Here is a 72,089-nt window from a genome sequence, read left to right as displayed (position 1 = left end):
TAATGACCGCTACACAGGTTTTCTCACATTGTATGCAGGTACGTTTTTTTTTTTTTTTTACTATCCCTCACTGCCAGGATATGCCTGATGGAAAGATAGAGAAAACAAAAGACATCAGGCGGTCTGCTGTGAATAGGGTGAACACACAGATTCCTTACTTTTAATTGCACATTCTCTGTCAGGCCATGAAGAAAGTTTTATACTGACAGAGTCAATTTAACTTTGTCTGCATAAAACTTGTGGTCCACCAGACTCGAAATCGGGCTGGTGGCCCTTGTGTTTGGTGGACAGAGTACTCCGTCACCTTTGAAACAGAGTACGTGTCTGTCAAACTCTAAATCAGCTCCAGAGGCCCACCTAATGCAACCACTATTTATCCTGCTCCCTTTGGGAACAGTCCATCCTGAACTTTGGTCAACTCACACATTCACCCTCTGTTCCACTGCTTTTTTAGTTGGGAAGTTTGAGATTCACACCCCCTAAGTCTCACTGACTGAGCTACTTCCCTGGCAATGAGTGAACACTATTGAAAGTAAATAATTCTCCTAGCGCCTTCTTCATTAGGTGCTACTGTGGTCATGAAACTCTCATCAGGGGAAGCAAGGGTAGTGCCAGGAGCAGTATACAGCAAGCCAGGGATAGAGTCCGCTACCTCCAGCTGATCCTAATTCATCTCAATGAATAATCTCCCTGGAAAATGGCTGGTGACCCTCTAGTTGGAATTATTACAGAGTCAAATTGTTGGTCTCTACCCCAGGGTTTTGATGATGATTATGGTGAGGAAAATGGCGTGTCTTCCTCATTCGACTCATAATGCCTTATAACTTAATTCTCAAAACACCTGTGAGCTTCATATATCACCTGACACAGAACTTGGATCGCCATATGGACCCCCAATAGAAAAAAAAATCTCAATTGCAGTGGTGGTTCAGAGGTCAGTCAAAGTACTAGAATTCACTGCCCTCCATTGAGACTAAAAAAAGTGTTTGTCAGAAATTCTACAGCCTGGGCCACCACATCTGAGCTAGTGGTGTGTACAATATGCGTAATATGCCTTCGCGTAAGTATGCAACATTTTAGGAAAATTATGTGAAATTGGACGTATTTACATGAAATGCTGAAGCATCATATAGTGCTATAATTTAATGTAAAATGCATCCACATATACATGTTTGACATGAGCACGCCTTTTGTAGTGGAGAAATAGGGAGAAAAAGACAAGTGGTGCGAGCAACGCGTGCTCATGTTGTGGTCGTTCACTGTATTCCTGTGATTCTGTGGTAAAATTTTGCAGTGAACAGCATGTAATTATGAAACATGGCGTAATGGCATCATTTCAGGCGTTTCATGTAACAAGTAAAATTCCTGAGATCATGCACATTACCCTGATGTAAATACATTCTTTTCTCAGACTAATCTAACATGAGCCCCTACTTCCATTAAATGATACAATCACAGACATTTGGTAAAAAACAAGTTCTTGCCTGCCTGTTGTCCTGCAGGTAGCCCAACATCACAGACTGGCACCTGGCAATTGGACATTCTCACCAAGCAGCCTAGAACCAGGAGTCTTATTGTACAAGCCTTGACCAATAAGATGGGCCCTTACTCATTTCCAACCAATCTTTCGGATAGAGAATCCAAAAGAATTTATGCCTTTGACAAAGACATGTTTTTCTCTGCAAACGTGGTGCTGCGATCCGTAAATGCAGTCTGCCTGTTGGACCGCTACATGCATGCCCCTTAGGATATGACCAACAAGGTCTTGCTGGCATTCCCAGGACCTTCGGCAGGGCCCAACCACTTATGTTATTCGAGCCAATCTGGATTTGATGGACTGGATTGGCAGAGCTGTTGGTAACAACGTTGACCTCTGCAGACATGCTCGGATGAGGTCCACTGGTTCTATGGCAATCTACAGAGCGTGCGAATGGATATGCCCTTTGAAAAGAAGACAAACTCTGTTTTGGAATAGTGGACAGACATGAGAGCTACAGTGTGTTCCTTGAGTCTGTTAACACCTGGCAAACAATTTCCACACCAATTCAGAAATGTATGGTCTCCTGGGGACTGGCATTATAGTTAGAATATCTGAACAGCTGCATACACTTTCACCAACCTACCAGATACCTGCACTCTGCCTCACTCTCACTCGTGCGCACTCCTCACATTCCCAAAAGCAAAACTGGAGGTCGCTCATTCTCCTACATCACACCCAAGGCATGGAATAACCTCTCTCAACACATCAGAGCCTTCTCCTCACTTTTTGAGTATTGTAAGAAGTTGTAGACCTGTTTCTTTGTATAAACACCTTTGGAACCACACACCTACACACTTGCCCAAGCGCCTGCATAACCTCTCGGGTGAGTAGTGTGCAATACAAATCAACACAACATAACAAGTAGGCAGAGACAGCCTTCCCAGCCGGTGATGCACAAGACAACCAATCCTGTTTGAGCTGCAAATGTAGAACTGACAGACTTCATACAGGCCAGCATGAGCATCAGTCCTTGGAGGCGCATGTCAACCCATTTGGTGGCAGAATCCAGTACTTCCTCCCGGGTTGGCAATATATTATGTCTGACAGATGGATTTTGAAAACTGTTCAGAGAGTTTACGCCATCGTTTTCTCTCCTCCATACCCAACATTCCCCTCACATCAAATCAGCTATCATCTCTCTATCTTGCTGCAGGAGGCATGTCGGTTACTCCCCAAGGGTGCCATTGAGAGGGTACCTGACTGGAGAAAGGCAGGGAATGTTATTGCTGCTCTGTCCTCACCCTAGAAGAAAGACTAGGGCCTGTGGTTCAAGGGACACCAGGGTCAGACCTTGAGGATGCTCAGGATTTGCAGTGGTAGCTGAGCGACCACAATTTGTCCAGTACATGCTTCTTACTTTTGTACACACAACTGATGGCAGTGGCAGACGCATTACTGGTGGGTTGAAGGGGCTCGCCTTCGGGGAGGTCGAGATCAGAGAACTTAGGTCTCCATTTGAGGGCCAGCTGCACATCAGTCTGCTGGAGCTGTGGGTCATTTGTCTGAGCCTGGAAGCCTTTCTGCCATTTATCAAAGGGAGGCTGGTGAAGGTACTCATGGACAACGCCACAGCCATGTGGTACTGCAACAAGCAGGGTGCAGAGGGGTCTTAAATCCTGTGCCAGGAGGCTTTGTGTCTCTTGGAGATGGCTGGAGAATCATCAAATGTTTCTGCATGGAATCAGCCAGTGGAGTCTGTGACTACCAAAGAGGACAAATTGAGAAGACGGTGCCTGGAAGATTATGAGTGGCATCTGAATTCCGAGGTGGCACTTGGTGTCTTCCGCTAGTGGAGGGGACTATCTCTTTGATTGTGCAGTGTCAATATTTGTGTGAGCTGTTCTCCCAATAACACTGGTAAGGAGACGTCTTCCGGCTGCAATAGAACATGGGACTCTTGTATGCCTTCCCACCACTATCTCTCCTGCCTCAAGTTCAAAAGAAGACCAGGAATGATCTGGCCCAAGTCAAACTAGTGGCCCAGGATTTAACCAGGAGAGTGCTGTATTAAAATCTGATAGGCATGAGCATTTGTCCTCTAATCAGGGCGCCACTCAAAAAGATCTCTTGTCCCATAAGTAGGATTGGGCCCTTCACTGAACTGTATGCAATCTACAACTCCATGCATGGAGATTGAGCAGTGGGAACTGATTTAATTTGATTTGCATTTATGCCGGGTAATGAAACAAATTCGTGACGTGGTGCAGTGCCTGAGACAATGACCCCTGACAGGCAAAGCTGTAGGGTGTCTTTTTGTTTGTTTTGCCTTTAGACCAGCAAGATGTTGCACTGGGCATTATAAAAGTTTATTTGTTGGCCCTTTTGGCCTTACTTCGTTTGTTGGACCAACCCTCCTTGTTCAAATCACCCATTTTGATGAGATTTCTTAAACTTTTGACTCATGTTTCCTTCCTAGTTATGTGTGATACCACAGTGGAAAATTAAGTTGTTCTTGGCATTCCTCGTGTGTTCGCATTTCAAGCCTTTGCATAACTGCTTGATGCACTTTCTGACCTTGAATACCATCTCCTCATCGCCAATACTTTAGCTCATGGCGTGAGCTAACTGTAGACACTGTTGATTCACCTGGCCAACACCAGGTTTTTACCAGTCAAATTGGTGTTGAGGACTTGGAGGGCAGCCATCTTACCATAAGTTGTAACTCCTCTCCATGTTAGGCAATCCATCAAAATACCAGCCTTCTTTGCTACTCATTCACCCCTCGAAGGAGGAGGAGAGGCTCCATCGATAGGACTCCAAAGGGCTTTACGTTTTTACATTGATCATACTGAAGACCATCAAGCAGATGGCCAATTTTTTGTAGGCTTTCCTAGAGCAAAGAAGGGGAAGGCTGTGAAGAAGGATCACGTCAAGGTGGATTGTTCTTTGCATAAAGGTCTGCTATAAAACTGGCAAGAGGCAGCCCTTGGAATGTCTGAGAGTCAATTCCACCACAGCTAAGACCACTACCAATTCATTTGTGCAGGGAGCGCCTGTCCTTGACATCTGCCAGATTTTTACATGGGTATCAGTGCATATGTTCAAATCACTACTGCCTTGACAGCCAGTTCTGTCAAAACGGATATTTTGCCTGTTTGGTTTTCCAGGACGTTTTGGCCTGTGCCACTCTACCGACCTCTACTATGGGAAGGCACTGCATTGGTATCTATTCTAAGGTGAGTACCCTATGGTTAGAAGTATCCATAAGAAGAACAGGTTACTTACCTTTGGTGATGCTCTTTCTGGTGCATACTCTAACTAATCTAGCTGAGTATCTCAAAGCATTCATGCATGTGTGTCATCATTCTTTTTGAGATTCATGAGTTCTACCTGTGTAGTGTAAAGGGTTATAAGATAGATTTTTCAACCCTTCCATTTGTCTCATGTACAATTATCACACCTGCCCAAGTGATCAGACAAGGTTATTAGACACTTATGGAATGCATGTAGTGCTAGTGGATTAGAGAGAAATAATTCCTGGTCCACCCATGGAATAGGGTACAGGAGTTTATTTAATCATCTTTCTTGTTCCTGAGTTCTCATGAGGCATTTGCGAAGTATTGCATCACAAACAGCTCAAACTATGGACCCAAAATATGAATTTCAAGATGGAAACATTGAACAAAAATAATATGAGACCTCAAGAGTTCATGTTGTCTCCCGATCTACAGGTGTTTACTTGTACATGTTGATTTGGCTTCCTCGTCAGAAATTTCTCCAGTGCACTGTATGCAGGCATGACTTTAAATTCTCAGTACTCCCTTTTGACCTGAAGGGGACTACCACCAGAATATTCATGAGCATTCTAGAGGGGATCATGTTTCACCTCTATCTTAATGGCTGGTTGATCCATGCACCATCTTATCATTTGACAAGTGTCCTATAAGTCTGGTTGATGATCTGCTGCATCCCATGAGGTCATTAGAGTTCATAGGGGTGGATTTTAGAAATGCACTAGGCAAAGTGTGTCTCTTTTTGAGTAGGGTTATATCTCTCTGGAAATGTGTCTCTCTGTTACAAGAGAGTGTCAGTCACTTATTGGTTGACAGCACATCAGAGACGTTTACAGTTCCATGAGCAGGTATCATACGCACTTACGAATTATAGGAGAAAGAGCACAACATGACCAACTAGTCTATCATAAAGACATCCCCAATCAAATCACAAAAACCCACCGCCAATGAATAGCCACAACTCCAAACAATTCAACAGTGGACAAAGATTCCAAATAAGAACATCACATTTTTGGATACTTTTCTGCTGTTGAATTGTTTAAAGTTGTGGCTATTAATTGATGGTGGGGTTATTGTGATTTGATTGGGGAAGTCTGATAGACTTGTTGGCCATTAGGTGCTCCATCTCCTATAATTCGTAAATTTTATGTTTGTGGGGTGTACTAAATGGTTGACCCTGGGAATGAGCACAGTGTAATAGGAATTACAGAGAGTGTGGCAATAGGTCACCACAGCCGTTTCTGTTGATTTGAAGGTATCATATGCATCTTCTGGAACAAAATCTGCTGTGGGTGTGATCTTCTTGAATCAGAGGATTCCGATCAGAGGTTGACAGTACCTCAGGCTGTCTGTCGACAGCTACTTTGGTGGATGAAAGCCTGTCACCTGTTGCAAGAAATTTACCTAGATCCTTCAATTTCTTGTGTGGCAATAACAGATGTCAGCATCTGATGCTATCTTTGATGGATGCAGGGCATTCCTCCAATTGGAGGGAGCTGAAAGCAATTTGGAGGGCTTTGATAACATTTGCTCCATTTTGTTGGTTCATTCGGTGCTCACGCAAATGGACAGTATAATACCCAAGCCTTGCATAAATCATTGTGTTGGCAACAGAGTCTATATATGAGTTCATGGGGTGGGCAAAAAAAGCCAATCCACTCTCTGCAGTACATGTCAACGGCGTAGAGAATCAGGGGCGTGGCCTAGGCTGCCAAGATGAAGGACGCTCCTTAGCCGAGCTCTGTGTACTGATCTCCGAATCTGGACAATATCCTAAGCCCCAACACTATTTCACCTCCTACTTAAGTGGAGGTGTTGCTAGGTGCGGTGGACCTGGGCGGGCACCCAAGGGCTGGCATTGTGCCCCATGACAGATGACAAGGAGCTGCCCTCCACATGCGATCCTCGAGCAGTAAGCTCGGATCAGGTGCACTCATGAAGGATGGCTTGGGAGGGGGTGCCAGCCCTCTGCTCCTGACTTGCAATTGGGGGCCGCTTGCGGTGTAGGCGAGGGCCCCAGAGAAAGTGGGTGTGGGTGAATGTCGTGCCCAGTGTGACCCTGCATGCCGTGGGGTTTGGGGCTGCACCTGCCACGGCCAGAGTACATGGGCCAGGCCCCCACAGGGGCCATGAGTGGACGGTGCGGTGTGAGCACTGAGCGGTTCCAGGACCAAGTCAACGCCTTGGCGAGCAGAAATACATTGTGCCACCATTGTTGGAGGGGGGGGCGGCCCTCTGCTCCTGACTGGATAATGGGGGCTGCTTGTACTGTAGTGGATGGCCACAGAGGGAGCAGAGTGTGGGCCCCTATCTCGTCTGCGGGAGCTTAGATGGCCAGATGCTGCCCTCCTGCGACCAGAGTACACAGACAGGGCACTGCAAGGGGAAGAGAGCAGGTGGAGAGGCCTGAGCACGGAGCAGTCCCTGGGCCAAACCAACACCCTATTGGGCAGAAAGACATTGGGTCATCATTGCTGGAGGCTCCCAAAATCGAATCCTGAGAGCAAGGAGTAAATAAAATTAAAAACAAAGCAGACAACCACTTTTCGCTGCCCAGGATCACTGCACACGATGAGGATGTCGCAAAATAAACAAGGATCCAACATCAGACTTAAAACATGAATTACATAAAATCATTGACGACGGCTTCACACAAGGTTTCATGGGTAAAAAAGAGATGGAGTACCTAAAAATTAAACATCCGAGGACCCCAATATTTTATGTTTTACCAAAAATACATAAAAATGAAAAAACACCCCCGGGACGACCAATAGTTTCAGGTTGCGAATCACTACTAGAACCCATTTCTAAGTTCGTTGATTTCTTCCTCAAACCCTTCCTACCACAAGTCAAGTCATTTATACAGGACTCTACAGATTTTTATAAATAAATTGATGACACTTGAATTTAATGATGACATCCACTGGATGGTGACAATGGACATTACGTCCTTCTACACACAAATCCCGCAAGAAGAGGGGATTTATGTGTTGCAAGCATTTCTAGAAGAGAGAGAAAGACCCCATCAAATACCAACAGTTTTCATTTTAAAACTAGCAGAATTTGCATTAAAAAAGAACTATTTCAATTTCAATGGAGAGTTCTTCTTTCAAATAGGTGGTGTGGCGATGGGGTGCCCCTTCGCCCCAGAATTGGCAGTTTTATTTATGTCGAAATATAAGGAAACTTTTATCTACCGGGATAATCCATTTTCCCAATGGATTAACAATTGGTATTGATATATAGACAATATTTTTTTCGTCTGGACAGGGACAGAGGAGAACTTGAAGAAATTCCATGATTGGATAAATAATAAAGCTCCAACAATCAAATTCAGCATGGATCATTCTCAGAAAAAAATGCCATTTTTGGATGTCGAGATTTATCCTTCAGAAGGCGTATTAGTGACTACCCTCTACAAAAAAACAACAGACCGCAATAAGGCTCTTCATTTTAAAAGTAATCACCCCCGGAGCCTCAAAGATAATCTCCCATATGGGCAATATTTGAGAATTCGAGGAATTGCCAATATAAGGATGAGTACTTAAGACACGCAGAGAATCTGACAAACAATCTGATACAACGTGGATACCCCAAAAAATTATTGAAAAAATCCCTCAAGAGAGCGTGGTGGACACCGCGTGAAAGCTTACTTGAAAGAAAGACAAAAAAAGAAACTGACAGAATGGTATTTGTCTCTACATTCTGTCCGAATTCTAATGCACTCAAAAAGTTTGGAAAAAAAAACTGGCACCTACTGAGAAACTTGGATGAAGCATTTACAAAAGAGCCGTTGTTTGCATTTAAAAAGAACGGCAGCATCGCCAACCAATTAGTAAGAGCAGCACTGCCACAAGAGAAGAATCCAGACTTAAGAACAATGTTAGGTCTACCGCCCATTCAAGGACACCACAAATGCGGGACGTGCTCATGTTGTGCTACAACAAAAGAAGGAAGTTTATTCGAACATAAAAACATAAAGTGGAAACATGAGACATTTATGAACTGTAAATCCCGGTATGTCGTATACGGAATCATATGTCCTTGTAACCAATTGTACATCGGGAAAACTAACCAAGAGGTGCGATCCAGGATCCAACAGCACAAATCGAGAATAAAGAATAATGTGGCAACAGCACCCCTTGTCAATCACTGGCGGGTAAAGAATCATAAAGAAACAGACCTAATCTGGACAGTGATTTCAAAAGTGGACAACGATGCAAGAGGAGGCGACCTTGAAGCTAAGCTCTCGAGAAGAGAAGCAATGCTGATAGTGAAATTCGACTCTGCCATACGGGGTTTGAATGAATTAACAGAGATGTTCAAACTAGGTTAAACGCTGGTTCTAATCTTCGAATAGAATACTGTAATGTGACAACCCCTTTTGAACTATGTTGCAGTAGGTCGACTAAATTAGCCACCACATCTTCAGTGCCCACCTGCCACCCGTGTCATCTTGCAAATGGACATCTAATAAATAAACTCCCTATACGATGACAAAGATCAGGGCCACTCAGAGATGAAAACGAAAGAGATTTAACTACAATTCCCAAAATCCATCTCTTTTCCAACATAAAGCGACCAAAAAGATACAACACAGGATCACTAATCTTGCATGAGCGATGCGTCATAGAATCAAAGATTACACTCCAGACGTGGAAAGTCCATGTAAAAAGAAAAAACACGGACCTATGGAAAATAGCCACATTATAAATTCTAGAATGTCGAAGCTACCTTATCTTAAGCAAAATAGCAAAGAAAAAGACGCAGCAACTCAATTCACAATCAGTAACACCAATAGAATCGAGTCGGTCTATTTAATGGAGACAACGAGTTCGGAGCTACATCCCCCGTGATCCTTTGCAAACCCGGAAGCCCACGCCACTTTGTTTGGACGCGGACTACGAACGAGGAAGGAAAGCATTACATGCTCGGCGCCCCGACCCTTCAAGGTAAAGACTTCCGTTCATCAGGACTGATTTTTTGGCCACAAACGATCCGTTTACGCCCAGATTGATAATGGCATTTCGTCCTGTTTCTGTAGGCGGGAGCATACGATCCCAGTTCATGAAAGCCTGAAGTCATAAACCAGGTAATAACAGCCTATTTTTCCTAAAAACGCGGCAGCATTGCCAACCGAGAAATCAACACTCATTTGTCTTCTCTCTTTTGCCAGAGAGCCAGGCAGTTGAACAAATCAAATCATAGATCCCCTCCTTTCTCCCGAAAGTAAGTGGCACAATAATGTGATGAGATGGGTGGGTATAGTCGCCCAATGTTGAATGTTGGTCGTGATTCTCCGTATTTCTCTTTGCATCTTTCTGCATTAGAATTGACCACACGTCGGGGACAACCTCATAACTTCTATGCTCTGATATATAAGAGGTAAGATGAGGAGGCTAGTAGTGATGGAGGTTTTAGCAGGCATACACAAAGCAAAGTCATTTTCCTAAAGTAAGGTTTCTTTCCCTCTTTTGCAGACTATGGTCCTGATGAGAACTCCGTAAATAAACGTGAGTTCGAAACGCGTAGACTGTAAAAAGCCAAAAAAAGACTGAATACATCAAAGGATTACAAAACAGATTAGATTTCCTTTTTGAGATAACCAATTTCATATGGCTGTGCTGTGAACATTGTAATTCCAGCTGTTATTTAGTTAATTTATGGTGTCTGTAATGGTACGAGTGAGGTATGATTGATAGTCTGAGTGATTTTTTTCTGATATGATGAAATGTGTTTGTAAATATTAATGTTTTCCAAATGCTTTTGGAGAAAAAGGTCCTGTTGTCTAATTGAGTAGCGGCACTGGCATCTCTTGTTGTTTACTAGTAGCATGTGTGGGGAAGACACTAGGCCTGACACTGGGGAGTAAACTAGGGGGCGAAGCCCTGGGCCCTAACACAACACAACGCCGTACTGTGACCACAGCTCCCAAGAAAAGGAGGGATCAAGTGGGGAGGAGCAGCAGAGAATCAGAGGAGCCACTGTGGTGGCAACACGGGACGGAGGAGTCACGGGGATGGAGGGGGCGGAAGAGTCACTGGGGGGTGCCCTTGAATGAAGACCTCGGGTCAAGGGGCAGCACGAATTCCAGCACCGACTACCCAGGCCCCAAATGGATAATCAACACTGGTGAGCCACCTCAAAGTGCAAAGAGTAGACCTGCATCCCTGGGAGGTATATGGGATGCCGCACATACTGTCCGCACTGACCGCTCCGGTGGTGCCTCACCAGCCACCAACTGAACCTGAACAGAACATTGGGCTACTTGTGCTGTTAGGGGCTGGCTTTGCCAACCACTCACTAGCTGGCCCATAGCTAGAGGCAGCCTTCACCCTTCACACACAAGCAGCTGCGGCCCATTCAGGTAAGAGCAGTGGGTCCTGGTAGGGGGGGTTTCGATAGATGACCACAAGCGGAAATTAAATAAATAATACATTTTTCCTCGTCTGCATCTATCGAAATCCCCCCACCTGGCCCCACTCCCCCACCGGCTCACTGCTCTTACCTGTGCAGGCCGTGGCTGCACACAAGGCGTCAGTAGACAAGCGACAGCCATGGGGTGTCTCTGCACTGGAACACAGCCCTAAGCGATGTGGCCAAATGGACAGTTGGCCCTGCAACTGACGGGCACTGCAATGGCTGCAATTTCTGTGGGCACTACCACAGTGGATGAAAAGATGGACATTGTCTTGTTCAGCAATAGAGAGGTCCAAAGTGTCCCTGGAGAATTAAATTAACACATGTGCAACAGACCGTAACCCTACTACGGTATGATCACCACAAACATTTGGTCAGGGTCCACATGCCTGTGCAAACACTGACAGTGATGCAACCACCAACCCAGGAGGCACAGACCCAATTTCAAGCGATCCAAACTCAGATCCGAGCACTAGACGAGATGGTAGATGATGCTGAGGGGCCATCTCATAGAAACAATATTCACATAGTGGACCTCCCTGAGGGCATGGAAAGTCAAGACATGGTGGCCTATGTTGAGGCAAGGCTGCGCAGTTTCATCCCCGTCTCAGCTCTCTCCTGCTTCTCCACCATCAAGCAGGCCCACTGGGTGCTGGCAACCCTACGGGGCCCATCCCAGGATGCTGGTCACCTGACTCCTGCACTATTGACATAGGGATGCCGTTCTGCCCGAGGCATACAAACAGGACATACGAATAGAGACAATGCCAATGTAATGAAATTCCTGGACTACACGCTGACAGTCCAGCACGAGAGACTGACCTTCTTGGCAGCAAAATGCAAATTATATGATGCCGGCATACAGTACACACTCCTGTTCCCGGTCAGACTACGGATCCAGGTGGAGGGCTAGGTTCACTTTTTCACATACCCCAAAGAGGCATGGAATTGGGCGGAGAGCGGTGGGAGGCCTGGGCTCTCCTTGTCCCAGTCGAGGACTAGCACTAAAAGACCACCCAGCATGACTGGGCGTTTGTGCTTGGAGAGGAGCAAACAGGACACATCGGGAGCTCCTTGTTCGCCTGACCTGGAAGAGGTGATAATGGAGAGAAAGAAAGCACTGTAGGCCGCCACAGCATTCTGAAAACCTGTTCAGCCCATGGATACTGATGAAGGACCCTCCACCTCTACCAGCGATGTAGACTTTATTTCCTCAGCCCAACATCTCCGTGACTCGAACAGGCCACCCAGAGTCACCCTGCAAACTACAGACGATATCCTTTAAGCTTTACAGGGCCCTAAGCACCTCCCTCTTTGAGTTTTACTACATCTGCTCTTTTGCATAAGAGGTTCACTCCTGGTGGTGGGAGGCCACTGCTGCACTACACAGTGATCCCCTGGCCATGTGGATTCCCAAGACTCTATATAGTGTGGAAACCCCAACACAAGAGACAATACACACTGTGATGCGCCAGTGACTTGTAAGCGCCTGCCCCATTGGCTGAGTTCCTGCTGCTCATGCAACCCGGGTGATCTGCAACACAACCACTGTGATACATGACACATGCCCTAACACAACGGGCGGGTGACGCAGGGACCCACAAGCATGTCCGCCATGGGGACTCAGCATGAATACACCATCAGGAATTGCTGCACCCCCCCCCAGCCAAGACCCCTTCACTGGCAAAAGCAGTTCACATGTTTGGGCAGGATAAAACAAACAGGGCGCCTATGCACACTCTAATGGTCAAGATAAACAACGTAGTAGTGGTTAACAACAACAATTTCTATAGAGACAAAGGTTAGTGCCAAATATATGATAACCAATATGTAACACGAGTAGTCCAGCGCGGATGTGATGTCTTTTATTGTTCAGACACGAGAAGGACCAGCCGACACGTGTTTCGTCGTATATGGCACAATCAGCCTACGACTCTTCAGGGCTGTACCAAACGAGTATAAAACGAAAGGTCGCCTTATCGGTGATACTTCCGATCCGATGGGGCCCAGGACCGGTGAAAAGGAGGTCACGTCCGTATGTACAGGCTGTTAAGCAGAATCTGAGTAACAATCTGGATCCAAGTATCCAAAACAAGGCAAATTTTGCAAGGCGATCCGATTTTAATTGGTTAGAAATTATTACTTAATCGTAGGGAAGGAGTTGATAAGCGGACGGGTGCGTCCGACGTAGTATCAGTTACGAGCCGGATAAGCTTATCCGGGCAGGATGTCATTGCATCTCTGCTCTCAATTGTATTTTTACCATTTAAGTTTCAGTGGTTTACAGCTGAAGCTCACACCTGCCTGACCCACCTACACCAACACGGATCCAGCCCAACACCACAACTGGGGGTGAAACACATTCAGTCTCCATGTTAACAGACATTAACATGCAAACATGGAATGCTCGTTGGATGCACTCGCCATCTCACTACTATACGTTATATTCATATATGGCTCAAGCAGGCGATTGTTGCGTTCTCACTAGAATCACATATCACACAGGTTGAGGCTGCGTGACTATGGAGGCAGTGGAGAGGACAGATATACTCCACCAACTACTCCACATATATGTATGGTATGGATCAAAGCCAGGGTACAGTTTGCAGCCAATTCCACAGTAGTCAAGCTCGAGGGCCACTCTGTGTTTGAAGACGGCCGGCTGGAAGGCAGCAGAATCATACTTGGAGAGGCGCATGAGCCCAACTCAGAACAAACAGCATTTCTGCGCTCACTGACCGGTGTGCTCACGTGGTGGAGCAGTCTCCCCTGGCTGTTGGGGGCTGACTCCCATGATCTGCATGTTTGAATCAAACGTATAGTTGCTACAGCCGACATGCTCCTACATGTTGTTCACACCAACTGCCTAGGCAGGACGCACACTGATCCAAACATACAATATTAAACCATGCAATGGGACAATGGCTCACCCTATGTACCTAACTGGTGCCTACAGACATCGGCTATTGAGGACCCTCCATTCTGGGCATCTCTAGACCACTACACAGTGGAGCATTTTGACCTCAATGCAGGCATGGCCATATCTTGCCTGATTAAATGGGATGCCTATAAGGTGGTGATAAAAGGCCACAGCCTAGGCAATGCCTTAAACATGTCCCTCAAGATTGATTAAGAAGTAACAACTGTAGATCGCTCACTGCTCCAATTGGAGTAGCAGGCATGTACCTCTGCAGAGGGCAGAGTGAGCAAGACATGAGCACACCACCTTACTAGAATGACTGCTTTGCCTAAATGACGCAGCCCACACCATGAAAATGCATTCTGATTCTGACAAGATGGGGGCACTACCTGCATGTTTGTTTTGCCAGGAACAATTGCGTAATCCCATTATCTCTGTTCACCTTGGACCCGGGACGAACACTCACACACAGAGAGGCATCCACAACTGATTTATGCAACACTGCATTTCTCAGTGCACCTCAACAACCATTGCCACAGCCGTGGACCTTGAGTCCTTCCTGTCCATGGTGACACTCAATGGAGACATGACACTAGTTGAGGTGCTGGGAGCCATAAAGGCACTAGCCACTGGCAAGACACCCGGCCTGGACGGGCTACTGCTTAAATTTGACAAGACCTACTCAGCACACCTGGCCCCTAGGTTGAAAATATTATATGACAAGGCAACGGGGACTGGCATTCTACCCCCTCACTATATGGGGCACTGCTTATAACATTGTCCAAGCCTGGCAGGGAACCTTAGGATATGGCGTCCTACAGGCCAATGGCATTCCTCCACACTGACTATAAAATACTTGCCAAGATCCTAGCGGACAGGCTAGTCCCTCAGGTCCTGCAATCAGTGCATCCAGACCAAAATGAATTTGTGCTGGCCAGGAACACATCCCTAAACCTTCACCGATTTTTCAAAGTACTTGAATACACCCCCTCTAAGTGGCCTCACGCAGGGTGCCTGGTGTTTGACTTGGAAAAGGCATTCAGTTCTCGAGAATGGCCCTACCTATTTGACCTACTTACCTGTTCTGGGCTGGGGGCCTGATTCAAACTTCTAGTCAGACTCCTATATACCAGCCCTCGGACAGGACGAAAACTGGGCAATTCATATCCACCCGACTAGAGGTGCAAAAGGGCACCCTCCAGGGGTGCCAATTATCCTCTCTACTTTTCTGGCTGGCCATGGAGCCATTAGCACACATCCTTCAAGAGCATTGGAGAATAACTTGAGGTGATGACATCCACGCTGTGTCACTTTCCGCTGATGACATGGTTTTATAGCTCAAGGATATCTACGAGGTACCATATGCTATAGCACAAAAATTGCACAACTTTGGCCAGATTTCAGGTCTCAGGGTTAATTGGGCCAAGTCACGTCTCTTTCCATTCACTTCCTCCACATCTAACCCCAACTTCAAGCCCATGTGGTCCCACTGCCATAGCAGCCCACCATATTCTAATACTTGGACATACGTACTCATCACAAGCCAACTAACCTCCTAGACCGTAACCTTGGATGAGCAGTCACCTCACTGCGCTCACAAATGTCATTCTGGCAGACCCTGCCACTGTCAGTGGCGGGTCACATAGGCCTCACCAAAATGGTGAGGTAACGGGTTTTTAGGAACCCGTTTGGTGCCAGGGGATAACACCCGAAGACCTCTGAGTTCTCCCTTGTTCCGGACCACAGAAACACTGAGTCTTCTAGTCGAGTCAGAGATCAAGTTTTATTGGCAGCTACCAAGTAACAGGTGTCCTAGAAGCACGACAAACACGGGTCATGTGTTCTCAGGAGACTGTTCCTTTTTTACAGAACCAGCCTTCTCCTTATATACAAAAATAATAGCTGCAAGCAAGAATTCTTGAGTTTATGATATGGCTATACACATATTTCTACAATAATACAAAAGAGCGAAGTCATGTAGGCAAGCCCGTATTTTAGATGTCCAATTCGTGATAGATTACCCAGCCAAGCCCGGAACTCCCATCAGATATCGGTGAAGCCCCAATAAAAGAAGGCACCTCCTAGTCATAAAACTGGCCATAAACAGGGAACGCGGACAGGCGTGTGTGTAGAAAACACGATCTGGATGTAGTGAATGGTTTGTGGCATGTTATGCATTGATGCTATCGTATTAGGCCACTGGGCGAGGAGCTGCCCAAACAGGTTCGGCTGGAGGCAATGGAGTCAGTTGGGACAGGTCAGGGGGGAGTCAGGGAAGGTGGACGTGTCCTTTTAGATCAAGCTCGACCTTTAATTGACTTATCATGAGGGCAAGACATAAGATGGATACCGTTTACAAAATGGAGTCTGAGGGGTCGGGACGGAAACTACGATTCAGGGGTGTTAGCATGTCTCGATCATGACGCAAATGCATAGGAATGATGTCCTAATCATTATCGGTTCGTCGACACCAAATTCGTCATGGTACGTTGATGTTTCGGGACATGGGTATCAGACCTCGATACCGGGACAACAGTAGGGTCCAGAATTTCAGAACCACAGACCCTCCTTTTGCCCTCATATAAGGCAATAATTCATGTTAATCTGAGTCTAAGTCTGTATGAAGGAATTCGTGGAGATGCTGCTGTAGCATCATTCTGTTGCTCAGTTCGTCCCTTGACACAGGCTTCCGTACACATGAGGTAGCACAAAGGCCACATAGTGCAGGAGCGCACTGTACACACAGACAGAACATAAACAGAAGTGCTAAGATCATCCCAATGAAGATCAGTGTTTTCCATCCCCATGTAGCGATCAGTTCCCAGAACCACCCTAGTAAGGACCAGTCCCCTTTTTCTACGTGAAGGGAACCAGATATCTCGTGTAGCTTAGAGATGGCCTGGTACACTGTCGGTGCGTTATCAGGGATGAAAATGCAACAACTGGATTGGATCACTCTACACACACCACCACGATCGGCGAGTATGATATCTAGGGCAACTCGGTTCTGAAGGGTCATAAGTCGATCCGACTGAAGTTCGGTCGTCAAATTGCCAAGGGCTCCGGCCGTTGTAATCACGGCGGATTCAACTATCCTCGATAACTGGCGAATATTCCTGCTGTTCACCATAGGCCCCCAAAATGGCAGAAAACCCTTTGCGAAGTCAGCGAATTCCTGACCCGCGGTGTCGTCTTTACTCACGACACCTCTAGCTGTCCTTGTCCGATGGTAATCTGCTCTGGCCGTGTAGGTGGGAGGCAGCAGAAATGAGATAAAACATGTACCTGAGAAGTCAGGGGGCAACCAGGTGTAGGCTTGGTCATGGCAGACGAAATACGTGCCTTTGGCTGCTAATAGTATAGGGGAAGTTCGGGAAGCGAACACATATGTTTCCGTGCATATACTCTTTCCTAATTGTGCTTTGGGATCCCTACCGGTACCTTGTAAACATAAGTGACCTCTGCTGGGTACTATCCAAACTGGGCGGGATTTCTTTGCTGTCTGGCTCTTACTCAGGTAAACCCCATATTTAGTTACGTTCCAACGAGTGTACGGAGTGAGTTCATCTTTGGGAATCGTAAGATAGGTGTCGAACTCTCTACTCATATTTCTTATCCCTGCTACTAGTGCCTTGTTACTGGAATCACTCTCAGTAGAACGGGTGGGGTACGGTTCTAGGGCGAATAGGAACATGGTCTGGAAGGCCCACAGAGAACCATAATAACTGAAAGGCAGGATGAAGTATGGGATACCCTTATCAGTCGTGTGCGGCATGAGTCCGCATACACAACAGTTCGATGTGTTCATTATGGACTGGTGTTGGTGTAGAAGTTGAATGAATGAGTTATTTACAAATTCGAGTCTTCTGGCAGACTCGTGTTCAGGTAGAGGGTGAAAGGAGTGTGTGGAGAGGGTGAGAGGAGGAGTTGGCCGAGTGTCATTTGAGAACAAGGAAACTTGAAAGACGAATAGGGTATAACCAGTCAAGAACATTGCTATGCTACACAACATAAAAATACATATTATCAAAAAACTTCTTTTGGCCAGTATCGGGCATAATTGTTTTTCAAAGTCCGTGAGTCTGGCAGGTCTCTTTACCCTAGGAAACTCCATCCTCTAGTTGCTGCCCGCGGTGGTAGGTTGGTTCTGCCAGGGAGTGCGCTCTGTTCAGTCCGGGGTAACTCCCTTGGACCAACCAGAACCGTTGACCTAAACGTCCCCAGTTGCACTCCCCAGACTTCAACCGCGACCCTAGCAGCAGAACCAGATGGCGGTTCGAAAATCAAAAATGAGCACGTTTCCTGAGAGTGAGAGAGCTGAAAAAATCAAAAAATAGTTCTTGGGGGAAGGGAAATCACATTAGTTTGCTTTTTATTAGTCTCTTTGTCTTGACCTTAGATTATATTGTTGTTTCCCAGGTACGGTGTGGTCTTCAAACAATGTCTCAGGTTCGGTAGTGTCCAACTGCATTGACGGTGGCACAAGTCCTTGTAAAATATGATCACTCTCCTTTTCGGTACCAGTTTCTTTTAAACGTGCATCGCTGAAAGGGATGAAGCGAGGTATGGATTCTGTCTCGGAGTCGGCAATTCCTTCGTTGACCCACCGGTCGTATGGAAGGGGCAGAGGGACCCGTTTACAATGGGTCCCGTGCACCCAGTTCTTTTTGCCTTCCACCCGAACAGCTGATCTCGTGGAAAGAAGTACCAGGTACGGTCCGGTCCACCTCGGCTGTCCGTTGTTTGTGCGCTGGAAATTCCACACCAAGACCCACGTGCCGGTTTCGATGGAGTGACCTGGATCGTCAGAGGCTGGCGGAGAGGAGCTGTGAACCTGTTGGTGTAAAACACGCAATTTAGTTGTTAATTCGCACAAATAGTCAAGCAGTATGGGGTGCTCTATTTCGCTGAGTTTCTTTGGCCTTGGCACGCCCCAGACGTTGGCTGGGCGGCCAAACACTATCTCATGAGGACTAAGTCCTAACCTGGAATGGACTGTCATTCTGGTTGACAAGAGTGCTAGGGGCAAGCCGTCAGGCCATTTAAGACCTGTACAGGCTTGGATCTTGGCTAATTTGAGCTTTAAAGTGCCATTGTAGCACTCTACTAATCCAGCTGATTGGGGGTGATTCGCAGAGTGAAACTTTTGTTGTATGCCTAAACACTCACACACTCTCTTCATCACGCGTCCTACGAATTCACTTCCATTATCACTCCAGACGATTCTAGGCATACCGAATCTCGGGAAGAACTCTTTGACAAGGGCTTTGGCAGTCGACAAGGCAGTATTGTCCTTAAGGGGGTACGCTTCCACCCACCTGGAGAAAGCGCAAACAACAACGAGCACATACTTCAGATTGTTGCATCTCTCCATGTGAATGAAATGGAGCTGCAAAACCTCGAACGGATACGTTGGAGGCGCAAAATGACCAGCTGGAGTTGGGGTTCCCCTACCGGGATTGTACTTCAAACACACCATACAGTTTCTGACCACATTCTCTGCATATTTCGGGATATTACCATTTTGCCATACTGGGGCCAATACTTTACAGATTCCTCTCGAACTAATGTGCGCAACTCCATGAGCCATGTTTACTACTGCAAGTACATATGCGTTAGGTAATAGCCATCGCTGGTGTTCTGACAGTTCGACCCAACAACCATTCGCGTCTAATCTACCTTTACTTTCTCTCCATTCATTCACCTCTTTCTCAGTTGCCTCGGCTTGTATAGATTTCACGCTTTCAATGGTGTCCTCACACATTCCTACATCCGTAATCCATCTTGCGGGACCTACAACATACATCCGACTCATCGTGTTCCTTGCAGTCTCTTTCGCAACCTCGTCTGCAAATGCATTCCCGCGGCCAACATCATCCTGAATCTTTTTGTGTGCACTGCATTTCACAATGGCAACTTGTAGTGGCAAGGTCAGTGACTCGAGGAGCTCATTAACTAGCTGACCATGTTGTATCTTTGCACCATGTGACGTAAGAAACCCACGTTCACGCCACAATCTCCCAAAACTGTGAGCCACACCAAAGGCGTATTGGCTGTCAGTGTACACATTCACTCGCTTTCCTTTCGCTAACACACATGATCTGGTAAGCGCAATTAGCTCTGCAGCTTGTGCAGAATTATGGGAAATGCGCGCAGTCTCTATAATGGTGTGTAATGTCGTTACGGCATATGCTGCAGTCGTATCACCATTCGGCAGCTTGAAACATGAACCATCAACCCATAAAGTATTGTTGCATTCAGGAAGGGGAGTGTCCTGTAAGTCTACTCTCCCTTTTGTCTCTTCTTCTGTCCTAAAACAGCAGTCATGGTTATCAATCTTGTCTGTTTCTGTCGGAATGGGTAATAACGTTGCGGGGTTCAGTGTATCACACCTCTTTATGTGGATGTGACTTGCTAGCAGTGTAAGTTCGTAACTGGATAGTCGAGCGCTAGTAAGATGTTGTGTCTTCGTCCTGTTTAGTAAAATGTCTACTGCATGCGGGACCATAACGATCAGAGTATTATTCATGACTAATCCAGCGGATTGTCGAATGCAGACAGCTGCTGCGGCGGTAGCCCTCAGACAACTTGGTAGGGCTTTAGCCACAGGGTCTAGAGTTGCCGAAAAATACGCGCATGGGCGCTGTCTGTCCCCAAAATGTTGTGTTAAAACTGATAATGCACAACCTTCCTTCTCATGGACATATAATGTAAAAGGCTTACTGTAGTTGGGGTTTCCTAACACAGGAGCCGAACATAATGCATCACGCAACTCGTGGAAACTCGTCTGACAATCTTCAGACCAGGGCATAGGATTTGGCGTGTCTTTACAGAGTAGTGCCAGCAAGGGTTTAGCTAGTAGTGAGAAATTCGGTATCCATTGTCTACAGTACGATGTAATGCCCAAGAAGGCCCGAACATCTCTCTGTGTCCTTGGGGCACTCAGTTCTGCAATTGCCTGTATTCTATAGTCAGTTGGGACAGGTCAGGGGGGAGTCAGGGAAGGTGGACGTGTCCTTTTAGATCAAGCTCGACCTTTAATTGACTTATCATGAGGGCAAGACACAAGATGGATACCGTTTACAAAATGGAGTCTGAGGGGTCGGGACGGAAACTACGATTCAGGGGTGTTAGCATGTCTCGATCATGACGCAAATGCATAGGAATGATGTCCTAATCATTATCGGTTCGTCGACACCAAATTCGTCATGGTACGTTGATGTTTCGGGACACGGGTATCGGACCTCGATACCGGGACAACAGTAGGGTCCAGAATTTCAGAACCACAATGGTAGTGCTGCTGCTACTGCTATACTAATTTGCCAACCTATCCCTATATCTGCCAAAACCTTTCCTCTGCTGCCCTGGAATGCACAACTGGACACTGTATATGGCATGGCACCCGACAACGATTGGTGCTAGCTAAACTCTATCTCCCTACTGACCAAGGCTGCATGGGCGCACCACACGTTGAGCAATGCTATTTGTCTTCCCAGCTCTAATGGATGGCCTGATGGCTAGGGGGCCACCAATTGGAAGATACCACATCTGAGTCCCCCTCTTGCCTCTTTCCTGCATACTGCACTAATCCACTGTAAGAAAGTGGCTCTATATTTACTGGACCAAAGTAACGTACAGTGTGTATAGAGTCCACAGTTTGGCAGAGGCTAAAGTTAGATATAACCTTACTCTCTAAAGTGGCAGCTTGGTCGAGCAGTAAGGCAGTATCAGAGGACAGTGTAAAGCTCAGTCAGCAAATGGTCTCACACACTCAAGAACTGAACTCTAGGCAAATTGTTTTGTATCAAAATATATAGTTGTTTTATTTTAGAACCAACAACGTATCAAAATATACTTTCTCAGAATGAGTTACTTTAGTTAAATACTTTTCAAATAGGCAATAGACTTTTTGATTACAATAGTTACAATTGTTGCAATAGGCAACACAATTTCAAACACAATGCAACATTGAGCTCAATGGGAATTTCTAGATAAATGCAATTAGTTACTTTATGGATTAATTTTCTAACCACAGGGCTGGATCCTAGATTGAGTCCTGGGACATCTCCTGTAAACAGTTAAGAAAAAGCGTTTTGGTTACTGTAGTGATTTTTAAGAAATATCATTGTATTTTAAAAGTTGACACTTAGAAACTTTTCCCCCTAGAATCACAAATGTTATCATGGGAGGAAATTCAATTAGTAGGTAAGCAGTGTTATCGTTACTTTTTCTAACTCAGGGTTGGATCCTGGATCCAGCTCCGGTGCATCTCTTGTAAACAGTTGAAACAATGCGTTTAAGTCATACAGGCGATTTTTAAGGAATATTTGTAGTTTTTGAAAATCGACACTTAGAAACTTCTCTGGTGAAAATCGTACAATGGATTTCTATGGAAGGAAATTCAAGTTACTGGTAAGTACGGTTAAAATTACTTTTCAGGTTCAGTGCTGGGCTAAAAGATGCGGTACAAAAGGGGGTGGTGATGGACGGAGCATCTGAACCAATCAAACACTAACACCCAGTCAACAGATCTGGGTTGAATTCATCACCGTAAAAGATGCAGCACTGGGTTCTCTCCTGGTAACAGGTGAATAAATCGGAATTAATTGTTTGGCTGATTTTAGGTGAATATTTTAAAGTTTCAAAACTCCATACAGAAGAATTTCCAAGTGAAGTCAGTCAATGTTAGCCAATGGAAGAAAAGTGGATTATCGGCTTTTCGGTAAGTACTCGACTGGCAGAGTTAAGGTTCTGGGCATAGACACAGGGGTCTCCCAGGCTCAGGTAGGCACAGTTGGTACACCCTCAGCGGCACAGGTGCAGCCGGGTGCAGAGGTGGTTAGGCCCAATGTTATCCAATGAGAGGCAGGGGGTCTTCGGTTTGTGGCTGCTGACGAGCAGGCCACGCGGCTGTGGGAGCTGGGCTCCAGGTCACTTGCTCAGGGCAAATGGGGAAGTAGGTTAGGACCAAGGTTGCACTGCCAGGGGCACTCGGGCGGCTGGGTGCAGGGTGCTTTTGAGCCGTCGGGCGCTCAATGTTATTCAATGGAGAACTTGGAAGATGAAAAAGGACGGCAGGCTCGGGGACGGATATTCTTCTGGAGCAAACAACACTTTAAGAGGTAAGTTGGGATCTTGGAGGATAGGTAGGCACCCAGGAGTTGGGCACAGGGGGCCGTGGGGCGCCAGGTGTCTTTTGTGGAGAAGTGTGGCTCAATGGTTAGAGCGGCAGACCCTGATGCAGAGCTCTGTCCCGGGACCAGGGTTCAATTCCTGCCTTGGCTGGTCTTGGCAGATCTTGGGCTCACAATTCCTCTGACCTGATTTCTCGCCTCGGTGCCTACTCTAAGCATGGATCCCACGCTGCAACTCTGGGCAATAGCTTGCTTAGTCTCCACAACGGCCCCCTACAGCGCTAGGGATGCCTGGTTGCACCCTGGGGATGCCCAGGAGTGGACATTTCACGGGGAAAAACCAGGAAGGGTTCCCTAGCGGTATGAGTACAGCGCCAGGACACTCAGGAGTATCAGAGCGCTTTACAAGTACGGCTACATTTACATTTACATTTACATTTACATTTTGATGTCGGGAAATCTTACCCTCAGCTGGTCGCGGTTGGAGGGGTCCCTGGTTGTGAGGCTGCAGGAGTCATCTGGTTCGTCGAGGAGGATCCTTGTGCACTGGATTTCAGGTCACAATCGCCGGGGGGGGACGTCCTCAGGGTCTTTGTCCACTCAGGCACAGGCGGGGCTCGGCGGGTGCAGAGTGGGCTGGATTCGCGGTTCCTGGCAGGCACCAGGGGTGTTTCTTTTTGAGCAGAACTACTGCTCGTGGGAGTCCCAGTCTCTAAGAGGTTCAAGGCAGGCAGGTCCTCTGGGATTATATGTAAGCAAAAATTCCCAGGCATGCACAAACGTGACTAGCAGGTACACATGTAGATAAAAATAGCTACAACAACATTAGACAAAACTGCTTTTTCCAATACAATTGGTTTTAATTATTCAAATATTCATAAAAAGTTCATATGATAAAAATGCATTACAATGTTCAGAGTCAATGCAAACTTCATTGTAATTATACATGATCTATTAGTGATAAAATTTCAATAAACATTACAAAAAAATGTTATAAAAAAATGATGGTTTCCTGTCGACGCGTTTCGACACGTAAGTTGTGTCTTCCTCAGGACTGTACCATCGATGTTCTGTAAAAATAATAATTATAAACATATTTTTACTATACAATTTTCTTCCCTTGTAAAGCAGTTTACACTTGTTTATATCATGTTTCTTGTACCGCTAGTCAAACTTTCAAGTCTATTGATATACCGCATTATGCCTCAAAACTTCTATATTGGACCCATGCGACTCTATGTATTATCTCTATATATGTAGGCATCTTCAGGGTAAAGCATAAACCTATTTTAAATGTTAATAACAGTGTCCATATTGGTTATTCAACATCATAACAATAGAGCACAAACATGTCTTATCGTTCTTTCACATTATTGACATTTGGCATATAAACTAAAAAGTGTCTAGTGACCTTGGTAGGTCATTGATAACTTGAAGACAAACTCCAATGGTTCGTTAATAACTTAAAGACACGTTTTGTGACATGTCAGGCTGGCATAGGTATATACTGTGCTGTATATATGTACAAAACTAAATATAGGTATAGCCCAGTCAAGTATAGGTCTGCACAGTAGTAGATTAGTGCTATGCAGAGTAGGCCGTCGTACTATTCAACTCTGCACTCAATTCACTGCCCCGCAAGAAAGATTATCCAGCGAGGCCCTACAAAGAATGGCTACTAATTCATTAGTGATTATATCACACCTGCTCCATGAGAAAATGAATGACAAACACATATTTGTGTTGCATCGCCTTGCTAGGAGTCTAGGGCAGAAGATAGACTTAGCCGTGCAAAAAGCGCTATATCCCTTTAAATAAAATGGACTGCATCCACCAATAGCCAGTCCGTTTATATAAAAGGCCCGTGTATTCACATACTCGAATCTTGACCGACCGAAGCGAGACAACATTTGTGACTCACAGACCGGGGATAACGGTAAGAATAGATAGGCGTTAGGGACACTTATTACTACGGTGTGCACATGGGTTGTGAACTCCCTTCGGGTAACGCCCTTTTCCCCTTGCCTTTCAGTATAGACCAGCGGCACCACGAACAACTTTCACTCTGTACCGCTCCAGTTAATCACCTAAATCTTTGCGTGTGCACCGGTAAGATTTTTCTACACGGCATATATGCGCGGTAATTTAAGAGAGACAGTATAGAGATATCAATGTTTTCTTAAATCAGGACTCCGTTTTTACAGCTGACGGTTTCCTTTTGGAGCAGCCTTCACTTTACCCGCCGCCTAACGGACTATTTGTATTGTGTCAAGTCTGGCCGTCCACCTGCTTATCCATACGCCATACTTAACCCTCGGAGTAGGTGGTGCGTCTTGGGGCCTAGTCGGTAAGAACCGCTTTGTTTTTCTACTTGAGAGAACCAATATAATGTACAGACCATTTATCTGAAATTAGGACTCCACTCTTACAGCTGCCGGGGTCTGCATAGAGCGGTGTTTATTTAATCCGCTACCAAACGGACGAACTGCATCTCGTGAGGTCTAGCCGTCCCCCTGCTGTTCCACACGTTAAACCAAAATCCCTTCAGTAAGTGTGGCTCTATGAAGTTAGGTCGGTAATACCGCTATGTTTCCCAACCTGAATAAAAAAGAATAAAAAGGAAAAGTAAACACACTCACAATATCTAAAAACTGTTTCAATTTTAGGGTCGGCAATACGAGCGTTTTACAGCGTCCCCAGCCTCTTGATGTCATACAGTGGAAAAAGCATATCTTAATATCATCATATGAACAGATGCTATCATTTAGAGGTAACATATATTAATGTTAAAAATGTAATACAAACATAATGACCTGACTAAACTTTATCCATCTATATGATACCACATGTTTTCCAAAATATTCCAGATATTAAGTGCCTTGCCATCTGCAGATTGGGGAACGTCGGTGTGTAACTCGCCCTTAGAAAATCTAATTCAAAACAAACCTACGCCATTTTGTGAAACACACGATAAGGTGAGACAGATTTAGTAAACAATTGCTTAAGATAGGGAAGAGATAGACTATCACAATGTACGTTTAAATTTGAAATATCTGTCCCTCAGATGGGAACTAGTGAGGACCAACATGTGTGAATCAATTGATACATGTAGAAACTGGCATACATGCATAAACTATTTCTCATGTTTTAGTTTTTTCATAACATATAATCACTAATGAATTAGTAGCCATTCTTTGTAGGGCCTCGCTGGATAATCTTTCTTGCGGGGCAGTGAATTGAGTGCAGAGTTGAATAGTACGACGGCCTACTCTGCATAGCACTAATCTACTACTGTGCAGACCTATACTTGACTGGGCTATACCTATATTTAGTTTTGTACATATATACAGCACAGTATATACCTATGCCAGCCTGACATGTCACAAAACGTGTCTTTAAGTTATTAACGAACCATTGGAGTTTGTCTTCAAGTTATCAATGACCTACCAAGGTCACTAGACACTTTTTAGTTTATATGCCAAATGTCAATAATGTGAAAGAACGATAAGACATGTTTGTGCTCTATTGTTATGATGTTGAATAACCAATATGGACACTGTTATTAACATTTAAAATAGGTTTATGCTTTACCCTGAAGATGCCTACATATATAGAGATAATACATAGAGTCGCATGGGTCCAATATAGAAGTTTTGAGGCATAATGCGGTATATCAATAGACTTGAAAGTTTGACTAGCGGTACAAGAAACATGATATAAACAAGTGTAAACTGCTTTACAAGGGAAGAAAATTGTATAGTAAAAATATGTTTATAATTATTATTTTTACAGAACATCGATGGTACAGTCCTGAGGAAGACACAACTTACGTGTCGAAACGCGTCGACAGGAAACCATCATTTTTTTATAACATTTTTTTGTAATGTTTATTGAAATTTTATCACTAATAGATCATGTATAATTACAATGAAGTTTGCATTGACTCTGAACATTGTAATGCATTTTTATCATATGAACTTTTTATGAATATTTGAATAATTAAAACCAATTGTATTGGAAAAAGCAGTTTTGTCTAATGTTGTTGTAGCTATTTTTATCTACATGTGTACCTGCTAGTCACGTTTGTGCATGCCTGGGAATTTTTGCTTACATATATTCTCTACCCTGACCCAGGATTGCTATTTGCACCAGGGGGCTCCTGTTATTTTACATAGAGGTCCTCTGGGATTGTCAAGGTTGCTGTCCGCAGGAGACGCCGGGATTTAGCAGGAGCAGGTTCAAGGATCAACAGGCCGGTAGGGCTGGGGCCAAGTCAGTTGGTGTCGTCCTTTTGTTAGCAGCTGCACGGCAGGTCGTCCGCCTTCTTGTTCTTCTTCTTGTTTCAAAATCGGGATCTGAGGAAGGAAGGTTAAGGGTGCCCCTAAATTATAAATTTAGGGGCGTTACAGGTAGGGCAAGGGCAGGGACCAATAGGTACCTGTCCTGGGGTGAGTATACCCCCTATCCTACTCCTCTCCTGTGGGAGAGGGGCAGGAGCCTATCTCTGATTGGGCAGAGCTCCCCATCCTCAAGATGGCCGGAGCCCGGAGTTGTGCTTCACCTCACCTCTCCCACCTGAGGGGTGGAGTTGGCACAGGCTGGCACGCCCCCTTTCCTCACTGAGGGTTTCCCGCCAGTCTTCCCACCAGAGTAGGGGGTCAGAACGGGTGGGGGCCAGTTGCTGAGTACCGCAAGTGGCCTGGAGAAGCTCACAAAGGTGGCATGCCTTTGGAGCTTCCCCAGCCCACCCTGAGGGAGGAGAACTAGCACCTAGCCCAGGACGTGCATTGTTGCAGTCCCAGGAGAGCGGATGGCTCTCTACCCAGGGGTCCAGCAACATGTCTGCTGTGTGGCAGCCTAGGCAGCCTCTCAGACAAGACGTGGATTGTAGGTTAGGTTTCAGGGGGCATCTCTAAGATGCCCTCTGTAGTGCCTTTTACATTAAATCCCACACTGGCATCAGTGTAGGTTTAATGTGCTGAGAAGTTTGATATCAAACTTTTCCGTCTTCAGTGTAGCCATTATGGTGTTGTGGAGTTCGTAATGACAACCGCCCAGCACCATATACTCTTAATGGCACCAATGCACTTGTAGTGTAGTTCCTATTATCCCAATAGGCTCTGCGCATTGGAATAATATCTTCAATAGTATAGACGTAGGACTGTGGTTAACTAGGTCTTCTACTGACGATATTAGACTTAAAAGTTATGTGTGTGCCAGCTAGCTCAGAGTTCACTAGAAACTTTCTCGAATAGGCAAGGAGGAGTTTAACCTCCCTGGATAGACAAGAAGGGATTTAGTTTCTGACAACCATAGAACATGACAACTTTGCTCTCCCCTAATCAAGAGTATATCTCTAGAGTCGTGTGAAAACAAAAGGCAACCTATTTTACTCAGTCAGTACGTGCATTCTTAGTTTCACCAGTTTGTAGAGAAATAAGAGATGGGCGTGGTTCAATAAAAAGATGTTATTTTATTGATCAGTCTCTTTTCTCATACAAGAGAAATGAATCGCTATTATTGCAATACTTATAGTTAAGTAAAGTGCATACAGTAAAAACTGAATTATAAAATAATACTGTAAAAGCATTTATATGGTTTCTTAGCCATATGATACTAAAATGGATAAAAGTTATATACATATATACATTTGACTAATCGTACTCAACTGGTGCTTCTAACTACGCCTACCCCGGTGTACCTGACCTAAGCCTAATACGTGGGTGGGAGTAGATAAGTAGTTTAAGTTAAGTTTGATTTGCCAAGGATCTGATTCAAGAATTCTCTGTGAGGGGTTATTCAGTTCAGTACCTGGGATTTAGAAGGCTGGAGGGCTGGTATCTCAATCTCAGGACTCGATATCCCAGTTGCCCGCAAGGGCGGCTAGGAACGCCGGAGCTGGATTTCTCGGCAAGAGAAAAGGCAGCGTCTCTCTCTCAGCGCATCAAAAGGGAGGGGCAGCGTCCGTGGGCTATTTCTGCATCAGCTGGGCTCCTCGGCAAGTATCGCTGCTCCAATCTCGTCACCACCGTGTGTTTGCTTAGGGCAATGTCGGTAATATTTATACCTGAAAGGTGCCGAGATTGACGTAAGGATGGACATAAATACGTCAATAAGGATGTCATAAGAACTGGTCGTTCGTACATTCTTTACTGGAGTTCTTGGTTAAATCAAAACAATAGCTGCGGGGGATTTCCCAGGTTGCTGGAGGTTTGATTTGTTTTGAGAACTCGGTATGCTTTCTATGGGGGCTGGGGGAATAGTGCTTGCCTAACGTGGTAGCATGCGCTATGACCTAATCAGAAAACGGGTTTCTGTGCCGTTGTATGGCCACTATTGATATATTAACTGGACAAGGGTCAGAAACAGGTATATTGGTACAGTTCCCATAGGAAATACATCACACCCACTCCACGGAATCTATGTCCATATTTACTAACCTAAGCATAGTAAACATAACTAATATTGTATGTGTATTCAAACCTGCCCAAAATACATTAATTTGCATTAAATTTGGATTAGCGTAATACATGAAAATGAATATAGTTACTGTATGCATTCAAGCAGTGTAATCATTCAAAGAGGATGCACATTTTATATCTGCACGAATGATTTGCGAAAATAACACATGAAATGGCTCTTAATACAGAAGAAAAAGTGCGAGTCCATTTCATCACATAGAAATACAATCGTATGTGTAAGTAACCTAGAGTTCGAGGTAATGTCTCCTAGAGGTACCTAAAAATAGAAGTGTCTGTTCTCTAAGAATAGTTTACTTTAAGCAGAAGATAAGTGCCTGAAAGGTAAATATTTTGGATATTTGGAGAACGTTCCTGTTTGCAGGAGCATACTCGAAGAATTCTTAGTGGCTTTATTTTTAAATTTGAAGGCCAAATTCAGAGTTCAGGGAACGCTGTGTGCACGTTTGCTCAAAGTCATTCTTTCTGTTCTGGTGAAAACATCATATCATTTAGATGTCCAAAAAAACAGTCAACAGCTTCTGGTGAGAGTTCGACAAGGTTGGAAAATGACGCTACCATGCAGTCATGAGCATGATTGCTTTCAGTGATGGTTTGATCAGCATAGCTGACAGATGGTCGTACCTGATCGATGCTGCTTTCATCTTGTGCTTCACTACCCTTCAATCGCAGTGGTGAAGTCTCCACGAATGCCGTCATCAGGATTGGTAGCCGCTGGGGACAGCACAATGCATGAGCCTTAACTGGACTCAACAAAGTTTCTGCATCCAATGGCACTTCCGATTGTAGTGTGAGACAGGTGTCCAACACGCATTCTTCCCGCATAGCAAGCACCTTAATACAGGCATAACACGGGTCTGCCACAAGGGTCTGAATGAAAGAAACCAAGTCATATTTAAATCGCGTAGCCGTGCTAATCCAAGGACTTTAGTTATGCGGTCCCGGTAGCGGATAGCTAGGATCGTTTCTTCCATTGTTGTTGGAGTCATGTCTGTGACACGGTTTGCCATATCGAAGCAAAAGTAGCAAAAATAGGACGCCTGATACTAGTCCCAACAGGAGAGGTAGTCCGCCAAAGAGAGAATGGACGAAGTTTGGAAAAATACCCAGGATCGCTTTGAATGGTGTTAAAGCGCCTGAAAAAACAGTCTTAAATACACTGGCGATACCACTGGTATCAGAAATATTTAAGATTTCGTTTAGTATTTCTGCGAAGTGTAGGGGGCTATTCGTTGATAGCAGTGTATGAATCTCTGCCGTTGTCCTTGCAACTTGGAGATCATACGTTTCTTTTGATGACGTCAACCTGGTTGGTATCTGTAGGAGCACAGTCTTCATTCTGCTTAAAGTATCAACTCGAATAGAAGAGAAATTAAAACTGGGCCATAACCTTGCCTCCCTGTCTGGAGTATCGTTCGGGAACAATACTCTTTCACAGCACATTACCCTGGTAGTCACGCTCACGAGATAAGGTTTTCCGGGCAGTAGACTGCAACATCTGCGATCTACAATTAGAATGTAACTCCCGTTCGAGAGTCTCCTAAAGAATGGTTCTATTCGTGTTGCAGGTGTGCCTAGCTGGTGACATGAAAGGTTATTTGAAGTCCCTTCACAGGCCCCATGCAAACTTAAACCCTGACACAGAAGTATACCACTTAGTGATTTTGCACAATTATTGCCACTAAGAAATACACTCTGTCCTTTGTTACTAACACAAGTGTGTGTATAGGGCAAGTCCCATGTCGACTTAATGTATCCTTTACCCAACCTTTCATACTGGCCTGCCTGTATATATTTTTGGCAGTATTGAAACTGGAAAGTTGTTATCGGAATATTTATTATCCCATGTATTATCCATTCAATGACAGGTCGTTCTGACATTGTCAATGGTAATCTCTCAAGTTTTTCAATGCTCAGAATTGTATAGTCAGCACCCTTTTGTGCCAAACTGATTTGTTTATCAGTAAGGTTAAAGATATTAAATAATGACGTTGTGTTGATTAAACGCCAAGGCACATAGCCTGAACGCAGATTTTGTAACGTCCAGCCAAGCTGTACAATAGAACGCAATTGAGACTGACCGTGTTGTAACATCAGTAAGTCTTGCTCTATTATATCGATTGCTGAAGACACAATACTGTCCAGTGAATATATTCTGGAGGACAGAGTCATTAACCCATTGTCTACAACAGAAAGTGATTTTTCCAAATTAACACGGTCAATTTCCCGTATTTTTTCTGCTGTCTCAATTTGAGTTACTTTCCAAGCTTCATTATAAGCTGCATATATAGAGGCCGCTATGAAACGTTTTTGACGCTGTTTGCGTGGTCCCATAATGAAATCGCGCAAGTCAGCACCTTCTTTAAGTAAAGTTAGGTGTTGCTTAATTTCCGCCAGTGTGGATGTATGTAGCCATTGAAGGCAGAGCTTTCCCACACTGTAAGTAGTTACAATCCCTGGATGTTGTCTTTGGGAGTATCTAGGGTCTGGCCTGGTCAATGTGAAACCCTGTATTTTGTTCAGGAATCTGTCATGACAGTTATTTGTGTCTGTGGGCCAGATCAACCATTGTTTCCATTCAGGATGTGTTCTGTTTTGGTTTAAAATACTGGTTACGTCTATCTCAACATCAGAGGTGCTATTACTATCCATAGTTGGCTTTGGAATAGACGGTTTGTTTAAGTCTTTGATTTTGGCTAGACCAAGACAGGTGGTCTGCTGAATTGTGTCATTCAAAAATATAATTTGTTCTGGGATCATGCAGGCTCTAAATAAAGATTCTATACCTTGTACTTGCCAATCTTTTGTGCCCCAGATCGTTTTCGTTTCAATGTTATCATTCCAGAAATCAAAACCAAATCTATTCATTTTTTCAAAAAATGAGTCTGAATATATCAATTTTGTGTTTGTAAGCATGGTTTTAACCCCTGTCTTATTTAACAATTTGAAATAGAATGTTTCTGCATTACTTGTGTTAAACCCTGAAAAGTATGAATATTTATCATAAAATGTTTTTGAACTGCCTTTTGGTGGAGTTGCACAATGTTCCCATTGGTTAAAATTTAAAACATTTCTAGGCTGGGTAGATTTATGCAGATAATGGTTACCATAATGATTATAGCAAAACATTTGATCGTAATTTGATGAACCTTGTAAATAATCATGTTCTGTAAATTTGGCTGACATCACTAGATCAGACATCATATCATTAATACTTTCAAAATCCCAATCATCAGCGAATGTGCTTGGTTTTACAAAGTCACTTAATGAAATCTTAAATTGGTGTGGGTACTTCAGTAGTTCAACCGGACCATATATTTCATATTCAGTTTTGTCCCATGCTACCCCGCCGGGTATAGGATTGGCTGTGAAGTTTACAGACGAAAGTTCTCTTTTCTCGACGTGTGAAGATGTGTGTGGTTTAAGGACCAAGTTGATATTCTGGCTTGCTGTTTCCATTTTAGCATATTTTCCCTCAATGAAATGTCCCAAGCATAGTACCATGATGAGCCAAAGTATGAGGATAAATGCACCAAATGCCACCCAAATTTCAATCCATGGAGAAATCAGATAGGTTTCTTTCAGTTGATGAAAAAGTTTCTTTGCTTTGTCTTTAAAAGTTCTTTTTGTTGGATGATCGTCAGGTTCTTTCAGATCTTCAGAAAAATCATCGAAATTGATGAAGTAGCCAGATGCCGTTCTGTCAATTGTTTCAATTGCATCTGGATTACTTTTTGTTTTTAGGATTTGCTTTGTTTCATTAGCATAGTCCGTTACATCATTGTAGAGTGGAGTTTCTTGATGTAAAGTTTTGATTTGGGTTTTAAGAGGTTCAAGTTCTATTGCTTTGTTGCATAGTCCTTGTAGGTTCACTGTAGATTTTTCAAATGTGATCAGTCTTTCAGTTGGAACCTCTGTGGATGTAGCAAACTTAGGTGTTCTACTACTTCTTGGGAGTCCACTTGGCCTACTACTTGTTATTGGCCACATGATTGTGGTTTAACCAGGTCGATGGATACAACTCGGTTCTCCTTTTTACCAGCAAGGGGCAGTAATACTACTGATCTCGTCCCGTTGACAGACAAGACAGGAACTGCTTTTCTGTAAGAAGGCCCAAATTCCTTCTTTACAGCGATCTTCTCTCTGACCAGATCCCTGATTTTTGGAATCCAGACAGGCCTTGCTGGGACAGGTGGTTTCTCTTTAGTGGTTGTTGGCTGTTGTTTCAACTTTATGGTGCTCAGGTCTCTTCTTGTTTCATTTAAGTCCTGTAAAATAGCCAAGCGATCTTTGATATCAAAGCATTTTTCTTTAACCACTGAAGTCTGACTATCTAAGTCCTGGACTAACATTCTAGTCCCAAACAATAGTTCGTACGGACTGAGACCTCTCAGAGAATTTCTTGGCAGATTATTAAGACTACGTTGGACACTTATTAAATGTTTGACCCACCCAGCTCCCGAACCTAATACCTTTGCTGTTATCGATTGCTCTATGCCTTGGTTTTTTCTTTACTTTTTTTTGTAAAAACAATTTTTATTGGCATTCAAGTTCGGAAAAGCACAGTACAAAGGAGAAAGCAATAAGGTATTAGCCAATAAGTCAGGATAACATTACAATTCCGACAAGACACCTTTTGTATAGAACATTCCCCCAAACCGATCCCACCCCGTGTCCCACCCCCCTAGCCAGTGTGCCGTAGTCTTCTCCTTCAATCAGTCAGGTATTAAAATAGTCATTTCCTTGGTAGGAACCGTAGTAACAAGTAAGTAGCGCTTATCAATGGGGAATCTGAACTCTCAGAACCTCTATCGTTACTTGTAAGTAGTGTGTGCCTCGCTGGAAGTGAGGTACCCCTTAAAGCAGTGCCCCTACCGTGGCGTCCCCCCCTCGTCTTCGCTCAATTCGCCCTCAGGCTGCTGGAGCGCAACAACCAGGGCCTCCCACGCTCTAGCCACCTCCAAAGCCCTGTCACTATCTAGGCTCCTGGCCTGTCGCAGCCGCAAAGCACTCTCCGCTTTTGCCCATCGCTCCAAAGTGGTCTTCCAACGCAAGTAGCTGGGTCCCTGGCTAGATTTCCAGTGCATGGTGATCTCTCGTTTGGCTAGTATCAAGCCCAGATCGTAAAACTTACTGGTAACGCGAGTACGGGGGGGTGTGAGGAACCATAATAATAGGCAGGTGCCCATCTCGGCATCGATCTGCCGGTCCGTGACAGCATTCAGGCAGGACATCACCACCTCCCAGTAACCGGCCAACATTCTGCAGGTCCAAAACATGTGGGCGAAGTCTGCGTCCGTTGTCCTGCATCTAGGACAGAGCGATGATGCACCTTCGAAATATTGTGAAATCTTAATTGGTGTTAGGTATGCTCGGTGTAGGGTGAAAAACTGAATCAGCTGAAACCTGGCATTCCTAGTGCCCTTCCATGCCCATCGCAATAGCTGCGGCCATGTCGACTCAGGGATTGGTCGCCCAATATCCCCTTCCCACTTGGTTCGCAGCTCCTCTAGGGGCCGCAGAGTGGCAGTCGACAACCTCCGGTAAAGGCAGGTGACGGCCTTGTAAGTGCCAGCAGCCATGACCACATATTGACAGCACTCCGAAGTCGGCGGTTCGGCGAGCCCACTCTTCCAGTGTCTGCGAATACCAGCCACTAACGAGGCGTGCAGCAGAAAGTCACCTCTCGGAAGATCGTAAGTGTCCCGCAACTCTTGAAACGTGAGCAGGGACCCATCCTTGTAGAGATCGCCGATCATGTGCAAGCCAAGCTCCTCCCATGTCGCCAGCGCAGACCAGTCGCCGCCGTGTGGAAAGGCCGTACTCATCCCTAGCGGGATCTCAGGGGCATAAGGGCGAGCGGCACCGGAGCGCCTGTGGCAACGAAGCCAGCAGCTACGAATTGTACGTTCTTCCAGTGTGAGCTGGGCGAGGTCTAATTTCTGGCCCAGGATTATAAAGGAGATGACGTGTCTCGGGAATAGTCTGCCCGCTACTCCCTCAGGACCTCGGAATTCCAAAGCCACTGCCTGGGTGAGCCACTGCAGTTGTGCCGCCAAGTAGTACCATTCAAAATCCGGGGCCGCAAGTCCCCCGTCCGCCCTGGGGCGCATCATCGTGGCCAGTGCAACTCGTCGTCTACCCGACCCCCAGATGAACCCAGAGGTTAGGGAGCGGAGTCTGTTAAAAACCAACGCAGGGATCCAGATCGGCAGAGTGCGAAACAGATATAGCAATCGGGGAAGTGCCACCATCTTCAGTAACGCCACTCGTCCCGCGACCGAAAGCGGCAGCGTCCGCCAGAATCCCATGCAGCCCTGCAAGTTCCGAATTGCTCTGTTGATGTTACCCTCTAAGAGGGCCAACGGCGAATGGTAGATGTGTGTACCCAGATAAGGGAGGCAACTGTATTCCCATCGTAATTCACCCTCTGGTTGGGAGTCATCCGCCCCCGGCGCCAACGGGAAGGGGCAGGATTTCCCCCAATTGACTTTCAGTCCCGAGAGGCGGCCAAAGTCCGACAGCAGTCGCTCGGCCCCACGCAGGGAACCGCCCGTGTCCGCCAAGAACAGCAAACAGTCATCTGCATAAAGAGAGATGTAGTGGGTGTCGGCTCTTAGAGGAAGGCCTGCATACGCTCAACCCATTCGGGCGTGAGCTGCCAGTGGTTCAATGGCGAGCGCAAATAACAGGGGGGACAGGGAACATCCCTGCCGGGTCCCCCGACCTACCGCGTAAGGGGCAGAGATGGCGGCCCCCGTCTTGACACGGGCACTGGCCGCGGCGTAGAGCAAGGCGGTCCATTTCACAAAGCGCTCACCCAGTCCAAAGGCCTCCTGTACACGGAGCAGGTATGGCCACTCAACACTGTCAAATGCTTTCTCGATGTCAATCGAGAGGACAGCGGCACCCGGGCGAGCAGCGGCATCGCCCCCCATGACCCGGAGCAGCCGGCGCACACAGGTGGCGGTGGTGCGCTGGGGAATAAAGCCCGCTTGGTCGCAGTGTACCAAGGTGCGCATGTGGGCCAGAAGCCGCGTCGCAAGGACCTTGCTCAGGATCTTATAGTCCGTTGTGAGCATGGAGAGAGGGCGGTAGGCCGAACGGCAGCTCGCATTGCCTTCCCGCTTCAGTAATGGTATCACCAAAGCCTCGCGAATAGACGCCGGTAAGATCCCGGTGTCCCAGGCCTCTCGATAAACCGCCTGCAATTGCGGAACCAGTACAGCCGCGTAGGCTGCATAGAATTCAATCGGCAGCCCATCTGTGCCAGGGGTCTTGTGGCGGGCCATGTGTCTGATGGCCACTCTAATCTCTCCCTCAGAGATGTCCCCGCCCAGGTGGTTCGCGTGCTCCGGGTCGAGCCGGGGCAGCTGCGCCGCCAACAGGAACTCCTCCAGCTCCACCGGGGCATCCGGCATCCTGCTCCTATAAAGGTGCGCATAATACGTGAGGAACTGGTCGTTGATTTCCGATTGCGTATAAACCATGCGTCCCTCCGGGGTGGCCAGCGCCACTATCGGAGTGCCACGGGTCCCGGGGCTGGCCAACCACGCCAGCAGTGAGCCCACCTTGTCACGCTCAGCGTGAGCTCGAACAAGAAACTCCTTATAGTCAAAGCAGCGCAGCTTTTCCATTGCGGACGCCACTTCCTCCCGTGCGGCCGAAACCGCTCCGTGAGCCGTAGGAGTCGCGTGGCTGCGCCGTTCCTCTTCGCGCAAGTGGCCCTCGCTGCGCTCAACATCCTGCAGGAGGGTCTTACGGACCCCCGCGGTAGCTGAGATACAGACGCCCCGAATCACCACCTTAAAGGCGTCCCATTCCAGCGCCCTACTGGAAGCCGTGCCCACATTTGCATCGAAATAGCCTTCCACCCCAATGTGCACATCGGCCTTAAATGCCGGGTCCTCCAATGCCAATGGGTTTAACCGCCACGTCGGGATAGCTTGGCGTCGCCTCATCCATTGGACCATTACTAAGCAAGGGTTATGGTCGGATATTGTCCTGGCCAGGTATTCGCTGTGGCGGACCAGGCTGTGAGCGTCCGGTGAGCAGAGAATGCTGTCAAGGCGAACATGCAGATCGTGTGGGGGGGAGTAAAAGGAGAAATCCCTCTCTGCGGGGTGTTGTGTCCGCCATGCATCGACCAGGCCCCAGCTACTTTGCCACTCTCTCCTGCTCTTCACTAGTCTGTGAACTGTCGCCTGCGCCAGTGGTGGGTGAGATCTATCTAAGTCTACATCCAGTACAGAGTTAAAATCCCCCCCGAGCAGGACCGTGCCGGCCAGGACAGTAGCCAGTTTCCCAGACAATCGCGCAAAGAAGGCAGGTTGTTCCACATCCCTCCCATCTAGGCGGCCCTGTACAGCCACAAACCTCCCCTCAGGGTCGACCACTGTTACCAAAGGTTGGAAGGGAATCCCCGCCCGTACCCAAATCAAAACCCCCCTTGCAAAGGCCGAGAAGGTTGTGTAAAACATTTGTCCCCGCCATCTGCACTGTAGAGCCCGCCCCTCAGTTAGGTCAATGTGGGTTTCCTGCAAGAAGGCAACCTGAACCCCCCTGCGAACAAGATAGGCATGTACTTTATGACGTTTCAGCATGGAATTCAGTCCCCTCACATTCCAGGTCACACACTTCAGCTCAGGTAAGGTCCCCATTCACAGTAACAAGTACAGTTCCATAGAAAGAAAAAAGAATCGCGTGCACACTGACAACCCCCCAAAACCAGAACCCTGATGCCACCCAACAGTCCCACATCCCACCCACCCCCAGAATAGGTCCCAAACAGTAGAAACCCATCCAAATGCTTAAATCCCAAAAAGAACAGTCCCTGGTAACTACCAGAGTCCCACAATAGGTGTGAGATAGGGAGGGTGGCCTGTCGCTATTTCCAACGGACTGTAAGCAACATTTATCTCCCAATCAGCTCTCCCCATCGCGCCCTAGGCGCCCCGCATCCCCTCCCTATTCATGGCAGGAGCCACTGCATAAGGTAGCCGCCCAACACCAGCTCTTCGCCCACCCGGGTGACATGCCTCCTCCCCAAACCCAGATCAGGAACACAGCAGCTTATACAATACCACTTCGGGGGGGGCCATTAAGATCATTCGTCCAGCAAATCATCAGCAGTTCCAGGAGTGACATGGGGCAGCTCGGGGCCACCAGCCTCTGACTCCTCCGATTCCACCTCGTCGGTGCCCCCTCGGGAACCCGACTCCACTGCAGATGTCGATCCCACCGTCTTGGAAATGGTAGAGAGCGCCCGGAGGGCATCCCTGCGTTCCAGCTCAGTCTGTGAGACAGAGGGTGTCCGAGCGTTCGGCGGTCGTCTCTTGGGCCTCCTGTTCCGCCTAGGTCTCGGCGTCGCCCTTCGCCGTTCCCCAGACGTCCTATGTGCATCCGCGCCGGTCCTGTACAACTCCAGCCAGTCCCATACGTCGTCGGGAGAATCGTAGAAGGAAGATTGGCCATCCATCATGATCCGCATGCGGGCTGGGAACAAGAGAGAGTAGCGGATACCCTCCTCCCGAAGAGCCTTCTTGACCGCCAGAAAAGTTGATCGCTGCCTCTGAACTTCCAAGGAATAGTCCGGATATATGGAAACCTGGGCGTTGTCCACCTTATAGGGCCCCAGTGCTCGCGCCTTTTGCAGGATGAGATCACGATCCCTGTAGTGCAGCAAGCGCGCCACCACCGGGCGAGGAGGCCGACCCTCGGCCGGGGGCCGAGCCGGCACCCGGTGAGCACGTTCCAGAGTGTAGAACGGCGACAAGCCCTCCGGTACTACCACGTCTCGCAGCCAGGACTCCAGATAGCCCAGCATGTCTGTCCCTTCAATCTTTTCAGGCAGGCCCACCACGCGTATGTTGTTGCGGCGGTTGCATCCTTCGGCATCCTCCGCTCTCTGCTCCAGCAGTTGCACCCTCTGTTGCAGCTCCCCCATCAAGGCCTCCGTTGCCTTAGCCGCGGGTTCCAGGGCATCCACCCGGATCTCAGCCTGCTTGACCCGATCTGCCAATTTGCCGTGGTCCGCACGTAATAGGCCCAGACTCGTGAACAACTGCCCGATGTCATGGTGCAAGGCCTCCCTGGTGTCGGCGATGGCCTTCAGGATCTGCTCCAGTTGGCCCTGCGGCAGGCCCGTCGCCGATCCAGTGTCCGGAGTGGAGTCCTGGTTATCCGCCACTTCCCCAGTAGCGTCTGGGGGAGGTTTTAGGCGCTTCCCCATGGAGGCAACCGGTTTCGTCTTTCCCCAATATCAGGAGTGAAGTCATCCCCCAGGTATATCCGTCGAGGGTGCACGCTGCGCCGGTTGTCCAGCCCACAAGGCCTGGGCTGTTCTTGAACCCTTGGGGCAAACGACAGAAATTTTGTTTGCGAGCCATTTATTGAGAAAGCGGTCAAATATCTGCTTTCAGGTGCTATATTTTGACAAAAGAATCCATTAGAGATGTCTAATGTTGTTTTGTATTTTTTGCGCACTATGCTATTCATTAGTGCTGCACTGTGTGAGTTTTGCACAGCAAAAGTTTTGCAACATGAGTTCAAGTGTCTGTAGTCCAAAACAAGACGATATGAATTATCTGGTTTGGGGACAGGAAACAAAGGATTGTTCATTTGTGAGGTGCAAGTTTCAATCACCCCCTGGTATTCAAGTTGATCTAGGATCTCTTTTACCTGTCTGTGCAGTAGGTTGTGATTTTAGCTGGATTTTGTGAGGAGGAGAGTCCTCATCCCATCCCACATGATTTTTATATAATGCAGGAGCTTGGGCTACTGCCCACTTTCTTGCAAGTGTATACTTTTTATGTATTGGAATATGATTAGAGAAGGCAGGCATAATTATTTCTTCGCCATGAGGGCACTCCCTGACTAACTCTGGTGGCCAGTCTTTTTCAGCTAGAAGGATGTCATAGACTTTAGAGAGATTATCCCAAAATAGACCCCTTATTTTCCTAGTCTTATCCCCTTCTATACGCAATGTTATTTCATATATTTTATGAGGTTTGCTAACTCTGGTATCTGCAGTTTCCACCTGAATGTACTCATTCGTGTCCACTGTCTCCAGATGATTCATCAGGATCTTGCGAACTATGCTCACTTCTGCTGCGCTGTCTAGCATTGTCTGAGCCCATTCTCCATTTTTCAGTTGTGTCCTCAGTATTCTCGGCATGGTTGATTACTTTAATACTGGCTACCTTCTTCTTTGGAAATTGTAATTTTTTATTTGGATGAGGAGGTTCCTTGTATTTGGACTTTACGTGCTCTTCCCTCTGTTCTGATCGTCCTCTTCTTTCCGATTTCTGCGAGGAAGTCTGAAAAGATTGAGAGGGACGTGTATCAATATCTTGATATCTGTCAGGTTTCTTTATATTATCCCTATTTCTAAGGTTGTATTTTTTCACAGAGGGCTCCCTTTGGGGAGACTTGCGTCCTTGGTCCGGAGATCTTTCTCTCCGCCGAGGAGACCTTCCTCTGGTTTGGAATCTTTTTTCTTTAGGAGTTGATTGTTTATTTCCATACCAGCTCTTTTTTTGAGTGTTTAGATTATTTTTAATAAATATCTTTTCAGGATTTTCAATTAGTTGGGGTTTCACAGGTATTTCACCGAAACTATCTCTTCCTAGTTCTTCATAGGATTTTTCTATGATTCTGGCAATTTCAAATGGTTGGTCTGCTATATCTGTCTCTTTCAACCTCTGGCGGATCGCCACATTTGCTGCTTCTCCCTTTATATTGGCTAGTAATATTGCCGAGACCTGCTTGAAGTCTTTTAGTAATTTCATACCAAGAGTTAAGGCAGGTTCTGGACCGTATTCATCTTGAATTTGTTTTAGCACATCTGGTATTACTGACATGGATGGAACACCATGTGTTTTTGTGTAAACGGAAGCAAAGACTGTACCCCAAGTGTCACAGTCCTCCACATGTGGTGCGATTCCCATTGGAAGACAGATAGTCAGAATCCTGTGTTTCTCAACCGGGGTGGTATCCGGAAATACCGCCTCTATTTGAGTGATTTTTTGTGCTAACCAGAATGGAATTTGTTCCCGTTTTGCGGGTACTTTACCTAAACAGGACTGTATGTTCTGTGGTGTAATTTTATTTGTGTTCCCCTGATGAGGGGTCAGCTGTGAAATTTTAATAGCTGGTTGGACTGTTGAAGTCCGCATTATATATTGGACTAATTGTCTGTGTATTTTAATCAGTTGTTTTAGCTGTGCTAAAAGATCTGGTGCAGACATTTCTTCAATGTCTGGATGTGGTGTGTATCCGGCTAGGACCGGCCACGTTGCTCCTGGTCTACCTAGTGGACCGAGCCTGGTGATGTGATTATTATGTTTTAGGGCGCCATTAAACCAGAGCAGGTGCTCTTGGTATTTGAGTGATATCTCCACTTCCTCGAAAGGAGTGTAGATATCCAGTGGTTCCTCTATTTTATAATAGTGGAACTCTTTTGTTACAGCGTTCGCTGCTGGAAAGTTTATCCATGAGTAGAATACCTCTGTCTGCCGATATTCGTGTGCCTCAATTACGAATATGACTGTACCACCTCTTGGTGTCAGTCCATTTTCTATAAGTTTTAACGTTATAGTTTTCCTTATGTTGACCGGGATTAGTATTGCCTCCGGGTCTTGTTGTAGGAGACTATTGTCATTTGCTAGGAGTTGAGCTGCTATTCTAGCTGCCTCCCTATCTTCTTCAGTTTCTGACATTTTACTGTCAGGAAGGTTATTTTGTTTATTTGCAGATCAGGTTTCTATGGAAACAAAGATTAGATGCACAATATTTTTGGAACAGTGTATCCTTCAACGTTGAATAAACCAAGAACCATACATAGGAGTCTCCTCCTACGAAGTTTTGGCGGATTTAACCTTTCACCCACTCCAGAAGTCTTTGGAGTATTATGGGAAAAGGGGTCTGTGTGAAAAAGCACGACTGAGTTACTCTAATGTCTTGCGTTAGATTTATCGCCTATCCAAACGGTTGGGCGCCATGTAGTGTAGTTCCTATTATCCCAATAGGCTCTGCGCATTGGAATAATATCTTCAATAGTATAGACGTAGGACTGTGGTTAACTAGGTCTTCTACTGACGATATTAGACTTAAAAGTTATGTGTGTGCCAGCTAGCTCAGAGTTCACTAGAAACTTTCTCGAATAGGCAAGGAGGAGTTTAACCTTCCTGGATAGACAAGAAGGGATTTAGTTTCTGACAACCATAGAACATGACAACTTTGCTCTCCCCTAATCAAGAGTATATCTCTAGAGTCGTGTGAAAACAAAAGACAACTTATTTTACTCAGTCAGTACGTGCATTCTTAGTTTCACCAGTTTGTAGAGAAATAAGAGATGGGCGTGGTTCAATAAAAAGATGTTATTTTATTGATCAGTCTCTTTTCTCCTACAAGAGAAATGAATCGCTATTATTGCAATACTTATAGTTAAGTAAAGTGCATACAGTAAAAAAGAATTATAAAATATTGCTGTAAAAGCATTTATATGGTTTCTTAGCCATATGATACTAAAATGGATAAAAGTTATATACATATATACATTTGACTAATCGTACTCAACTGGTGCTTCTAACTACGCCTACCCCGGTGTACCTGACCTAAGCCTAATACGTGGGTGGGAGTAGATAAGTAGTTTAAGTTAAGTTTGCTTTGCCAAGGATCTGATTCAAGAATTCTCTGTGAGGGGTTATTCAGTTCAGTACCTGGGATTTAGAAGGCTGGAGGGCTGGTATCTCAATCTCAGGACTCGATATCCCAGTTGCCCGCAAGGGCGGCTAGGAACGCCGGAGCTGGATTTCTCGGCAAGAGAAAAGGCAGCGTCTCTCTCTCAGCGCGTCAAAAGGGAGGGGCAGCGTCCGTGGGCTTTTTCTGCATCAGCTGGGCTCCTCGGCAAGTATCGCTGCTCCAATCTCGTCACCACCGTGTGTTTGCTTAGGGCAATGTCGGTAATATTTATACTTGAAAGGTGCCGAGATTGACGTAAGGATGGACATAAATACGTCAATAAGGATGTCATAAGAACTGGTCGTTCGTACATTCTTTACTGGAGTTCTTGTTTAAATCAAAACAATAGCTGCGGGGGATTTCCCAGGTTGCTGGAGGTTTGATTTGTTTTGAGAACTCGGTATGCTTTCTATGGGGGCTGGGGGAATAGTGCTTGCCTAATGTGGTAGCATGCGCTATGACCTAATCAGAAAACGGGTTTCTGTGCCGTTGTATGGCCACTATTGATATATTAACCGGACAAGGGTCAGAAACAGGTATAATGGTACAGTTCCCATAGGAAATACATCACACACTTACAGTGCCCAGGAATGGCCCTGGGTACTGTAGGGGCACAGGGCTCATGCACATGTGCCCACACCACTGGCATAGGGCACCCAGCTAGAGGGGTGACTGATGTATGTCAGGGCAGTGGGTTTGTGAGCATGGCACATTGGGAGGTGTGCCATGTCGACTCTTTGTTTAGTTCTGCACCAGGACACTCAGCCTGCAAAGGCAGTGCGTGTGTGTCAGGGCGCAGGGCCCCTAAGGGTGGCACAATAAGTGCTGCAGCCCTTAGGGGTCTTCTCTGGTCACAATGCCCTGGGTACCTAAGGTACCATTTACCAGGGGCTGACAAGTGGCCAGAGATGCAAATTGGGTTTTAGTTTCAACACAGTTTTAGGGAAGGAACACAGTCCCTGGGCACCTGATTGGCAGGAGCCAAGGGCACACTCAGTCAAAGCACATCAGCAATTCAGCATAAAGTGGGGGCATACCATTCAAGAAAGATGGCAATTTCTCACATCCACCCAACCTCCAAGTTGCCACTACCTGCGCGTCTATGATCCGTGTGGCAGGCCGCTGCTTCTGCAGGAGCCTATACCTCACTAGGCAGACGCAGCACTTCTCCCCAATGCTGCCACTTCTAGGGACGCAGACAGGGGTGACCACCTGGTGCAAACTGGGTCCATGGCATAATGCAGGACTCTACAGCCTGAGGGACCTTTATTGTGACATCACAGTTCTCCCCATGGAGGAGCTCATAAAAGAGACTGTCCTCCCCCTGGACAATTTGTATTGTGTGACTCAGCCATAGAATCTCTGGAAGCACGCATGGGTGACATGAAAGAGGAACTGGACATGCATCTAACAGTCCATTACCTACATGTGATGGGGGAGGGGCACCATCTACTAAAATGGCTTGCTGACTCTCTGTGTGCACACACTGCCATACCACTAACTAAAACTGGGGCAATATTGAGATAACAACCTGGGTGGAATCTACACTGATTAGTAGTGGCATAGTATCCTGCCATACCCTGCACTGCTGTCCTGCAATACCCGCATCTAACTAATCCAATACTACGCACTACATTTTGGAATATTTGGAAAATTGGAAATTGGAAAACTCTGAGCTATACAAATACACAATAACATACCATGTAGGAATGTACCTAAATCGCTGTATGGGCTTGGCAACTGGATGTAGTTTGGCAAGGACAGTGTGAGCTGAACCCAGTCTATACATCTGAGTCGAGCTCCACGCGTTCATGCTTGCTTATTTGTGTCTTTATTTGAGTTGAGGAGCATTGCTCGTTAAATAGAAATCAAAGTAATACATAGGAATTGCTCATTTGGTGTCTATCTAAACTGCTGAGTTCACACTGGAATACAGGGTACTGATAGTCTGTGACACAGTACACGGCTTAGGGTCTGCTCCTGGTGGCTATAGCCAGAATATGATTTTCTCTGATCCTCCAACTAAAAATCCAGAGTAGTATGATGTGTTTCAACGGGAACGAAATCTGTCTTTAATTCTGCCCCATTTGTAACTCTGAAAGATATTCCTAAATTTGTTTTCTTACAAGGTGCTACTTTGGCTTTTGGGACAGCACATAGTCTTCAATGCCATTGGTAACCCTGTTCTGGGTTATTGGTCTTTTTATCTGTGATGTCCAGGTGGCTCTTTGGCGTTGTTTGTTGTGTCAGGAGGGGAACATGTCAATACTATTTCTCATTCACTCCTACCTTCTATTTTTGGTTTCCCTTTAATGTGGTGTCACTCTGTTCCCCACTTCACTAATCACTATGTATGTTGTATCAGAATATTGGAATGTTGAGCGCTCCATTGAAAACAATTGAGTGCTCCGGGATTCTAATGGCGGGTAGAAGCCTGGAGCATCAACATTCCAATGTTTGTTCACAGCAAAAAGCTGTGAACAAAGGCCTCACAGAGCCCTAGGGGATTTCAACCCCCTCGGGCTCTGTGAGGCCTTTCTTTTACAAATTAGAACATTCTGCCCCCTAGGGGCAGAATATTGTAATAGCCTTAGAGCCCTCCATAGTGGGCTCTATCAGCCATTAAAGGCCAGCTTCCTTGTTAAAGGCCTGAGTCGAAGTAACTGGACGCGTGCCTTTAATGGCCGGTAGAGCCCAATACGGCGTTGTCTAAGGCTATATTAGAACATTGGAATATTGAGTACTCCATAGAAGACAATGGAGTGCTCCAGGCGTTTAATGGCTGGTAGAAGCTCGGAGTATCAACATCCCAATGCTGTTGTGGACAAAGCCATCACAGAGCCCGAGGGATTTTAACCCCCTCGGGCTGCGTGTGGCCTTCGTTTTACAAATTAGGCGCAGAATGTTCAAATAGCCTTAGAGCCCTCAATAGCAGGTTTTACTGGCCATTAAAGGACTGCTTCCTTGTTTAACACTGGAGTAGGCCTTTAATGGCCAGTAGAACCCACAACGGCGGGCTGTATGGGAGCTGCTTGGACATTGCAGTAACTTGTTCACTGTCTGTGAACAGAGAAATCTGGATAGCTCTTTGTGTTTACCCCTATGTTGTCTCTCTCCCACCATGTAGAGAGAGGGTGTGCAGTGGCGTAGCAAGGTCAGGTGGTACCCGATGTGGAAAATTTCTTGGCACCCCCTGCCCACATTGAAATTATTAAAATAAGGAAAAAAAGATAGTTACACATATTTTTGCCATTTTGTTACCCCCCTCAGGGCCATTTTGTCACTCCTTCAGTGATGACACCCAGGGCGACCCGCATCCACGGCACCCTCCTTCCTACGCCACTGAGGGTGTGGTGGCCACATTGCTGATGGGTTCATGGTTCGTGGCACTTGTGCAGTATATTCTTGTTTCCGCATTCTTTCTCCTGTATGTAAAGGATACGAACAATTCATGATGGTGCTATTGTGGTGTTACTGTGCGCATAACTTGGAAAACATAATATATAATTATTTCACAGAGTTGTTATTCTCTGAACATAAAATATTTTGTCAAAGTATCTGTTACTGTTGCAACTCTGTGATATAGGGGGGTGAGAGATGCACACCGATTTATCAAAAATGCATCCGTATTTCCTCCATTCAAGCCTTAATCGGCGTGCAAGCTTGTAATGCGATTCGTCCCTTAGAATATAGGTGCCACCAAACTGCACCGCCATAGTCTTTATATGAATCCAATAAGTTAAATTCTAATAATTTTTTCTTCACTATTATTCTAATTTTCACCATGTAATTTTCATTCTTCTTGCTCTGTGTATTCAATTCATTTTATTCATATCATCAACTGCCGTAGATGTTTACAAAAACGCAGGCGCAGAAGTAGGTCCCAAATGTCATGATTTATTTTGCAACAACCCAATGCATTTCGGGAAAGATTTCCCTTCGTCAGGGGATCTAATAAATATATACAAACACATGTGTTTACCTGCTTTTGTCAACGTGAAAAATGATTAGAATTTAACGTATTGGATTCATATAAAGACTATGGCTCTGCAGCTTGGTGGAACCTATGTCGGTTCCCCCCATGGTTTGTTACTATTCCAACTCTGCCATTGGTATATATATATTTGTCTATCTAATTGAGGATGGCGTGGACTAGGAATATGAACATACTTGAAAGATTAATAATTTGAACCCTTAAACCAAAGAATATTAACTGATTAACCATTAGCATGCTCACAGTCTTCTTCATGTATTCATTTTTACTTGGTGAGTTTACTTATCATGAACTCGGATGGTCCTGTTGATGACATTTATTCAACTCGTGTACAAGCTAAAATCCACTACTATCAAAAACACAACACTTGCATTTCCTCTGCTACTCCATCCCTTTGTTCTCTTTCCAATTAACCTCTTTCTCCCCCAAGGTGCTGGACCCCTCTCATCTGTAAATGGAACACCCATCGCTGGTGTGTAACCTGAGACTCTGGTCCAGTCCTACAATGCTTGGCCTCCCTACCCACAGGTGCAGGGACTGAGTTGCGTAGCTTGTAGCAGGCTTGAATCACCATATGTCATTGTTTATATTAAATTACATTTTTACAATTTCTGTGAAAGATAATGACATGCTAAAATTGGACCAAAGGCAGACTAGCTAATTTGCTCAAAACTGAGCCGAACTTTAGGATTTTACAACTTTAACACCCTTTGTACGCAAGATCAATACGCTTTGATCATTGCTTTCTGTAACTCCCTCATCTGCTCTCCTAACATCTATTCCTACGTTTTCACTAATTTCTTTTCCCTCTCAAATTGCCTCTTAGGTCTTTGTTTGCCTCTGTAGGACTAAATCTGCTGCTCTCTGGAAGATCTCGCCCTCCCACCCCCACACCTAGCTCTCTTCCTTCTTAACTGACCTATATCTCCTTGCTTGTTTGCTCTCTTGTTCCCTTCTAGCACATTTTCTCTCGAATCAAATTCTCTTTCTTAACTCCTGCTTTTTACTGTTACTCATTCCCAGTTGTAAATATATTCCCTAAATTTGGTTACCCCCATGTATCAATTTCTGGGTCTCAACTACTTTTGACACAGTTGATCAATCTATTCTCTGCTATGCTCTGTCTTCATTTGGAATTGCTGGTTGTCTGCTGTCCTTGTTTTCTTTCAATGTCTCTAGTCACCCCTCCTTCAGGAACTATTTTCTTGAGCCTACTTACATGTTTGTTTATTAAGATTTTAGCTCACTGCATTTATCTCTGATTATTACTTAATAACCATTTAGCAATATTGTGAGTCAACAATATGTGATGAGACTTTTTTTTTTAATTAATTGAGGCCTTTCCCCACTACTTGGCTTCAGCTTGCCAGCTTACTGACTGCTTTCCTCATCAGTATGATGTTCTTCAAGGTTATTTCTTGGTTCTCCTGTTCTCTATTTATGCTCAGCTTGCTTCTATATCTCTTACTTCACTCCATGTGGTCACTGCTGTTTCATAGATTTCCAGCTATTTGTTTTCATTTCCAGGTTTGTGCATGATCTACATAATACATTCTCGAGATGTGAACTCCCAGTAGCCTATCTGCTATGAATGCAACCCTGGTAGACCTCGCATTTGCAACACTTTAATTCCTTGAAAGGCAATATTAAATTCTTACATCCTCCCTTCATGCCAGTTTTCATCATGAAGCTATCTTCCCTCACCATGGTTTCTTAACATCTTTAAATCATGGACCTACAATTGCATTCTTTTTTATTTGAATGCAATACTCTCGACCCACAATCAAACTGCAAGAGGTAACAGTTTGGCTAAAAATGTAAATCACAACGTCAAAGATGGAACTTTAAAAAAAATGTAGAATGAAGTGACGAGCACCCACAGGGTAGCCTGACACCTCTCCAAGTCTAGCAAGGTAAAATACAATCTTACGCATTCGGATTGATGCATGGTGCTAAAGGGGCACCTTTTGAGTTAAAGTCTGAACAGAAAGTCTCAGAGTGGGCGTGAACTGGCTTAGAGCCTATGTGTTGGTCCTTTCCAGAGAATTGCATAATGTTAACCCCGAACTTTCCTGCAGACGCATGCGCCTAGTAAGGAGTAAAATATTGTGAGATAAACGACATTGTCTAATAAATAAAATGCAGGCCCAATAGGTCCCTACGCCTTCGCACTAGGGTATAGCTGGGAAATATCAGGTTGTAAAGTAACCCCAGGCTCGCCAGGCAGCTTTCAGATCGGCAACCAGTGTTAAGACAGATGCCACTGAACCCTGGTACATAGGATTCAAGTTAAATAATAAAGGACCTGTAAAAGTGTGAGCTAGAGGCTGATGAGTCAACAAATTAGCAGGAGGAGCCCTGTCAGAGATGAGCCAAATGTCAGCTCGGGCTCAGTACATCATATTATTTGAAAAGTAATTACTAAAAGTGATGCTTTCAAACATGAACTGAGAAAAACACCTTCCCTTGCCCTGCTGAGAAGGCTATTAGTGAGCTAAGAGGCAGGTCAGTGATCATGTATAACTTAAGTGTTGCTTACATTCTTATTATACATAGAGCAATGTTATAGGCTACTAAATCAAACCCAAGACGTGTGGTAAACTTAAGTATTTGCTTAAAATCACCCAATTTATCAAGCCGGGATTGAGCCCAGATTTTGCAGTTTCAGAGTGCAATTGAACCATTATGTGGGTATTGCTATCTGACATTAATGCTTTGTCCTTAATTCGTTGTGGATGAGATATAGTGAGTGTGTGATAGGCAGAATCCACATTTTATTTTGGGCAGTTTTGCAAAACGCACACATGGTCCTTGGACATAACTGCGCTTCAGAACAGACATAAATTACATTACGTTTTCTTTTGTGGGCACCAGGGTCGGCTCCTCAACTAGGGCGGAGAAGCGTCGTCCCACTGCTTTCTCACAGTGCGAGAAAGCCAAAACATAAAATGGTAATAACTTGTAGTTACTACCATTTTATGTTTGCTTTGCATTGCGGGTGGGTGGGCGGGGCTGCTCTGCTCTTTGAGCAGTTGCAACAAATAACAATGTCTCAACAGGTATCAATTAAATGCAAGTTAAATATGCACACAATAGTTTCAGAGAAACAGAATTAGATAAGAAATCAGGGTGACATCAATGGTTATGCAAGAATTGCTGAGAGTGCTTTTATGTTCAGAATTAGATGAAAACAAGGAAAAAAGAACTCTATTACATTTAATGGCATGTAACTTGCACTACTTGTGCAAGTTTGTGCTCATAAAAACAGTGAATGACGCAAAGTGACAAGTGTGAACCAGCGAGGGACTGCACCCAAAAAAATAAAACAGTGATATAAAATATACAAAAAACATTAGTAACGGTCCAATCTCTTTTAACGATAACTAGGAATCAATTCACAGGGTTGAAAAGACCAAAACACAGATGCGCCTGATAAATTGCACTAGGGAATCAACGACGTTTCGACCTGATGTCAATACAGGTCATCATCAGGACCAAGTTCCAGTTTAATCGAAGTACTGAATGAGGCCCACCAGGAGGGTGCAAGGATGGAAATCTGTAAGTAGAAATGTACAGGAATTGGTGTCAGGGCCAGTATTGGACTGCAGGGGAAAGGAATTCTTCAAAGACGTTCCGCCAGGATTGTCCGGAGCCTCAAGATGAGCAAATTTTTGCTCGGTCATTAAGGGTTGCAGTAATTGGAGCAACCGACGTCCTGGAATTAGGGCGTCCCGTGGAGGTGTGTGTACGTAGTATCACAGGTCCCAACAGAGGTGCCAGATGTATAATTAATGAAGCCTATTGAAAAAATTAGACCGGCGTCTAGGGTAATGAACGTCCAGCAACAACAGCAGTAGCAGGACGAAAGAGAGTTCCGCCGGCAGCGATCAGGACCAGGAGCTTTGAGCAGCGCAGGGGAGGAGTGGTTTACCCACTTCTGGGTGCATAAAGACAGTTTGGTGGACCCACTCGGGCTGCCCAAACCAGTCATGCACACTCTGCCCTTCTCCATGCAGGCTGCATGGAAAACATGCCCACCCCATAAGCCCCTGGCGTGCGCCTTCCCGAAGGTAAGTAAACAATTAAATAAATAAAACGAATTTCGTAGCGCGCACTGCAACGCAAAATGCGATGCAATGCGCACAACCAAATTCATTTTATTTAATTGTTTACTTACCTCGATCATCCGTATTCTGGTGTTTACTCCCCCCGCCCCATCTTTCCGCCCCACGGAACTCCCATAACAGGCCGCCACTGCGCCTAAGCATTTTGTGGGTACTGGTTCTTACCTAACTACCAAAGATATAATAATCCTAACAGCGATGGGGGAAATGCCTGTTTAAGCAGGAGAAAGGCTGAAAACATACAGAGTATATGCAATAAGGGCCCCTTTCTACCATGGATTTAGGAATTGTTTATGTATGGGAGACAGAGATTAATTGTGGTCTTGTTCGACAGTAATCAACTTTATTTCAAAATATTTTATTAAACGTTTAATTAAAAAGCTCAACAGAGACATCGTGAATTTCAAATATTTTATACAACACTTGATGTAATTGTGTCAGCATACAATTGTATCACACGTTACTTATACAAAAACAAGCCCCTGTGAGAAGAAAACTTGGTATGCTTTTTTTCATTTCCCATCAACCATCTACACAGGAAGTGACGTTGCTGCTATCCTGCCTAAGCATTCTTCAAAAGAAGAACTCAAGCAAAGTGACATTATTGAATTTCCCATCATCGATCCAGATGTTTAGGATGTGATATCACTGCATTTTCCATCATCCAGCTGCACCGAAAATGACCACTAGAATTGCCATCACCCATCGGCGCAAGACGAGTCACCCCTGGTGTCTTGCCCCAAACCATCTTTAAAAAGAAGAAGTCAGGAAATAGGACTTTATTTCCCATCATAATGGTTAGACTGGGACAAAAACAGGCCCGTGATCCATATTAAAAGTGGCCCTTATTACCGATGGATCTTTAAAAGACGAAGTCAAGAGAGAGGCCTTCATCTTCCATCATCCATCTGTTCCGGAAGTGACATTACTGGGTTTCCCATCATCCACCTGCACAGGAAATGACATCAATTCCTGCATTCTCCCTACTTCAATAAACTCATCCGAGCATACCATCGCTTGGGCATCTCTAACAAATCCCAGGCACAAACAACGGCATATCCTACATGGGATTGTTAAGATCAGATATGGCCTTGGGCCAGAATCTCTGTTCCAATGAAACTTACAAGGTAAATTTACCTTGGCCCCGCGAAGGGCCTCCTTGAATGCCACTGCCAGATTGATTAATGGTACAAAAAGAAATGCTCACATATCCCCAGCCCTAAAATCCCTAAACTGGTTGCCTTAATGAAGCAAGAATGCAGCTAAAGATTGCCTGCATGACTGAAAAAGCCCTATATTTTAAGAAACCCTTTTATCTGGCTAAAAAACTAGAATTTTCTGGGGGGGGGGGGGGGGTAGACCACCACGAAGTGAAAGTTGATTCTTCTTGAAACCGCAGATTTCCCACAAAAACGAGTCACAGAGCTTTCTCAGGCTCTGCACCGAAGATCTGGAACTCTCTCACACCGGACGTCCACCGAATCTCCTCCACGGCTTCTTTAAAAAAGGAAGTCAAAATATTCCTATTAAACAACTTTCTGCCTTAAATGGCTATGGCTCCTCTGCTTACTCACTGCCCCCTGATTATTTACTATATTGGCTTAACACCTGTGAAGCCGAGCATTGCTTGCTATGTTCATATAAGTAATGCTTGTTCTTCACCCTGTACGGTATTGTCTTCTCCAATTGTGGTGTACTTTGATACCCCCTTGGACCTTGTTTGTATTTGGATATTTAAGTGACGCTGATCCTTTCCCACTATTATTTCATACCCATCCAAATTGTGAACCACTGTAATACCCGCCTGGGTCATGTTCGTGCTATACAAAACGTTATAAATAAATAAATATAAAATCATGCATGTCACTCAGTACCTCATACTGCCAATTCTCATAATTTCACCCGCCTGAGATCACCCAGACACTCATATGTAAATGTAAATGTAGTATACTTGTAAAGCGCACAGCTGCCCCAGCAACGGGGTGTCCCGGCGCTGTATAACTCTGGAGAACCCGTCCTGGCTTTCCCTGTGGGATGGTCCCTTGCTGGGAGTCCCCAAGGTGGAGTCAGGCATCCCCAGAATTGGTGGGGCCGTTGTGGAGATTAAGCAAGCTAATGCCTAGAGTTGCCGAGTGGAACCCCTGATTAGAGTAAGCACCGAAGCGAGAATTATCGAGTCCGCTGACCAAGGTCCACGACCCTGCCGCGTCGGGAATTGAACCCTGGTCCCAGGCTGACTTCTGCTCTCAGGCCTGCCGCCTCTAACCAGTGAGCCACACTACTCCACAATATAGCATTTGCACAACACAAAGACCCAATCTCGTACACATCCCACTAATAACCACACACCATGAGACTACAGAACACGCATTCCAACTCTAACTAGTTTGTAGACTTCATCAAGTATAACAAGCTTGACACCCTCTTCATACCGGAAATGTGGTTCATCCCCACATCCTCGTAAATTCTACATGTTCTTCTTCCCATAACCTACAGCATTCATTGTGTGCGCCGCACTTCTAAGAAAGGAAGAGGCCTTGCTGTTATCCATAAGTTCTCCTAGTCATGCACCCTTGGCAAGCATGTAACAATGCCTACCAGGTGTCATGCTTCATCTTAGGACATGGTGTAGTAAGTGGGTAACGGAGGATGAAGCAACTTGTAACAGTAACATCTGTAGCTATGGGGTGACAATAATTTCTTTCCCCTACTAAGAATGTGACTAGAGGGGTTCCCAGGGGTTTCCTACATGAGGTTCAGATGCCTCAGTTAGGGTAAGAGTCATGTGAGTAATTTCTCACTGCATTACAGTACACAAAACTGAATGGGTGTGATACACGAGTGCAGTGTCACAAGTGAACCGCCTGCGGTTTTATGAATTGAGTTTGGTGGACTTTGTGGCAGGTTTATCAGTCAATATGAATATTGATATGTGACGCACATATTACAATATTTTCTTACAGGTAACCAAAGACCCTAGTACAAAAAGCTGTTTACAGGTATTATGTTATCATTTCATTAGTGTATACAAAGGGTATATACATGCAAAGGAACCAATGTTTGTCATGATGAATGCCATGGACTCTTCTGAGCCGCCAGGCAGAAAAATGTTGACACTTTAATGGGGCCGATGTACTTGTTCCCTTACACCCCATGCCCAGTTTTTAATACCAAGTGGTACCCTATGAAGTATAAACCATACTGGGCTACTACACTGGTTTTTAACTTATTGTATGGATCCTAGGTCAGAATAAGTGCCTTCCTGAGCCAGGATATAGACTCGCTGTGGAAGCTGGGTGGGCATAGTTACAATACAACACATGCAATATTTGTGTGTAATCAGGAGCAGTGGTTTATTCATGTATTCTCATTGCAGTACCAGGAATCAACTGCCAACATCTAAAAAGACATACATTCCAGACAAGAAAATGGAACCTACAATGAACATTCCTGGGCATCATAGCTAAGCATTAGATCGCCACAACATCTAACCCTCTTATATATAATGAACTAGGAATAACCCACCATGCTTAAGTATAATACTACAATACACACCAAACTACTAATAAAAATCAGAAAATGTTAAAGCTAAAAATTCATACCTATCATTACAGTAAAATGTAGATTAAAAGCTAAGACATATTATTAACAGTGATAATCCTTGTCTGATATTATACGGACATTGATATTAATTATAATAACGCATATCATAACTTTGAACACTATGTACAAATCCTCACAGGTCTTTTTATCTTCCTCCTTTCCCTGGTTGTGCCTTGATAACCTCTTTCCCCTGGTGACTTCTGCTTTGGTGACAATGTTACCTTATTGTTCCTCTTGATGATGGTCACTGGGTATGCCTGGTCTAAAATGGTCGTGGTCAACTTTCACAACTCTGCTGAGATTCCACCATTTGTGTCCTTTAACAGTTTTGCTGACACAATGTTCACTATCAAAATACTCTTGCATCTTCATCTGAGATCTTTCTACATTTGAATGAATTTTTGCATCTGTGAAACATATGTGCTCACACTTAGTCCTCCAACCCTTCAACTATGATGGACACATTGCAAGTGCGAGTAAACGGCCCCTCATGATTTTGAAAGGTGTCTTGCCCATAACACAATTAGGAGTTGTGTGACGGGAAAACAACATGCTGTCAACAGCTTTGCGCTTGTCAACCCCATTTTTTACTGCCCACTGCACACACTCCACCAACGTACGGATCATTTTCTCAACAAAACCGTTGCCTTGCAGGGGATATAATGCCACCCGTTTGAGAGTAACACAACACGTTGTTAAAAATTCTCTCATTTCAGCTGACACAAACTACACCCCATTACCTCACACTAATTCCTTGGGAAATCCCTCTCTGATAACAATTTTTTGTACAAAAGAAGTCACAGCTTTGGTATTTGGCTCCTGGGCAAACTCAACCTCCCACCATTTACTATAATAATCAACAACAACAATTGCATATTTTACATTTTGAGGAAGAACCCTAAATGGCCCAATAAAATCTACAGGCAACTTTGACCAAGGATGTTCTGGTGATTCGACAGGGTGAAGTGGAGGAGTACTTGTCTTCAAAGACTTCTCACTAGTAGCACACATTACACACTCACTGGCTGTTCGAAAGAAAAATGTCTGGTTCCATACTGAGCCACCAGTAGGCTGAACATATTTCTCTTTTTGTCATCGTCTGACCTAAACGACCTTCATGCCCCCAGCGTAAAATCCTGCTGTGTAAAAGACTGGGTGGTACTAAGCTGTCCCCTCTCATTACCATGTTCCCTTTTTTTGTAAAGTCAAATCATTAACCACCTTTAAATATTGTTGTAAACTGGGATGTAATTACCTTTCCTTCAGCCATCCCTCTGACCCTTATTTCTGCACCAGATTGAGATCCTCATCTGCCTTCAAACACTCAAACCACACACTTTCCTCAAGTCCATCTTCACAATACATGTCAATGGCAGCAATGGAGCATTCCTCATTATCCTCTTCATTTTGTGATAATGCTAACATGTCAACCTCCTTAGGTGCTCTTGACAGAAAGTCTGCCCTCACATTTCTTTCACCTGGTATGTGTTAAATGTCAAAGTGGTATTGCAGCAAGATAGAACTTAATCTAGCTATCTAGATTAAGTCCTATCTTGCAGCAAGATAGAACTTAATCTAGCTATGTGTTATTAAGGATCACCTCTTGGGGTCGATTCCGATCCGGTAAAAAGCGCTCCGAATCGTAGTACAGAGCGTTTTTTCCCCGTACGAATCGTACCTGTAAACGTCCCTTACGTACGATGAAGTACGATTCGTACCAGGAGCCGTACTCCGTACGAGTCGTACAAGACACCGTACGACTCTAATCTCCGTACGATTCTCCCTCGGAACCCACTGTACGCGACATCTGTACGGTTCATGGCTGGTTTTTACGACCCAGCAAGTACGATACGTGTCGGGTACGCACCGTACGACCCTTTTTCTACGGGAGCTGAAAACAGCCGTAAAAGCAGAGTTTGCGCCGAAACAGGTACGGAACGGCCCCCCCGGGTATGGTGCGTACCCCCAATTATCGCAGGGGTACGCACCGTACCCCTGCGATCATGTGGTGTACAAGCCGTATCCCCATTGTGCGATCGGTGTAGGAGCCGTATCCCCATTGTGCGATCGGTGTAGGAGCCGTACCCCCATTGTACGATCGGTGTACGAGCCGTACCCCCATTGTACGATCGGTGTACGAGCCGTACCCCCATTGTACGATCGGTGTATGAGCCGAACCCCATGTACGATCGGTGCACGAGCCGTACCCCTATTGTACGATGGGTGTACGGCTCGTACACCGATCGTACAATGGGGGTACAGCTCGTACACCGATCGTACATGGAGTACGGCTCGTACACCCATCGTACAATGGGGGTACGGCTCGTACACCGATCGTACAATGGGGGTACGGCTCGTACACCGATTGTACAATGGGGGTACGGCTCGTACACCGATCGTACAATGGGGGTACAGCCCCTACACCGATCGTTCAATGGGGGTACGGCTCCTACACCGATCGTACAATGGGGGTACGGCTCGGACACCCAATGATCACAGGGGTACGGTACAATGGGGGTACGGCTCGGACACCCCATGATCGCAGGGGTACGGTGCGTACCCCTGTGATTATGGGAGGTACGGACCCTACGGTGTGTATGTGTTTGTGTGCTTTTCCGTACGACTCACCCTTACCTGACGTGGACCTACGAATCGCGTCCTCATACCCCGGTCCGGATCATACTCGTCGGGTCGTACGGCATGTGTACGAGTCGTACGGTATGTGTACGAGTCGTACGGTTCACGGTTTCAGCCTTGCAATACGTACGGATCGCGACGATTCGGACGGATTCACGAAATACAGATCGTACTTCGCGAATCGGACGGACGGGTACAATTCGTACGGAGAGGGCTCCGGATACAAATCGTACGGACATTTTTTTTCCCGCATCGGAATCGACCCCCTAGTGTGTGATCCTTAATAACACAACCACTCAATGGGGTTATTTACAAGCTCCTTGCGCCGCCGGTATGTCACTTTTTCCCATATTAAAAGAGAAGAACAGGTGGCACAAGGGGCTTGTAAATAAGCCCCAACATATTCACTGATGGCTTGCGATCTGTCATTAGCGTAAATTTCCTTCCCCACACAAAACTTTTAAAAAGTTCTACTGCACAACAGCATACCAACAATTCTTTCTCAATGACAGAGAACATCTTTTCATTGTCCCTCAGAGTTCCCGAAGTGAATCTGATTGTCCTTTCCCCTTTACTACTCAATTATGACAGTATTGTCCCTAACCCACTGTTACTGGCATCCACCCTGATTAAGCACTGACAACTTGGATCGAATGGTGCTAAAACCTTGGCGTACCCAATTTCTTGGTTCAATATTTCAATTTCTGTGTTGCAGGTCTCATTCCACTCAAATGCCTTAGTCTTCTTGAGTAACATCCGGAAATATTCTATATTGTCTGAAAATGTCTTTGACAAACTTCAAGACAAACTTACCAACCCGTAGAAATGAACAGACCTGTTCCTTGGTTTCTAGAACAGGGCTCTGTCTTATGGCATCCACCAACCCTGTACGTGGTTCCACCCTTTCTCTGAAATCACATGTCCCAGATATTCTGTGTTTGGCCTAGCAAAAACACACTTTTTGATATTCACAACTATGTCTGTCATGTCCAGTCTCTCCATCAGTGTTTGCAACATTCCATTGGATTCCTGAATGTACCTCACTGGTATTAGTATATCTTCCTGGAATGTGACCACAACTTTAACCCCTTGCTCTACTGATTCCATGATCTGTTGAAAAATGGATTCGGCCAAAGCCAACCCGAACAGCATCCTCTTGAACTGAAATGTTACAATCGGTAGAGAGTCAAAATATCGAAATTAAAATATCGATATACAATAATATCAATGTTTTAATTTCGATGGTATAGAATATCGATGTGGAATAATATCGATAGACAGAATATCGATATTAAGGTATGTATGTTACTAATATCGAAATTTTGTTTAGTGTTATGTATTTTATTATGTTGTTTATATGTTTGTTAAACATGTTTTTTAATGTATGTTTAGAACTTAGTAATTTTGTTTACATTTTGCGTTTTAGTATCAGAGCGGGTTGTGGGTTTATAGGGGAATAGGGTGGGAAGTAATTTAATTATAATTAATTGATTAATATGTTTTAAAAATAGTTTTGATTAATAAATATTTATTTAATAATTAATTGGTAATTAATTATTATTAATTCGTTAATAAAATGAATTAGAGTTAATGTAGTAGTATTTATTATATTTTGTTATTGTTAATTAATAATTAATTGGTAATTAATTATTATTAATTAGTTAATTAAGTGAATTAGAGTTAATGTAGTAATGTTTATTATTTTTTGTTATTGTTAATTAATAATTAATTGGTAATTAATTATTATTATTAGTTAATTAAATTAATTAAAGTTAATGTAGTGATGTTTATTATTTTTTCTTATTGTTAATTATTAATTAATTGGTAATTAATTATTATTAATTAGGTATTTAAAATAATTAGAGTTAATGTACTAATATGTTTAATTTTTTGTTATTGCTAATTAATAATTAATTAGTAATTAATTATTATTAAGTGATTAAATGAAAATACATTTTTTTATGTGATTTATTTATGTGTAGTGGGTTGTGTGTTTATAGGAGAATAGGGTGACATAATTAAATTAAATTAATTAAAGAGATTGTATTTATTTATTGGTATTTATTGTTAATTAATTGTTAATTAATTAATTGCTAATTCGTTTTTTTAATTATTTCATAATATTAATTATAAATAATTTATTAATAAATATTGTTTATTCTTGTAAATATCTTAATTAATTATGAATTGGTAAATAATTATTAATTGGAAATTAATATGTGTTAATTAGCTAATTTATAATTACATCAATTTAATATTAATTGTTATTAATTGATTAATTGATATTGATATTAATTGTGTTTTTTTGTATGTGTAGTGTGTTTTGTGTTAAAGGGGGTGTAGTGTGGGAAGTAATTTTTACCCCTACGATATCCAACGCTTTCCCTACTGTTGCACCATCTGGAGTGGGAATAGTAATTTTTACCCCTACGCTATCCATCGCTTTCCCTACTGTTGCACCCTTTGGAGTGGGAATAGTAATTTTTACCCCTACGCTATCCAACGCTTTCCCTACTGTTGCACCCTTTGGAGTGGGAATAGTAATTTTTACCCCTACGCTATCCAACGCTTTCCCTACTGTTGCACCCTCTGGAGTGGGAACTTTAATTTTTACCCCTACGCTATCCAACGCTTTCCCTACTGTTGCACCCTCTGGAGTGGGAATAGTAATTTTTACCCCTATGCTATCCAACGCTTTCCCTACTGTTGCACTCTCTGGAGTGGGAAGAGTAATTTTTACCCCTACGCTATCCAACGCTTTCCCTACTGTTGCACCCTCTGGAGTGGGAATAGTAATTTTTACCCCTACGCTATCCAACGCTTTCCCTACTGTTGCACTCTCTGGAGTGGGAATAGTAATTTTTACCCCTACGCTATCCAACGCTTTTCCTACTGTTCCACCCTCTGGAGTGGGAATAGTAATTCTTACCCCTATGCTATCCAACGCTTTTCCTACTGTTGCACTCTCTGGAGTGGGAATAGTAATTTTTACCCCTACGCTATCCAACGCTTTTCCTACTGTTGCACTCTCTGGAGTGGGAATAGTCATTTTTACCCCTACGCTATCCAACGCTTTTGCTAATGTTGCAATATGTAGAGTAAGTATATATATTGATTTATATGTAGTTTTTAACTTATTTTAAATGTGTATGTATTAGTTATTTTTTAAAATATGTTTTAATGTTTATATTTATAATTTGCTAAATTATATGTATTCTTAAATTATTTTTACATTATTATTAATACATTTAAAAAAATGATATTTTTAACTTCGATATTTTTGTACTACTATATTTTTTTCCGATATTTTTGTACTTACCTTTATGTAGATAGAACTCCGATATTTTTGATTTCGATATTTTTGTGTCGATATTTTTGTATGTCTATATTCTGTTTGTCGATATTATGTCATAGATTCATTACAATCGGAGAAACAGATGCCGTTAGATGTGTGCTTGCCTGATCAAATTCAACTTGATGGCAGGCCGATGCTAAATCAATCTTAATGAAAACCCTCAATCCTGAAAAGTTCGTAATAATGTCATCAATGCGTGGTAGTGGATAGGAGTCTCCCGATATAAACATATTTAGGCTTCTTACGTCAATGCAGATTCTTAATTTTCCAATCTTCTTCTTAGCCATCACTAATGGGGATTCACCATAGTGAGAACTCCACAGGTTCAATCACCCCATCCATGGTCATCTTCCTCAACATCTCTGCCAGTTCCTCCCTGATGCTGAAAGGGACATTTCTCATCTTATGCTTTAGGGGTACCACCCCATCCTTCACCCGGGTCTTATGCTTAAAGACTTTGATTTTCCCCAACACATTTTTTAACACACCTATACATTTTTTCACCCAAACACAATTTGCTAGGCTTAATCCTTGGGGCAGCGTTTGCTCTTCATCGTTCGCAATGGTGTCAATATGATCCTGAATAAACCTTGACTACGCGGAATTACGCAGTTACCAGAAAACTCCACCAAGCGGGCAGAGTACCAAACTTGTGTCACACCAACAGATAAAACCATAGGCTATAGCAGTACCCTTTGCAGGTGTAATTGTCGAGACTCAAGAGAGTCTTGCGGCACACATCATGCACTCACCTCTCTTGCGGAGGCGGCTCTCTTTTCAGTCTGCACTCTGCATGAGCTGCTTGGCCCGGGCACTATCGCTGTTGTCAACCGCATGCTGCTTCCCTGCTCCAGCCTCCAACTGTGACTTGACTCCTTCTGTTAGCACTCCACAGCTCTAGCACCCTCGGAGAAAGGCAGGCAGCAGCCCAGGCCACGAACACACAGACAAGCTCATGGCGGTGGCGGGCCGGTTCCCGAAGCAGAGTCGTCGCTGCCCTGGCCGTAATTATTTTTAAGAAGGCCCCGTGGGGGTCGGTCCGTGGCTCCACCCTGCACTGGCCACCCAGTGTGGTGCATTACACATCGGTCCAACACACAGAGAGAGAGGAAGACTCTCATCAGCGGAAGCCGCATCGAGACGAGCAGCACATGTCATCAATCTCTGGTGTGGACTGAGGTTAGATGAATTCATTTTGCACATGCGTCGGTGGCAAAACTCAATCACAACGGGTAGTCATTTTAACAAACAGGCTCCATAGTGACTGAAGTGGGTAAACTTTGACATGGCTGGCTCCAGGAAGCTATATACTTTTTCTGACCAAGTGTCCTGAGTATGTGACACTTTTGGGAATGTCAAGCCTAATAGAATGTACCAGCCTTAGTATTTTTGTATAGAAATGATTGCAATATCTTGCATGTAGCAGTGTTACTTCTACATTTGGTATGCTGAAGCGCTTGTGGCTAAGCTAGCATCCTATACTGTACTAATGTGGTTCTTGAGCAAGCCTTGCGTTGCGAGAGCATCTTTCTTTCAGCACCATGGAAAAGTACATGCATTTGACTAATGATTTTGTGTCAACTTTGTGCAGGCCTATAAAGAAGACATTTGGTATCAACCCACAAACATGGTTTCCACATTATGGGGCACATTATGATGGAGGATTTTCTGCATCCTCCGGCCCAGCGGATGCGAAAAATCCTCTGCGGACCCACCAAAGACCCACCGCCACATTAGGATGGCTGGTGGGTCCTGGTTTCAGTCCGCTGCTTTTCCGCTGCGGTTGGCTTACAACCGCGGCGGAAAAGCTCTAATATGGTGGCGGTGTCTCTCAGACACCGCCAGACATATTAGGATGGCGTAGAAGAGATGCTTTTCCACGGTGGGTTCTCCGCCGTGGAAAAGCATACGGATCTTCACTCTGGGGGCCCATTGCGGGCCCCCTGGGTGAAGAGAGGTGGGGGGGTGCACATGGGGGGTACCTATGGTACCCCCTCCATTTCCAAGCAGAAAGCGGCAGGCACCGCGCGGTGCCAGCCGCTTTGTGCATGGAAATGCACTGCATGTGTTTTTAACATTGCGGCGGGTGCAGCTTGAAGCCGCACCCGCCGCAATGTTAAATATAGAGGATGTGACCGACAGGGTGGCGGTCACATCCCAATTGCACAGGAGGGAACGCCGCAGCACATGCGGACGTTCCCTCCCACACAGGGCTCGCGGACGCAAGTCTGTCCGCGATCGTAATGGGCCCCATAGTGTGTGCCCCTCATGCCGATGTAGGAAAAACTCTGCTCTGTGGCGAATACAGAATTTTATCAAGAGCTCTGCATTACACATGGAGTGCAAAGTTCCTGAATACTACCAGGTCCGTGAGTGGAGTCAGTTTCTCCTCCCGTCCTTTGTACCAACCCAAACTAATCAACTGCTTTCTTGCAACATACACCTTGCCAACAATGTCTCTCCCTTTAAACTATAAGGAACTGTCAAAGTAACCCACAAGATCGATTTCTTTCCTTCAATAGATACCTGTCACCTGTCCAATGGTAGGAGCTCCTTCTCCCCTCCATTTGTAGGAAAGCAAATCCGCGATAATGATTGTCGTCTTGGCACTAGAATCCACTAACAGATTTGTGTTCCCATCAACAACAACCTCTGCATATGGATCAACACACTTCAACTCTTCAACCTCATGCACAATCAAAACCATCTCCTTTGTCTTTTCACTCAACTCATTCCACTCTTCATCACTTTCAATCTCTACTACAGTGCCCACTCTGTTTTTGTTACTTTGGCAAACCTTAGTGAAATAACCAACTGTTAGAACCTGAGATGCCAGGTCACCTAGGGTAGCCTGGCCTAGGGGTAAGACATGCAATTCTAGAGGCACAGTGTGAAGGTTGCACACCACCCAATAGTAAATCCACGCAATAGCACACAAAAACAACACTACACCAAGTATAGGAAAATAAGTACTGCTTTATAAAAATAATATATTCTGTTCTCTTATACCTTAGAATTCACAGTTCAGTACTTTACAATCAATCAGGTGAAATAACAATCCGCTAAAGTCTTGGGAGAGAAAACTACCACTCAGTATAAGCAAAAGCAGATGTCATGGGTTTAATAGCAATCTTTTTAGCAGTGTTAACTGGCATTAAAAATCCACATCAATAGTATCTTTCATTACATTTAGATGTCATGTACACAGTAGCTCTATTTTCAGGGATATTAACTTATCTCAATGTTTAGCAATAATAATACATTTAGTCAGTTCAAGATTGACCAAATCTGACTTCAGTGAGGAATTCCAGTTTACCCCTTAGTTTAGTTATTAACCAGCAATCTTTGTAAGGAGCTTAAACCTTCATTTAGCCACCAGGTTTCTTTATGCTACTCCCCAGCCTGTATTAACCAGGGAGGAAAACGACCAGTGCCTTATTTACTTCACTGCAGGTGTTAGCGCCGCTTCCCCCTGCAATTCTCCTCCTTACTTGTTAATGAATTGGCCGGAATCGTCTTGCGCCAGGCTTAGAAGGGGAACAGCAGACAAAGGGGGTCGGGGAACCAAGGCAGGCGAGGCCCTCACACCTCAGAAGGCTCCACTATGTTCACTTCCCCTCCCTCGAGCCAGCTCCTCAGCGTGGCGCTCGAGCGGAGGAAAACCAGGGCCGATGTCACTATGCTCCCCCCGGCCCCTACCGGGCCTCTAAACACTCCCTCCCTGCTCGAGCCAGCTCCTCAGTGTGGCGCTCGAGCAGGAGGGAAAGGGCGGATCTCTCGGCGAGCTGGGAAAGCCGGCGCGCCTCCTCAGCGTTGTCCGGCGGGGGCTGCTACTCCCGCTGACATGCGCGGAAGGCGCTCACGCTGGTGTCTCCTCTCGCTGCGCCCGCTCACAGAAAGGACGCACTACTCACGGGCCTGCTCACTTCTGCGCCCCTCCTTCCGGGGATCAGCATCCGACGGGGCATGCGCGAAGGCGCCTTCACTTTCCTCAGAACTGGGTCGCTACCAGCAACGCATCCAAAGCGCGGTAGGCGCCCCGGGGTCCCACTCACGAAGGGAAGCCTCGCAAGGCTTCTCAGGCTCAGTGGATCCTGCGGGGGCGCTGCCACGGAGCGCGAACAGTGCCCCGGGGGTCCCGCTCTCAGTTGAAGGCAGTGAACAAGTTCCTCAGCCCACACTTTCTACCTAACAGATGGGGAGGCTTGCCACACGTCACAGGACCAGTCCGGGGTAAGGAAATCTTGAAATTGTCCAGTGGAAGTACTTCCTTTCCACACTATAGTGAGGAGGGGGGATAAAAACGGGGAGGCTCCTTCAGAATAAATCCACAGAGCTCTTCCTCAGCACTAATCCCCTATCCCTCCTTACTGGACAGACTAGGGGCACAGGGGAACTCTTAGTTCAGCTCCCAAAGGCAGGGTTCTTCTCAGCTCCCAGGACTACTAGAATTAACCCCTTCACCTATCTGTCCAGGATCAGCAGGATGAGCTAACTTGGCTAGGACAACAGGACATAGGAGGTGGAAAAGCCTTGACAGAGGGCTACTCTTGTAGAGGAAACCACCCTTCAGAATCCTACCCCTACTAGACCTCAGCCTTCACTCTAGCTGCTCCTCACTGACAGACAAAATGGCTGTCCAGCATTCCGCCTTATATAGGCTGCCCCCTCAGTGGTCCAGAATGGACCAGAAGGTTCTGGAACGCCCTATACTAGTCTATGGACAAGTTCTAGGCTTGGCAGTTAGGGCAGTTGGTAGCCACCATTTTGTGGTTCCAACTTTTCCTGTCAAAACAGGCCTCTGGGCCTGAGGTGAAAGACTATGAGAGGAAAAAGAACACCTATCCCCTTGGCCAACACCTATAAAAACTAGTAGACACAAAAATTATTAAGGGTATGAGGGGCAAAAAGGGGACAAAATAAATAATAATTTGGAGGGACTACGCAAAAAAACCAGACAGGTCTAACACCAACTTTACACCAATTTTAACAAGTTGCACTTTTCACTGGGCACTGCCGACCTGTGGGTGTGTGATTTGGAAATCCACACCGACAGCAAACATTTGTTTGCTTGAAAAATTGATTTGATTTTTTTCTGCTCACTGTACACTTCTTGTTTCTTCTTCTGAGACCCTTGTTCCGACGCACTGTGTTCTCTAGAGATTTTTTCTGCCATAATAATAATCCTATGTTTTCTTTTCTCACTAACTATTTTGATGCTTTATGCAAAATCTCGATACTTTCACAATATCAATAGTCTTTGATAGGGATGGATTTTTTTAAGGTGAGTAGTTTCTCTTGGACATTTTTGTCCAAACACCTGACTACAATTTCATCTCTTAGCAATTGACATGTGAATTACCCAAATTCACAGTCCGCAGCCAGAATACGTGAAGCCGTCACACATGCATTGAATCTTCCTGGTGCTGCTCACTAGTGAAGAACTTGTGCCAATTTACTATCAGACTTGGTTCTGGGTCAAACTGTTTTTCCAATTTATGCACAGCCTCCTGGTACTGAATGTTCTTGTTTTACTCATCTGAGCCTTCATGCACTGCCGGCAGGTTTTCATAAATTGCCTGCCCATCAAATCCCCCAATTGTTTTTTTTTTAAATGTTTCCTATCAGGGCAATAACTATTTCCCCCAATGGCACCCAGACATTTTCTAAATGCTCTGTACCAAGTTTTCCACTTGATGGGAGGATCACCTGGAATGTGCAAAAATGGAGGAGGTGCATTCACATTCTGCATGGATGCCATTGACTCAAACGTTCATCCATTTGATGGATATAAAGTTTCTCAGCACCTGAAATCACCCAATGGCAACTCTACCCTGGGCACCTACCCTTCTATATAAATATTTTTTATTTCACCACTGAATACTGATACGCTGTTTTCTGTTTGCATATAGTGATCAATGTTTTCTTATAAGTGTGCGTATCGCTGTGCCCATATCAGAAATACGCAGTGGTGTCCTTGCTTAAAATGCTGTATGTACTTACTGATGTGCACCATACTAACAAAACTGTCACGTTAATAGTGTGCGCATCACTAAAATCTTTTCTAACTATGCACTTTTGTAGTAAAATAGGCAAAGTTATACTAGTGTGCGCATCACTGAATACCTTTATTGCACTAAATGTTGAGCTAGTGTGCACATCACTGAAAAAGAGAGGAAATATATGGAATGGCCCTAGAACAATTTGTGCATCACTGAGTTACGCACAGAGGGCCCCATTAGGATGGTGGGCAGATCGCCCCCACCGGACCGGCGATAGCCACGGCAGGCCCGGCGGGGGCGATCCGCCCCCCATCCTTCCAGCTAAGACCCCCCGTCATATTACTATGGCTGGGGGGTCTATGGCGGACGGAAAGACCGTCCGCCACTTTTCCGCCCGGTCGACAAATCAACCTGGCGGAAAAGGGTTCAATATGGTGGCGCTGTCTGTTAGACACCGGCAGCCATATTTGGATGTGGCCTGGAACATGCCTTTCCGTGGCGGCTTTGCCGCCATGGACAGGCATGCGGAGTCTGCTTGCGGGGGCCTGTTGTGGGCCCCCAGGGACTCCGGTGGTGGTGTGGGGTTGCACATGGGGGTACCTATGGTACCCCCCTGCAGTTCCATGCACAACATGGCAGGCACAGCGCGGTGCCTGCCATGTCATGCATGGAAGTGCACGGCATGCCTGCAGGATGCGCCCGCCTGTGTGGCGGGCGCATCCTAATGTATGCAACGGGACCCCCGCACCGATGGCGTGCGGTCCCATTCCACGGAAGGATGGCGGGCGGACAAAGTCCGCCCACCTTCCTAATGACCCCCTTAATGTTGTTCTAATGTGAGCATGCTATGCTCTCATGATGCACACATGATCGTTCTCACACTTCCACAAGATGGCACCCACTTCGTACCACTCGTTCGGCCATCACTCGACTTTCTAACAATAGTCTGCGTGCCACTGACTGCCGCGCTGAGGCCCACAATTCTTCATGCTCTTGTTTCCATGCCTGGACTCCTTTGGCCAGCTGCTTGAAATATGCAGTAAACAGCAGAATGTTTTAAACAGCGTGCACACTTCAACTGTAAATGGAAATTCTTGAATTTTCCAATTTCAGCACATAACTTTTCCAAAGTACTTTGCCCCCGAAACACTCGCCCAAATTGCTCCGAACTGTAACTCGGCCGCCGTTCCAACAGTCACTCGGCCAACATCTTGCTTCCGATGTTCAGACGTGCAACCAAAATGTCTTTAACACAGCACTTACTGAGCCACTCCACATATTGTCTAAATGCCACCACAGTCACATACCTTATAGCTTGAGTTATCCTCCGTGATGTTGTGTGATCTGCTGCTATCACTGCATTTGGTACAGATTAGGGGGTCCCAGTGAAGGTATCACGAGTACACAAACAAAACATTAAATCTCACACAACATAAAAAGAAAAATCCACAAACTAATAATTAGGCGCACTGTTATTTATTCACAATGTGCTGGTTCAAATTTCTTTGTAGCAAATTTATGAAAAGTAGTGCCCCAGGAAAGGGAGGGATAGTGCAAGGTAAGTTATTCGTGACATGGTTTAACAATATGCAATTTATTGGACAAACAATTTGACTGGTTTCAGAGCCCTGAGCCAGTACAATGAATGAGCTACTACTGCTCAATATTTTAAAAAAGAAGAAACCATATTAGCGATGCTACTAATTAATAAGAAAAAATGCTGGTTGCATCGACTGGTGGATGGAAATGGCTGTCGACGTTTCGACCCCTGATATATTGGTAGGTTTCGGTCACACCTTATAGTGGGGTCTTCATCAGGACGAAGAGGGTCCTGGGGAGCACTGGTTTCTCTAAAATTGACAAAAGACCGGTGTATAATATTTACAGTGAAAATAAATTAAAACCGCAAGCGCACTGCGGCGTCTGCCATGAATCAATGAGAAAGAAAAAATGTATTCACCATGGAAAGTTGGGCTCAAAGGCTCACAACTTTTCATGGTGACAGCCATTTCCATCCACCAGTCGATGCAACCAGCATTTTTTTCTTATTAATCAAAATACAATACCAGCACCATTGATGAAACTACCAACAACTGCAGAATGCTTTTCAAGACAATCAAGCACTGAATCCACCCCTATGATCCCCGCCTATTCCTCACTCAACAGAAAGGTGCAATGCCTTCACCTCTTCTTCAGTAAAACAATAAAGAAAATCAAAAGCACATTGAGAACAACAGGCCTGCTCATGTCTGAGCATACCCTGCCACACTTATGGTGGCCAAAAGCGGTACAAAAGGGGGTGGTGATGGATGGAGCATCTGAATCAATCAGACACTCACACCCAGTCAAAAGATCTGGGTTTAATCCATCACCGTTCTTTAGCCCACTCTGCCATCCCAGTGGGCTAAAGAACGGTGATGGATTAAACCAAGATCAGTTGACTGGGGGTGAGTGCTTGTATTGTCAACGCTCCATCCATCACCACGTTTGGTTTTGCTTTGTTCGCCATAAGTTGGCAGGGTATGCTCAGACGTGAGTCCCTTGCTCACTTTGCCACTGGATTCAAGCAAGCCGGGCTGAAGACGGCTGTAATGCCAGAAACCGGTCCTCGGAAGCTTGTTTCCGGTCCAGGGAAGGCATGGCTTGGCAGTTCGGGCTGGACTGTTCCCATGAGGCACAGGGTCAGACTGATTTGCATATGGCCATGTCTGAACTGGGGTGGCAGAGTGGGCTAAAGAACGGTGATGGATTAAACCCAGATCAGTTGACTGGGGGTGAGTGCTTGTATTGTCAACGCTCCATCCATCACCACCTTTGGCTTTGCTTTGTTCGCCATAAGTTGGCAGGGTATGCTCAGACATGAGTCCCTTGCTCACTTTGCCACTGGATTCAAGCAAGCCGGGCTGAAGACGGCTGTAATGCCAGAAACCGGTCCTCGGAAACTTGTTTCCGGTCCAGGGAAGGCATGGCTTGGCAGTTCGGGCTGGACTGTTCCCATGAGGCACAGGGTCAGACTGATTTGCATATGGCCATGTGTGAACTGGGGTGGCAGAGTGGGCTAAAGAACGGTGATGGATTAAACCCAGATCAGTTGACTGGGGGTGAGTGCTTGTATTGTCAACACTCCATCCATCACCACCTTTGGTTTTGCTTTGTTCGCCATAAGTTGGCAGGGTATGCTCAGACATGAGTCCCTTGCTCACTTTGCCACTGGATTCAAGCAAGCCGGGCTGAAGACGGCTGTAATGCCAGAAACCGATCCTCGGAAGCTTGTTTCCGGTCCAGGGAAGGCATGGCTTGGCAGTTCGGGCTGGACTGTTCCCATGAGGCACAGGGTCAGACTGATTTGCATATGGCCATGTCTGAACTGGGGTGGCAGAGTGGGCTAAAGAACGGTGATGGATTAAACCCAGATCAGTTGACTGGGGGTGAGTGCTTGTATTGTCAACGCTCCATCCATCACCACCTTTGGTTTTGCTTTGAATTATATCTTACCCTCAGCTTTCAACAAAGCTTTCTGTGGGAACAAACTCTCACCCCTTTCACCATGGTTAAAGCCTTCCTCACGTAAGGCATCATCCCAAAAGCTGTCAAAATGGGCCAGATCCTCCCACTCCTAAAGAAACCTACACTAGACCCTGACAACCTTAACAATTACTGACCCATTACTCACCCACGACTCATCAGCAAGATCATTGAAAACGCAGTTCAACTCCAAGATCAATCCAAAGCGAATCATCTCCTGGACAACTACCATTCTGGATTCAGATCAGGCTACACCACAGAGACCATTGCCTTACACATTCTAGACGATGCCCTCTTAACCCCAGATGAAGATGACCCCTGACTCCTGATATTACTGGACCTCTCAGCTGCCTTCAACCCAGTCGACCTATCCCACCCTCAAACACATCCTGGAGCCTCAAAAGGGATTTACCAGCAATGTCCTTCACTGGCTCTCCCCCAACCTATCCAATCAACATCAGTTTGTTCACATGGGTACCACCAGGTCCCAAAATATCTCTTTCACCTGTGGCATCTCCCAGGATTTCATACTGGCTCCTGTCCTCTTCAGCATCTACATGGAGCTGCTTGGTGCTCTACTCACAGATAATGTCATCAAGATTCACCAATATTCCAATGATGTACAACACTACTTGAAAATCTCCTCTGCTTCAGAATCCAATGCCATAAACCTTGCCTGAGCATCATCCAGAGACCTGATTGCCCAGTGCTTACCAGAAGTTTAACCTAACCAAGACAAACTTCTGTTTATTTGCCAAAAAACAAGAAATATTACAGACCTGGCTCAATGACATGCACCTTGATGGCTTTAAACCTCAACGTTCTCCTAATGCCAAGTGACTTGGATTCACTCTGCACATGAACCTTACTTTTGAGGAAAACGTCGACAAAAAAACAGATGGCCTGGTACCAGCTCTCTCTTCTAAAGAAAGTGAAAATGCTTCTACCAGAAAACTACTTCAGAACAACTGTTCAAGCCTTCATACTCTTGAAACTAGAAAATGACAACAAACAGCTCCATCGTCTTTTAGCCTCCACACGAGCATCCTACATGCAGCGGTACGTCTCATTCAGGGCCTGAAGAAATGTGATCACTTCACCCCCAACCTGATGGAACTCCATTCACTCTCCTTGTCGGCCCGCAACATTTTCAAAACTAGTTGCATCATCATTAAAAAAGCCATTAAGACCATCATCCCTGCTTATCTTGCAGGGAAGCTCATCATCTCTGTTCGTGTTTGGCACCCATGCCTCCACAACACCACCAGACTGCAGACTAAAAAGTGTTAAAAAAAAGAAGGTGGCAGGCTTTTTCCATCTATGCACCCAGGGCCTGGAAAACATTGCCTCCCCAGCTATTAGGGCCGCCCGGATGTTGTC

This window comes from Lissotriton helveticus, chromosome 3_1, assembly GCF_964261635.1.
Source record: "Lissotriton helveticus chromosome 3_1, aLisHel1.1, whole genome shotgun sequence".
NCBI lineage: Eukaryota > Metazoa > Chordata > Amphibia > Caudata > Salamandridae > Lissotriton > Lissotriton helveticus.
This window is presented reverse-complemented; position numbering follows the sequence as displayed.